The sequence below is a fragment of the Anabrus simplex genome, chromosome 7 (assembly GCF_040414725.1).
Source record: "Anabrus simplex isolate iqAnaSimp1 chromosome 7, ASM4041472v1, whole genome shotgun sequence".
Taxonomy (NCBI): domain Eukaryota; kingdom Metazoa; phylum Arthropoda; class Insecta; order Orthoptera; family Tettigoniidae; genus Anabrus; species Anabrus simplex.
The window spans coordinates 65,791,521-65,863,609 of record NC_090271.1 but is presented as its reverse complement, the minus strand read 5'-3'; positions in this window follow the sequence as shown (position 1 = coordinate 65,863,609).

Genomic DNA, 72,089 nt, shown 5'->3' with positions numbered 1-72,089 from the left:
AGATGTGTAAGCTGTGAGAATAATGGTAATGATTAATGAAGATTGTTAGAAGTGTTTCATTTTAAGTTCCCATGATTTAAGTATTCATCTGTTTCAATTTTATTTTCAGTCTTCAACCCATGAACAATTTTACCCTTTTTTATTATACGAGGGCCATCCGGAAAGTAGTACCCGTTAGCGCCGCATGAAGCGCTGACGACTCGGGTAGCCGCTGGGCAAGGTCAGACCGCGTCAGTGGCTTGTCTGCCTGCTCTGTGCGAGGTTGTGTGACGCTAGCATTGCCTGGGTTGTGTCTGTGATCGTTAAAAATGTTTAAACAAATTGAGAACCCCGCCAGTTGTGAAGTGAGGGCCGTGATTAAATTTTTTAATGCACGAAACGTTCGATCTTGTGATATTCATCACCAATTAACGGAGGTGTATGGAGACAATGTGATGGACGAGTCGTCTGTTCGGCGCTGGTGTCGCAACTTCAACCTGGGGAGGGGGAATACACACGACGAGGAGCGTTCAGGGAGACCATCTGTCATTAGAGACCAACTGCTGAGCGCAGTAGACGAATGCGTGAGGAACGATCGGCGTGTCACAATTGATGAACTCGGTGAACATTTTTCTAATGTGTCTTGAACAATTGTTCATGAAATTGTCAAAGACCATCTGCATTATTCAAAAATCTGTGCAAGGTAGGTCCCTCGCATGCTTACAGAGGAGCACAAAACCGAGTGTATGGCTGCAGCACTGACGTTTCTGGGACGTTATTCCGATGAAGGAGATTCTTTCCTGAGTCGCATCATTACTGGGGACGAAACATGGGTTTGTTATGTATCACCTGAGAGTAAACGACAGTCAATGGAGTGGCATCATGCTCATTCAACAACCAAACCAAAAAAAATTCCAAGACAGTTCTGTCCACCAGGAAACTCATGGCAACCGTTTTCTGGGATCGCCGAGGTGTAGTGCTCATTGATTTTATGGCCCGTGGAGACAATTAATGCTAATGTGTATTGTGAAACAAAGGAATTACGGTGAGCAATACAAAATCGACGGCGATGTCTATTGTCTACAGGCGTCATTCTTCTTCATGACAATGCCAGGCCTCATGCAGCTGCGATAACACACCAACTTTTTCAGCAATTCAAGTGAGAAACCTTCGACCATCCCCCGTATATCCCGGACTTGGCCCCTTCGGATTTTCATCTCTTTACGAAGCTTAAAGACTTTCTGGCGGGAAAAAGATTTGACAGCGATGAAGAACTTAAACGAGCCGTGACTACGTATCTCAATATGCTGGCGGCGGAGGGCTATGACTCTGGAATACAAAAACTCGTCCCACGTTGTGACAAATGCCTAAATTTGCTTGGAGATTATGTGGAGAAGTAGTGTAAAGTATGCTCTTTCCAATAAAAATGTGTATATTTGTTAATATTTACTCCTGTGTCTTTATTGCGCAAACGGGTACCACTTTCCGGATGGCCTTCGTATGTATGTACTGTAACTTGTAATTTGTGTTGTAATTATTATGTCTAATGATTATAAAGCACACAAGGAGTAACAATATCAGTCGTGTAAGAGTTAGTACTTGTTAACCAGTTGCTAAAACTAAGAAAAACGAATAGTGAACGAAATTCACCACGCGCCCGGCAATGTAACACCGACACAGACAGGGTTAACGAGCTACTGATCTGCTTACATTTATCCTTAAATTTAAGATGACTCTGCATCGGTAATAATAATAAGAAGAAAATATATGGTTTCAGCCACGAAGTGAATGTATTTTCATTTAACGAGAGTCTGCCATCGTCTCTGTTTCAACGTTCGCACTCATATGGCGAGAGCTGCATTGTGTTCATCATTATAATTTATGGGAAATGTTTGTGGGAAAGAAGGAAGTTAGCGCGTGTCAGCGGACTATCAATTTAAAGTGTAGTTGTGGAACAGGTGCTATGGTTCTCGTTAACCATTGTCGCCTGCATGACAAATGTTTTGTTGTAAAACTCTCCTTTACAGTTGGTGCTCATCACCTCAGGAAGACGTCAGGTGGAGCACAGGTGTCGCGTCTACAAAGCGCGCCTGAACAATTATGAAATGTGCTATCTTTAGGAGCCATTACGTTCCGGGTAATATCCACCGCTCGTGAGGTGTTTATTTGGAACCGTCACGGACAGCACTCCTCCAAATTTACACTTCGCCTGGGAGGAGGCCGAGCTATGAGAGTTTAAATGCCAAGGATCAAGTAGACTTTCAATGAAAATACACTAATTCCATTAAACATTTAAAGAGCGTGAAAAAGCAAACATTCGCAGAAACCCTAGCTAACGGCTTGGCTATATTGAAGCAACGGTTCCTATGAAATCTTCAGAGTAAAGAACATTGTGAGTTGTAAACACATGAACGGATAGACCGCGTTATGTGGCCACCCTACCGTAAGTAACGATCAGATCTACTGACAGTGAAACATACTGTTTACAATTTGTGAAATCTGAACCCATCCGTTTTCAGTTTCGACTAGGTTAATTTATAACTGTGAGGATCTTCAATCTGCCGAAACTAATTTTGAATAAATACATTTATAAACTAGCTGAATAAGAAAACATATTATGGCAGCAGAACTACATCTGGAAAAGAAACAACTTACTAAAACAGAATGGCATGTTCTAGTTCTTGAAAGAACATCATCAGATTGTATCAAATCACACTCAAAACATTTAGAAATGTATAAACAAAACAGAGGACTCCATTAGGATTAGTTCCAAATTTCACGTTTTAAAGGAATTTAATCAGAAGTAAACATAAATGACTCTACGTACATGCACGCTGCTTTAGTTATATATCAGTGATAGTTTTGAATAATAAAATAATTTCAAGGAGTCGACTGAATAAAAACTGTAAAACTCTCCCTGAGTTAATGTACCATCTTTCTTTCTTTTACATTTTGCTTTACGTCGCACCGACACAGACAGGCGACGATGGGGTAGGAAATGGCTAGGCGTGGCAAGAAGGTGACCGTGGCCTCAGTTAAGGTTCATCCCCAGCATTTTCCTGGTGTGAAAATGGGAAACCACGGTAATCACCATTTAGGGCTGCCGACAGTGGTATTCGAACTCACTCTCTCCCGAATGTAAGCTGATGACTACGTGATTCAAACCCCGCAGCTACTTGCTCAGTAGTTCTTCTTCTTCTTTCTTACTTACTTAAGGATGAAGGCTCTGTGGTGATAGCTAGTATTTTGTTAAACACATCACCTTGTCTCTTCACGACTGATGGCATAAAGATAAAAGAAGTTCCTCGTGGCCCTATTGAGATCCAACTTCATCACGGCCTGATAGGCTGGGAAGTTTTGATTGTTACCGGTTATTACATTTACTAGAGCCTCCGTAGCTCAGGAGGCAGCGCGCCGGCCTCTCAGCGCTGGGTTCCGTGGTTCAAATCCCGGTTACTCGATGTGAGATTTGTGCTGGACAAAGCGGAGGCGGGACAGGTTTTTCTCCGGGTACTCCGGTTTTCCGTGTCATCTTTCATTCCAGCAACACTCTCCAATATCATTTCATTTCATCTGTCAGTCATTAATCATTGCCCCAGAGGAGTGCGACAGGCTTCGGCAGCCGACACAATTCCTATCCTCGCCGCTAGATGGGGCTTCATTCATCCCATTCCTGACCCGGTAGAATGACTGGAAATAGGCTGTGGATTTTCATTTTCATTACAGTTACTATTTCCAATGTGTTCTGCTGTAATAGGTAAATATCTTATGAAACATATAATAGAGTAGTTGAGAAGGGATGCGCTAGTGTAAGTAGTGTAGCTAATAATGGACAAATTTACTTAAACATAAGAAGCTAATGTTTGTACTGGATATAGTTAGCATAGCTGTGAATAATACAATGTTTGTTTAAAGTAAAGTGAAGTCAAACAAGAACGTGGCCTCAGTTAAATGGTTGCAGCGAAGTTGCTGGATAGGTACAAGAAGTACGAGGGCACTAAGTTAAATAAGTTCAGAGCATTATGCAATGTGTTTTAGAACAATGAGACATTACGTATTTTAATGTAAGATTTTATATAGTATTCACAGTTCAGTCTATTAATGGATCTGATACCAGTAGAAGTTGAAAATATGAAATTAGTGATGATTTCGTTCATTATTTTAATCATACTTTTTGTCTTGAATGAGTGAGGGGAGTAGGAGTGTGCTTAGCTGATTAGTTTAGCTGCCGGCTCCCGACTCGGAAGGCTGAGGTTCAAATCCCGGTCAATCCTGGGTTGAGATTTTCGTCCTTAAAATCACGTGGCGTCAGGAAGGGCATCCGCCTTTAACCCCGAGCCAAAACCAAAATTAACCTGTGGATGGGGGCGGTAGAATAACACGCACGATATTCCCTGCCTGTCGTAAGATACGACTAGAAAGGGCCCCAGGGTCTCTCAACTTGGGAGCGTGGGTAGGTGATCACGAGGCCCTTAGCTGAGTCCTGGTATTGCTTCCACTTACTTGTCCCAGGCTCCTCATTTTTACCTATCCTACCCGACCTCCCTTGGTCAACTCTTGTTCTTTTCCGACCCCGACGGTATTAGAGCACTCGAGGCCTAGGGAGTCTTTCATTTTCACGCTCTTCGAGGCCCTTGTCTTCCTTTGGCTGATACCTTAACTTCAAGTGTCGGATCCCTTCCATTTTTCTCTCTCTGATTAGTATTATACAGGGGATAGTTGCCTAGTTGTACGTCTAGTTCCTCTTAAAATACCACCACTGAGTGTCTCCACCGATACCAGATAGCTGGGATTAGCTGAAGAAAGGAAAATGTTGCCCGGCTTCTTCGCAGAATGGTTAGCGTAGGCCTACTGGTCTGCAGCTCTGAAGGCCACGAGTAGTAAAACACGGCCGGGTCGAGGATTTTAGCTGGGTATGGTTAATACCTCTGATTCGAGGACTGGGTGTCTGTTTTCGTCTTTATACGCATCTCTTCACTTACACACAACACGCAATTAATACATAGGGTTGACGGCAGAAAGGGAATTCGGCCGTAAAACTGTGCAAAATACATTTTTTACAAACCTACCCCAATAAATTGGGAATATGGCAACGAAGAAAAGTTTGTTTCAGCAAATAACAATAATTTAATGAAAACAAGAAGGATGATTATAATGAATTAAAGTCAAATCAATAAAGTAACTTTTTATGACTATTTGGGTCATGAATCAGCTACTGTTCGACATAAGAATTAGGAAGTTCAATCAATCAACAGCTGTCTATCGCCATAATTTTATTATTTTTCGTATTAACACTTTTATTTGCCCCGCTGAGTGGCTCAGACGGTTGAGGCGCTGGCTTTCTGACCATAAATTGGCATGTTTGATCCTGGCTCAGTCCGGTGGTATATGAAGGTGCTCAAATACATCAGCCCCGTATCGGTATATTTACTGGAAGGTTAAAGAACTCCTTCGGGACTAAATTCTGGCACCTCGGCGTCTCCGAAAACCGTAAAAATAGTTAGTGGGACGTAAAGCTTATGGCATTATTATTTATGATTTAATTTTATTTTATCACACCTGCGTACACTTGTTTATATTTAAATTCACCTCAACAGCGCACTGTAAAGTTTTATCATGCTGAAACACAATCAACTGGACCTAACACTGTTATTCCAATGAAGCCGACAGCCGACATATTGGCAGACTGTGGGCCAAAGATTTAAAATGGAAAAGTAAATAAGTATGTTTCCGTGCTGTTTGTTTTGTTTTCCGAATACATAACTATGTATTTGATTTGTTTTGTATCGATTCATTTTACAGGGATGGGTACCGACTTCACACGTGCGAAAGGGTCATTTTTTGCCCAGCTGCGTGCGGGTGACTGAGTTGTAAACAGGGCAACGGAGGGAGAGCGGGTGTACCACAAACACAGACGCTTAAGAGTCTCTCTCATCACAATCTAATTTTACAAAAATGTGGCAGCAATGGTAGTAAATAAGGTTAGTGTCATTTGTTTCGAGAATAGTTATGGCTATAGGGACTGTAGCACTGTTGACGTCTCTCAATATTGCTCCAAGTGTATATAATTGCCTGCTATGTATATAAGTACTCCATAGATTCTGAATCCGCGTTTCCTCCAAAAATTTTAGTTTCTGATACTCTGACTCCAGAAAGAACAGCCGATGCTTGTGAGGCTATCGAGAAGTGTTTCGGATTTAACTTCAACATCCAGTGCAGTCCTAACTCTTCAAATATGAAGGAATAACTTCTGCGCGCAGTTGACCTACACAAGGTCTCTCATACAAAGTAAGACCGTCGAAAGGAAGATTTTACTCTCCGACTGGGGTTCTGTAGTATGGGAGACGCGCGCATAGTTCTCAGCCTTGCAAGCAGCCTGTACGTGTTCGACCTGGCAAGCATCAGTCGCCAGTCTGAACCTCAGCTGTTAACATGGCGAGACATTTATCATTGCAACACCTTATTTTCGTGTGTAAAAGTTCTGGTTTAATCTTAACGGTCGTGAGAGCAGTCATAACTCCCGCCATTGGTGTGCACAAAGTCCTAATGGTGTTTATGAATTCCCTCATTATAATAGGAAGATTGGTGTTCGGTGTGCTGTTTGTGGAAGACAAATAATTAGCCCTTTTTTGAGACGACAATACATGCAGAGAGGTACCAAGATGACATTATGACGCCGTTCTTGATCAGTTAATGGAAGAAGAAAAATCGCATCGGTGGTTTCAACAAGATTCAGCCCCTGCTCATACGGCAGAAGATTCCCTTCTTACAATCTCGGAAGTGTTTGAAGACAGAGTGATCTGTGCTGGTCCATTTCCCTCTCGTTCTCCAGATCTAACAGTGTGTGATTTTTACTTGTGGGGTAAGCTGAAAGAAAAAGTGTATCAAACAAATCCTCACAGTGGAGGAACTGAAAGAAAACATTACGAATGAAATCAGAAACATTACAGTACCTGACTCACTCCCTTCAGCCAGAATGTGGTTACCAGACACAGTGCTTGTATAACCCAGGAAGAAGGAAATTTCCAGCATCTTTTGTAAGGTAACGATTTTATATAAGACTATATACGCTTAAAGCAGGGCGACCGCGCGTGACATAAGTTCGGCTGGAACAGCTGCCGTAGCGTAGATTACAAATACCGTGGGTTCGGTCTTAAGTTAATAAAAGAGATCCTCTACACAAAACAGACCGCCGCGGCGAGTCAGGATTCTCCGATTTTGTTCATTATCATTACTTGTTCAATTCTATACATATTACCTTAAAAATCGAAATAAGTTTAACTCGATTTCCAGATTCTCTTAAGATAAATGCTGGAGCTGTCGTTACGTTAATACAGATAAAACCATTAAGCCCTACTGTACAGATTGAGTACATTAATATGGCAGTATTCTATACATTAATCTGTTTTCTTTACAAGTTACTTTACGTCGTGTCGACACAGATAGGTCTTATGACGACGATGGGATAGGAGAGGACTAGGACTGGGAAAGAAGCGACCATGGATTTAATTAAGCTATATCCGAGCAATTTCCTGGTGTGAAAATTGGAAATCGCGGAAAACCATTTTCAGAGTTGACGAAACCCACAATCTCCGGGATGCAAGCTCGCAGCTGCGCACCCCTAAGCGCACGGTCAACTCGTCCGGTGATATTTACCCTGCTCTGCAATATATACCTTTAGTTGATGGTATGTCCAACTCGATTATTTTGTTAATGGAGTTCAAGAAGCTTGGTAAAGCATTACAAAAATCGCTGAATAATGGCGTGCTGAGTGTGAGGAATTTGGTGGAACGGGAAGGGACACGCATAGGTAAAAGGAACCTCGAGACAAGATATTCAGAATGCAAAAACCCACTTAAATCCCTTCAGGAATGCCGTCCTTTCTACTAACTACAGAATTTTATGGAAATAATAATGATATTCTTTGGCCTCCAGCAAAGTATTTAGCTACTTAAAAGCATAATATTTGTTTTAATAAGTGGGCTAAAAATGAACTCGTCGTTCTGTATGCCTAACCGCTATACATCCCTCTTATATTTGAATGGTATAAACATTTGGAGCTAAGCTAGGCAGTGAAGATTTACATTTTATTCTTCATATAATTCTTACTCTTCCACTTGTTTCCACTGTGTCAATACTGGAGGAAGTGCTTGTGTCTTTCTTACTCTCTGCTGCGGATTCAGCTAAAACAATCCTCTCCAGAATCTCCATAAACATGACGTGCGCTTCGCCTGTGGAGACGGCAAACTGTACAGCTGGTGTATGTGTGTACGGTAACCAGACTTTTCTTTTTCGTCGCTGTTCCGTTGGGCTATATACACTTTGATTCAGGAAAAGTTCTATGTTCCCTCATAAGCGGATATATTTTCATCGAATGATATTAAGCGCATTGTGCGCTGAAAGTGAGTATTAGTAATTTGTATTGCCCGGGCGACGAGGGTAAATGTGTACCTGCACGATTAATATGAATGAATGAATAAACAAATAAAGGAGTGAATAAATTAATGAATAACCATGCATGTTTGGAATATTTAATTACTGACGTGGAGTTAACGCGGCCCAACTTATTATTTAAAATAATAATTATGAATATCTTTATTGATCATGTGCGATATTGATGTGCTAAATAGCTTCATGTGGTGTGTAGGGAGGCTCGGGTTTTGTTCCTGATCTATTGATGCCAAGTTAGGTTCTCTGCGTCGATTTGTAACAAGGCCTGAAAGATGTTTCCTATTTTTCTAGTGGTTTAACGTCACAGGACCTGAAAGGAGTAAAAACGGAAAATCACTGTGCTCTGTGCTCTGGAACGCTTGAATGAACACATAAAAGCCAAATCTCAAGGAGAGCCATTAGAGTTTAAAAGAAAATGTATATGGAATTCATTGTAGAAAATTAAAGATTTATGTACGCATGCTAGTCTTTATTTGGTGGTAGGATTAAGCATCTGTCCGCCTCTGTGGTGTAGTGATTAGTGTGATTAGCTGCCATGCTCCAAAGATTCGGGTTCGATTCCCGGTTCTGCAACGAAATTTGATAAGTGGTACGAGGGCTGAAACGGGGTCCACTCAACCTCGAGAGGTCAAATGAGTAGAGGGAGTTCGATTCCCATCACAGCCATCCGTGTTTTCCCACTTCTCCTACAGTGGAATGCCGGGATGGTACCTGAATTAGCCTAAGGCCCCGGTCGCTTTTACCCTCTTCCTTTTCTATCACCTCCGATCTTCCCAACGCCTCTGTTCAACATAGCAGATGAGGCTGTCTGCCTGGGTGATATACTGGTCCTCCTCCTTAGTTGTATCCCCAGACCCAAAGTCTCACGCTCCAGGACACTGCCCTTGGGGCGGTAGAGGTGGGATCCCTCGCTGAGTCTGGGGGAAAATCCAATCCTGGAGGGTAAACGGATTAAGAAAGAAAGATTAATTACAGATAGAAAATAAAGTGTATTGCAATTTTGCGTAATATTTTTGTTACATTTTTATCTTCACGTTATTGTACTGAGCGAGTTGGCCGTGCAGTTAGTAGCGGGCAGCTGTGAGTTTGCATTCGGGAAATAGTGCGTTCGAGCCCCATTATCGCAGCCCTGAAGATGTTTTTCCGTCCTTTCCCATTTTCACACCACGGAAATCCTGGGGCTGTACCTAAATTAAGGTCACGAACCCTTCCTTCCCACTCCTAGCCCTTTCCTATCCCATTGCCGCCATAGTCACCGGTGCGACGTAAAGGCAATTATAAAATTAACATTACAAAAAATATAGCTGAGACAAGATTCGAACTCACGTCGTCGACGTTCGCAAATAAGTACGGTGACCTCTTAGCCATCTCTCCGGTCGCCCTGTGAGTGGGGGCGGTTGATTAACACCCACGGTATCCCCTGCCTGTCGTAAGAGGCGACTAAAAGTGGCCCCAGTTGCCCTCAACTTTGGAGCGTTGGTTGGCGATCACGGGGCCCTGAGTGGAGTCCTGATATTGCTTCCACTTACTTGTGCTAGGCTCCTTACTTTCATCTATACTATCCGACCTCCCTTGGTCAACTCTTCTTCTTTCCCGACCCCGACGGTATTAGAGCACTCGAGGCCTGGGGAGTCTTTCATTTTCACGCCCTTCGTGGCCTTTGACTTCCTTTGGCCGATACCTTCATTTTTCGAAGTGACGGATCCCTTTCATTGTTTTCCCTGTGATTAGTGTTGTATAGAGGATGGTTGCCTGTTTTAGTTCCCCTTAAAACAATAATCACCACCACCGCTCCGGTTGGCGACGTTGTACAGTAACTCTCCAAGAATATACCCATTGCACTGGAATCGGCGATTCGTCAGTTTTTCGGAAATTATTTGGTTGCGGACCTGACCTTTTCAAATAAAAATTGTTCGCCTTTTATTGTTCTATCACCTCCATTTGTTCCAAAACGGATCCTGCGTCATGACATTTGGCCTCAATTTTTTTTCGAAAACTAAAACGTATTGACCTAAACCAATTCTACCCGAGTTACTATTGAGTGTCCCCCAACAGGTACATCGAAGCTCGTTCTGGCAGGGTCTGGCCTCTCCTTGTTAGTCCGGTTCCTTGGCTAAATGGTTAGACTGCTAGTCTTTGGTACGGGAGGTCCGGGGTTCGATTCCCGACTGAGACGCGAATTTTAATCCCCGTTGGTTAATTCCAATGGCTCGGGGGCTGGATGTCTGTTCCGTCTTCTACATTAGAATTCATTATAGATGGTGCCCCATCCTCACAGACGCGCCGTCAACTCGAAAGACCTGCAACGGCCCTCTTCGGAGGACACATGACGTTATTATTATAATAATTATTTGAAAACTTTAAAATGTATGTAATCCGCTATTGTCCATCAAAATTTGACATTTATTTCATTCTGTGCAGATTCGAGAGGTACCTCTGTATTGAGTAATTAAATAAATTCAAAATATAATACAAATGAATATCATTACTTATTTATTTTTATTGAATGTGCTAGATTTTAAAAGTATATATTCAATATAATGTTAAATTAAACGGCGGCAAGATTTTGACTTGAAAAATGTTACAAAAGAATTAAGTCATAATTCTTGTCATATTTTAATACTCTTTAGGTCAGAAATGCTTGCGTGTTTCTAACATTTGTAGGGCATAAACATCCGTGCCCTAGCCATACGTGTATCGGGTTTGGTTAAAATTACTCCTTGCATTCCAGAGCTATGTTGACACACACACACAAACACACACATACAGAGACAGAGATTTCACAAATGTTATATTTTCAGTCCAATATCTTAAATCAGACCAAAGCAGAATGTTCTTTTTTTTTTTTTTGCTATTTGTTTTACGTTGCACCGACACAGATAAGTCTTATGGTGACGATGGGGTAGGAAAGGCCTAGGAAGTGGAAGGAAGCAGCCGTGGCCTTAATTAAGGTACAGCTCCGGCATTTGCCTGGTGTGAAAATGGGAAACCACGGAAAGCCATCTTCAGGGCTGCCGACAGTGGGGCTCGAACCCACTATCTCCCGATTACTGGATACTGGCCGCACTTAAGCGACTGCAGCTATCGAGCTTGGTAAAGCAGAATGTACCTGGCGTTTACTTCCACACTTTTTAGAATTAGTGGTGGTGGTGGTAATTAGTGGTTTTAGAGGAAGTACAACTAGGCAACCATCCTCTACATAACACTAAATAGAGAGAAAAAATGGAAGGGATCCGACACTTCGAAAAATGAAGGTATCTACCAAAGTCAAGGGCCACGAAGGGCGTGAAAATGAAAGACTCCCTAGCTCTCGGGAACAACCTAATAGCGTCGGGGTCGGGGAAAAAAACAAGAGTTGACCAAGGAAGGTCGGATAGGATGGATGAATTTAAGGAGCCTGGCACAAGTAAGTGGAAGCAATGGCAGGACTCAGCTAAGGGCCCCATGGTCGGAACCTACGCTCTGAATATCAGAGTGCTTGGGGCCCCTTTTAGTCACCCCTTACGACAGGCAGGGGATACCGTGGGTGTTATTCTGCCATCCCTACATCGCTTTGGTCTCCCTATTCTTCTCTTTCTCTCCAACACCTACTACATTATTCTCCTAGGTTGCCTATCCTCCTCAATTCACGTCACAAGACTCCATTGCGCAGCTGGTTGATAAATACAACTTCATCCATCGAATGTCTTCCTCACTTTGCTCTTATCTCCTCATATTGAGTGTCATCCTGTCATTGTTCCCATCTGTGTGTATACACGTATGCACAGAAATGGTGTACCGACATAAACTATCAATACTGCCCCACTCCAGTACGGTGAAGGTGGGGAAGGAGGAAACGGGTAGTGTTGATGGACACTCCAGTACCTAAAAGGAGGGGAAGGTAGTGAACGGCGAGTGCTGAAGGCACAGTGTGTGTATTGCTATACATCTACCACTGTGCCCGTTTCAATCACAACAGTCCTGTAGTGGGCTGTCTACATGCAGCAATGTGTTAAGCGAGGTGGTGGGGGGACGACATGCTTTGTTTATATCAGGATACCATTTCTGTGCATGTGCGTACCAGCAGTCATTCTCGCTACTTGCACGCCTGTTACTTCTAAACGCACGAATAAGATATCTTCAGTGAAGAAACCAAACATAATATATCTTTTCCTATCCATTATGTTTCTTCGGACTGTCCACACCTCCCAGCCACATATGGATATGCAGTCCATCTGAACAATATTCGTTGTGTACATTTTCCTATATGTTGTATGTTGGGTATTCATCTCGAAGGCTGGTTTCATCCTCCACAGTTCGGCCAGTAGCTGTCATAGATAGCCTAGGCGTCACTGAAGAGGCCTACTAGGGAAACGAGGAGTGAGGTAGTTTCCCGTTGCTTTCCTCACCGAGCGAGAAGTTGCTATTACGTATCAGTTTGCCAAACCCACTGAAATGCATGCACCAGCCGACCCTATGAGTGATATTTTCACATCATTCACAACAGTGACTGGCTGGATAAGGAATGGTATTACTAGCATCGCTCATACCTCGGTCGCCTTCATATTGTCAAAGTCAAGGATGAGACTGAGACAGGTCAATGAAAGTAACAAATTTATTCTAGCCCATACCAGAAGACGTAGTGCACTGTAAATATTACATCTCGCCAGCAAAGGCATTCTTCGCGTTAAAACACATTCCTGCAGTACAGTGCGATAAGTTTCATGTTCCTTTACACCAGGGCCTCTCAGGGTGCATGCGCTTGGTGCAAAAGACGACTTCGCTTGGTTGACCAGAGTGCAGACCCCCCCACTCCTCGATTTGGAGCAATAGCGCTATTTCTCTCTTTTCCCACGCCTGTCTCGCTCCCTCCCCCTGTCTCCCTCTTCCTCACTTGCTGCGTAGCATTCCAAATCCGAGCCGAATTGAGTCGAGTTGAGCCGAGCTTAGCCGAGTAGCCCAGAGACGAAGCGTTGGTCCGAGCCGTGCCGAGCGGGAGCGATGCAGAGTGCACAGAGCTCTTGCGCCTCGATTTGCACGCGTGAGATTTTGGGCGTTTGAGAGGCCATGCTTTACACTTTCGCAAAGGAAAACATTGTTCTGATGGACTGCATGTCCATTACGTGGCTGGGAGGCGTGACCATTCTTGAGAATAGGAAGAGAACTGTGACATACGAGTTTGGTTCATTCAACGAAGATTTTAGGTCCATAATTTAAAATAAAACCGAGTTAGTGTGTGAAGATCTCTCTGAGAATGTTTATTTTTTATGATACTCTATCGAGCGGTTTAAAAGTTATTTTTCAGAAGGAAACAGGTTTCAAAATATTCCGTGCTGCGTGAGAATTGTTATTCTGCCAGACATACTGAGTGCTTTGATATGATGACATAACCTACGTATAGATACACTCAAGTCCCTAGAAAATTGTGTCATTGATTTTCACCATTGTTTCAGAGTTATTTTATTTGTATTTCTCCTTCAGCTAAATATTACAGAAAAGAGTCATCGTCAAACACAGGGTAATGAATAGTGGTTTGTATAAGAAGAAGAATTCCTGTTTAATGTCATTTGCTTTACGTCCCACTAACTACTTTTACGGTTTTCGGAGACGCTGAGGTGCCGCAATTTAGTCCCGCAGGAGTTCTTTTACGTGCCAGTAAATCTACCGACACGAGTCTGATGAATTTGAACACCTTGAAATACCACCGGACTGAGCCAGGATTGAACCTGCCAAGTTGGGGTCAGAAGACCAGCGCCTCAACCGTCTGAGGCACTCAGCTCGGCAGAATTCCTGTTGACGTGAGTGTAACGTGTACAAAATTTATATAGAATTAATTTTACTGAATCGCCCATCTGTCAACAGATTCCTGTGAGGTTGCAGATCTGAATCGCCTAATATTGGCTAGCAGAAAATACTCACAACCGGAAGAAAACGTATCCAAGCGCTCACAAAATTGCACGTACCTTACCAACTTCAGTTCACTGCCTTTTTAAGTTCTGATACCAAAATATACCGTTACGTAGTTCAGTTTTTAATCGAGGCTAACCTTAAATTGTAAACCGTTCAGCCTGTTAGTTTTGTTGAAACCATCCTCAATCATCACCATCTCCTGGTTATATAGGCGAAAGGTATCCACGAAATGTCACTATAATATTTGTCCCAAATGGAATGAAGTGTAAAATCTGCGGTAAATTAAGAAATAGTACGAAATATTTTACTTGCAGGGAATAATATGGATACATACTTTACTACCTTATAACTACTTTTTCTGCTACGTCGCAGAGCTTCCGTATGTGTTTTGTTTGTCTAACACTTTCGTGTGTGATATCTTTGCTCACTGAAGTTGTTTGAATTAATTAGGTGTCGTTTTCTTCATGTTTCTCATTAGTTTTGTGTCCTAACTCATTAATTAAATTATATATTTATTGGTCCGAGGATCATGCTATTTTGCTGTTTGAACTGCCCACGCTAGACATACGGACAAACATAATGACAATTCACAGACATAGCACTTCCATTCGTCGGCGCTAGCCATGGACCTCAAGAAAGAATCAAAAGACGGCACGAGCAGCGGAATACAACATAAAGGAGTCCTGTCTACGGCCCGTAAGTACGTATAAATGTTTTTCTAGATATTTCTCTAGTAACGACGGTAATCCTTAATTTACCGCGAATTTTTTACGTTAATGGTGTAAAAGCAATTATTATGATCCATTTGGGACAAATATTACAATGATATTTCGCCGATACCTTTGGACTACATAACCCCATCTCCCTTCACCATGGCCTACCGACCAGTAGACACACTCGCCATCCCACCTTCTCCTGCATGTTTCTACAGAGCTGGCTGTATGGTCCTTCGGACTGAGTGCCAACTGGAAGAGAAACGAATCTGTGCCAAACAAGATTGTTGTTTGGCTCATCAGTCCATAGACCGGTACATTTGTACGTTACTACTACATCCTACATCTACTCCAATCTGTCTGCCATATTCACACCTTGGTCCACCCCTGCCGTTTGTACCACCCACACTTCCGTTGAAAACAACTGAACAAGTCCTGCATGTCTGGTTAAATTTCGTCAAATCGTTCTCCTCTCCCCAATTAGATTCAATATCTCCTCTTCATTCGAAATTCGATCTATCCATCTCATCTTCAGTATTCTTCTCAACACATCGAAAGCTTCTATTCTCTTTCTTTCAGAGCTAGTTATCATCTGTTTTTCACTTCCGAACAATGCCACGCCTCACACGAAAGTCTTTCTACTGTATATCAATTTTCGAAGTGAGCATATTTCTTTTCATAAGAAAGGCCTTCCTAGCTCGTGTTACTCTGCATTTTATGTCCACCTTACTTCTGCTTTGTTAGTTGTTCTACAACCCCAGTAACAATACACATATATCACTTAATTTATTACTACGTAAAGTATGTTGACTTCGTCATTTCTACTGCAGGCATGTCAAGGCCAAGCGCACGCCAGACGAGCTGCGTGCGGGGTGTCTTTACTCCCGTGCGGTCTCGGCTGGCACACGCTGCCTCTAGCGTAGAAATTCGAAGGAGTTGTGTTAGTGGTCCACAGTATTCGTTCCTTCATTACAAACAAAGAACGCTACCTCTAAATGAGAGCTGCCCTTCACTAATATAATTAATAAGGCACCGTAAGTTATTAATTTACATGAAGTAATAAACACATTATTGATATATACAAATAAAATATTAACCAAATATTAAACGAAGAATCAAATTCTGACTTGTTCAAGATACATTAAAATTAATAAATTAAGAGTATTATCATTGACAAAACAAGGGTGTGATGCAATAACTTAAAAGCTTGGCGATGAGCACTTGTCTACACCCTGAGCATCGTGGTTCCCTTCCTCTAAAATACTGCTTAAAGGCGAGCCATTTATATTCACTGGTTTCCTGCGCTCTCATCACGTTTGCTAGCTATAAATTGGTCAATATTAGGCTTGATGGTGCTGGCAGATATTATTTTTAAATACTGCATTAAGATGTATGTCTGTTAGCCGAGACTGGAATCGAGATTTGTTAATCTAAATCCTGGAAAGAAAAATAACTGTTAATATCTGTAAGTCCTTCCAAAGAATGACAGGATTTCTGCCGCAAACTTTCGGAGTTGTTGGAAGCGTAATAGGATAGTTGTTCAGTAAAAGTCAATAATTTCCCTTTCTCTGTAGTGTTGCTTCAGCCACGCGCACATATTAACTCTATAAGTTCCAGTTGTGAATTCTGGGGTGCGTCCTCTGGTTGAACACTATACGGTACGGAAAAGAGCTGTGAATGAACGTACTGTGAAATTAAACTTATCTCCCTCCCGCCTAGAGGTGAAGTTATGTTTGCACACGTGCGATGTCACATTGCAGGCACTGTTTGACATGCCTGTTCTACAGTAAAATGTAATGTAATTGTTTTGTAAAGGCAGTACTTCCCGGGGCCTGAGGACCCCATGCGAATGATTAGAAGAGAGAAACTAAGGGTTAAAATATTGGATTAATAATAACAGTAATAAAGTAATTTATTTTACATCCTACTCAATAATTTTTACGGTGTTAGGATACATCGCGGTGCCGAAGATTACCTGTTGGTAAATTAACCGTCACGAGGCTGGATTATTTGAGCACCTTCAATACCACGTGACTGAGAGGAAATCGAACGAGCCAGATGACCAGTGTTTCTACCGTTTGAGTCACTCAGTTCGTCATTTAAATGATTATAATGGCCTACTGGCCTTGATTGTTAAGGCACCAAGTTCATAGGGTCTGACACCGTGATATATATTTATATACTTTTTTTGCAAGTTGCTTTACGTCGAACCGACACAGTTAGGTCTTATGGCGACGATGGGACAGGAAAGGGCTAGAAGTGGAAAGGAAGCGTGGTGTGAAAATGGGAAACCACGGAAAACCATCTTCAGGGCTGCCAACAGTGCGGCTCGAATCCACTATCTCCCGAATACTGGATACTGGCCGCACTTAAGTGACTGCAGCTATCGACCTCGGTACACCGTGGTTAGCCGGTTCGAGTCCCATTGCTCGAAAACATTTGCACCATCAGAACTTTTGGGCGCAGGGAAGGAGAAGTAGTGCTATAAAACTTGGAATCTCTAGATTGTGTCCCAAAATCCTGATTCAAATCCAAACATCTCCGCAGTGTTCATATGGAGTGAGGGCATGTGACGCATTATGTTTCTACGAGTGTTTTATGTTTTTACATCGCACCGACACAGACAGGTCTTATGACGACGAAGGGGTAGGATAGGACTAAGAGTGGAAAGGAAGCGTCCGTGCCCTTAATTAAGGAACAGTCCCCGCATTTACGTATATATTGGTAAAATTAGGAAACCACGGAAAATTATCTTCAGGGCTGCCGACAGTGGGGTTCGAACCCACTATCTCCCGAATGCAAGCTCACAGATGCGCACCACTAACCGCATGGCCAACTCGCTTGGTCATTTGACGCTGTTGATTGTGAATTGTCCGTCGGATGGCGACATAAAGCCTTGATCAGACACCTTTGTGCTTTTTGACAGGAGTAGGCTATTTTCCGGCACCGGGTTTACCCCTTCCTCTTTCTATTATAATGTATCACGTCGTTTATTTCATCTTGTTTACTCCTGTGATGAGATTGAGGTCAAGAAGTGCATCCGGTTGTAAAACTCGCTACGGAAATTATTCTCACTTCATAATCGACATCGTAGAGAAATGGGACAAGGGTTGGACAACAAGTGACTAAACTCCGTCCACGGAATCTGTGGAGTAATAGAGGATTCTTCTACGCAGGCAGCGTCATAGCTGGCTGGTCTAATGAGTAGTCATCGCGAAGGAAATTCAGCGGGGGGGGGGGGGGGGGGGAGCGTCATGTTGACGCTGACTGGAGGTATATGCGTTGTCAGGCTCCACCATCTCCTTAAATGACGTCATGCAGTTCCTTCACTGATTCTGTGAGTGTGGAGTACAGATATTATTTCAACAATATCACGTGGTATGTATGCTACGTCAAACTATGGGGGCCTTGGCCCAGATAGAGCTCCGTTCTAATATTCTTAATTTTTCAATTGATCGTTTCAATGCCCAGATCAATAGGCAAGGTATATTTTGGGATTCTGCTGCACGAACAGTCACTAGAACAGTCGCATTCGTGGTCGGTCACGTTTCCGTTCTGTGGAAGTACTACAATGTCTTCCTAACACATAGTGATATCTTCCATCTTGTGTCTTCCACACGGCAAAAACCAAAAAGCCATTATGTCCACCAATTCCGTTTTTGTAACTTCTACCATCATTCTTTTACATCTAATTCCTGTCCTTCTCCATATCAGAGCGTCTGGTATTAACATATCGATGGGATTAAACATGTAACAGCCCCTCGCAGTAATTGACAAGAAATGTTACGGTCATCAGCTACGATAATTTAGTGAGGACTCTGTGATAGCATGTGTTGCTTTTGTGACAGTATTGGTGTAATTTATTTCATGTAATTTATTTATTTATTCATTTATTCATTTATTTATTTATTCATTAATTCATTTATTCATTTATTTATTTATTTATTTATTTATTTATTTATGTATTTATTTATTTATTTATTTATTTATTTATTTATTTTATTATTTCAAAGATTCCATGAGCTAATGCTCGTATTGGAACAGTACGTCAAAGAGCAGTTGCAATATTAAAGACAAATTGAATTATTGTTAAAACAGAGCTGATAAAACAATTATAACAATTTAAATCTAAAATACAACATTTTTTAAGGATACAATTGTGTGCTTAAACGTTTATATAAACTGAACCATATAGCTCGAAATGAAACCTGATAATAAGTTCATCAAAACAAACTAAATCCAAGAGCATTTAATTTTGTTCACAAATGTTTCTTAATATTTCTTTTGAATTTATTGAAATTCTGACAAGCGTTTATCGAGTCTGGAATGGAATTAAATGCTATTATAGCCCTATACAATACACCATACATGTCAGTTTCCAGTCTGCCATGTTCATGATCATGAATAGATGAATTACTGATGAATTTCAGTTTTATTTTCCTCAAGCCAAACTATGTTTAATTTTGAAGGGAAGTGTTACCATAGAGTATGCAATAGATAACTTAACCGGAGGAATGCCTGTTGATGAGTATATTATTTGTATGGACATTGAGAATGGAAAACTATAAAGGGTTCTGAGTACCTTACTTTGAAGGATTTGAAGTTCTGCTATTTGTGAAGAAGGATGCAGTTGCCTATATGATAACTACCATCATGTCATTTCCTACTTATCGTATGAAAACCTAGATAAATACAATAGATGTAATACTCTAAGTGAAATAGTATGTCAAAATGAAATTTTACTTCTACATACACGTTGAGAGGTTACTACATAATTTCATAAAACATTTCATATTATTTCTGTGGATGGTTTTATAGTAGGTTATTTATATTTTTGTTCTCCTGAGAAATTCAGTCTCGTAATTTTGGGAGTTTTAGAATTCACAAATTCAATTCCCATTGTCTTTATTTGACTTTCTTTCGTATATTAGGAACATAGTTGCTCATTAGGCTTGATAATGACATGCATACCGAAATTCACAATAAATATGCCTTTATGACATCGGATATACTTATTTAGTTAATGGTTTCCTCAAACGAGGGCACAAGTTCTTCCGAACGTTATGAGACTGGCAGTGTAAGTGCCTGGAATTACTTTACAATATTATGGTGCAGTCGAAAGAAAAACAGTCATATTTACTGAACAAATATTGTGCTGCTGTCTCTGCATGCTATACGTGTGATGACGTTTCGGGAAAATAATATTTCACATTTAATATAGAATTCACTATTTAGATTTCAGAGTGAGGTTCACTTGGGAGGAAATGACTAACAAAACAGTGAACACCGACGCTCCATAGTTTGGCTCGTAAAATATTAGAAGTATTGATCTTTGATGGTGGGCGCAATGGACTCTCCCAAGTATACTAAGGTAGATGTTCGTTCGTTCGTAATAAAGTTTACCCTCCAGGGTCGGTTTTTCCCTCGGACTCAGCGAAGGATCCCACCTCTACCGCCTCAAGGGCAGTGTCCTGGAGCTTCAGACTCTGGGTCGGGGGATAAAACTGGGGAGGATGACCAGTACCTCGCCCAGGTGGCCTCACCTGCTATGCTGAACAGGAGCCTAGTGGGGGAGGGGAAGATTGGAAAGGATAGACAAGGAAGAGGGAAGAAAGCGGCCGTGGCCTTAAGTTAGGTACCATCCCGGCATTTTCCTGGAGGAGAAAAGGGAAACCACGGAAAACAACTTCCATGATGGCTTAGATGGGAATCGAACCTCCCTCTACTCAGTTGACCTCCCGAGGCTGAGTGGACCCCGTTCCAGCCATCGTACCACTTTTCAAATTTTGTGGCAGAACCGGGAATCGAACCCGGACCTCTGGTGGTGGCAGCTAATCACACTAACCATTACACCATAGAGGCGGACAGGTAGATGTACTGTAGTAGAAAAAAGGAAGTTATTGGAAGATGAAGCTTCATTTGTTGTCAATTAACTACAGAATTTTAAATATTTAGTTTTCACTGCTTTGTGAATAAATAAATCCCCAGGCTCTGTCGGCCCCAAAGGGCCTTGGTCTACGAATCGACCGATGCTCAGCCCGAAAGCCTACAGATTACGAGGTGTCGTGTGGTCAGCTCAACGAATCCTCTCGGCCGTTATTTTTGGCATTCGAGACCGGGGCCGCTATCTCACCGTCAGATAGCTCCCCCATTATGATCCAGAAGGCTGAGAGAACACAAAACCAGCTCTCATATGCAGGTAAAAAGCCCGGATCTGGCTCGGAATTGAACCCCAGGACTCCGGTTAAGAGGCAGGCAATCTATCCCTATGAAACGGGACCGGTTCACCGCATTGTACGTTCACTATTGTTAACAATCAACATAGTAATGGACCTGATCATGGAACGTAAGAGAAGCAGGACAGTAATACATTGCTTATACTCAGTATTTTAGGAGTTCAAGGTAATAACCCAGGAAGAGTCTACAGTGATAGTAGACTGATTACAATGAACATAAACCTATGTCTACAACAATGTATTTAAAGCTAGCATAACTATCATATTTCTAATTGCCAGGCTGAGTGGCTGAGGCGCTGGCCTTCAGACCGCAACTTACCAGGTTCGATCCTGGCTCAGACCAGTGATATTTGAAGGTGCTCAAATGCGTCAGTCTCCTATCGGTATATTTACTAGCACGTAAAAGAACTCCAGCGGGTCTAAATTCCGGAACCTCGGAGTCTCCTAAAACCGTAAAGGTAGTTAGTGGAGGTTTAAAGCCAATAGCATGATGATGATATTTCTAATTCGAAACTTTGTGAGTTCTACAGCTAGTTTAATAGATAACTGTAATACAGTAGATTCTCGATTATCCGCAGGTGGATCATCCCCTTTGTGGATCAACCGAGATGATTTAGAAAATGTAAAATGTGGTTCAAAATGAAGAAAATTCTGCTAGCGCTAAAACTTCTTGCACTTGATTGTACGTCAAAACAATGTCTCTCATCCTCTTACCACCCAGAGTGTTGACGTGCAGAACAATGGTCTCGACCATGTTGGAGTTTAGTTCAGCTTATGGAGGAGTGTCTATTGTACACTGATCCCTGATAGTGTCGGAATATGTCAGATAAAGTTGTAGTGTTAACAAAACAGTGGAAGCTGGGAATAGTGCCTACTAACCTTAAACAAGGCAGTGTATGCGGCGCGTGCTTTTGACTTACGACTTGGGTGAAACAATGATCTGAGAAACCTTCAAAACCATAGACAAAGTGAAAAGGTTTGCGAGCATCTACGATTCATCCAGAGTCTGTCATAGCGGCAAACAATGAATATGATGTGTACCTGCGTGGAAGAGAGTAAAGCCATGTTGGAATGGTGCCAGCAGAAATACGCAGAAGGTACGCAAGTGCCTGGTGTAATAAACGCCAAATAGGCAAAAAAGTTTTGAAATTTTGGGAAGGCGAATAATGTATCGTTTTTATGTCAAAGAGATCATACCGATCGTTATATACTGTACACAGTGTGTAGAAAAGCTTTGTTTCATAAATTAAGGGGAATTATGACTGAAATTTTGCTTTCTTTTTATTTTTTTATTTTTACCATAAACTCAAAATTTCAATTTTGCCTTAAATATCCCCTTCTTTCTCTTTCAAACTCCGTTTTATTTTTTGCCCTAACGCTATTCTTAAAACTGTAAATGCCAGATTTAATGGGTAGGGGCAAGTCGTATACAAGGTGTATGCATGAGTCGTTTTCGGTTTCACTAAGAGATGGCGCCAGCGAACAGTACACAGCGTATGAATTTGACACATACGTCAGTTTGTTCGTCTGACATTTACCTACCAACACACACAATTTGAGTTCGAAAAACACTGTATCTGTGTTGTACCGTTCAGTGATCATGTCGACGTTTTTGCCTGAAAAAGAATATTTGCGGCACGCGATGCTTTTCTTATTCAATCAAAAGGAAACTGCTGTGGAAAATCATCGTCTGCTGGTAGAAACATATGGCGAATACTCTCCATCGATTAGAACATGTGAGACATGGTTTGGACAATTTAAACGTGGTGATTTTAATGTGAAAGCCAGTGCGTGCTCTGGTAGACCACAAAAGTGCGAAGGCAAGCAATTACAGGCGTTACTGGATGATGACCCAACTCAAACTCAACAGCAATTGGCACACGCATTAAATGATCGAAAGACTATCAGAATGCCAAAGTGATTTTGTTATACGACAATGCGTGGTCTCACACATAAAAACCAGCGAAAGGCACCTTGAAATCGCTTTGGACGGGAGATCCATCCCCACCCGCCGTACTGCCCCGACATGGCGCCATCTAACTGTCACCTCTTCGTATCACTGGGGCACGCGCTCGCAGAGCAGCACACAGCAATTTCTAGGAAGTTAGAAAATGGCTCGACGAATGGTTTGCCGCAAAAGACAAGTAGTTTTTCTGGCATGGTATTTATAACTTACCGGAAAGATGAGCGAAGTGTGTAGAAGCTGATTGTCAATATTTTAATTTACGAAGCAAAGTTTAGGTGCAGCCTGTATTGTAGTAATTTAGCTTCATTTGACACCATAGCATTTTAACGTTTGAAGTGCTTCGTTTATATTATATTTCACCACATTTGGAGATTGCTTTCGCTACCTCTAATTACCGCGGAAAATGAAGTGTCTACGGTATTTCACAAATAAACTGTGCAGGCTTCCTTTTAACCCACTGCTCTGTTGTCTAACTTTTGCGAATTATTCGTCCCCTCAATTAGAGGAAGTCCATGTTTCTTTTCATTGACTGTTTTGTTCAGAGATATTACGTAACAGATTGGATTATCATGTATAAAACGTACTGTGAAACTGTGTGCTCATTATTTTTATAAAGTTGCTTTTTTGGATAACGAGCCACTTTGTCGTGTTACATCGAAAGAGGAATCAAATTACACAGACAAAGGATATGGTGGAACATATACTCGCTAAACAAACCTACTTTCTGACCACGTGGCTGACTAGCATGCTGGTCTTACGTTCAAGAGGACCAAGCTTCATTTGATCCTTGTGTCGCATTGATTTTATCCTCCGTCGGTTAATTACTCTAGTTCGGAGACTAGGCCTTTACGCAGTCTGCAACATTAGATTTCATCCTAGGCATGGACCCATTCTCGTAAGAACGCAGGTCGTACTTGGTGACAACTCGGAAGACATGCAAAAGGTCTTTCCGGACGCAGTAAGCTATGATTACATCAAAATTTAATTATCGCCCCCTTTCATTATAAAAGGTGATGTAAGATTGGAGAAGGATATTTCTTTAAATTTTCAGTACTTTTTTTACTGATATGTTCTTATTTTTAACATTCACTCCTTGTTTTCCTTATTTAATTTTCTATTTAAGGACTACAGAGCCAGTGGAAATAACCTATTAAGGTTAAAATCCCCGAGCCGGGCGGGAATCGAACCCGGGGCCCCTTCAATCAAAGGATAGCACGCTCACCATTTAGCATGAAGCCGGACGAATAGCCATTTTCTCAGAATATACCTTCGCACGAATTTGTAAGTTATTAATTTATGAGACAGCAGAAGTGATATTACGTGCTCAGAATACAAATGGTTTAAGTCCAAATACGACTGTCGTAATGCTGAAAATATTTCTTAGCAGACAAAGTGAGGGTCTCCAAACACGTAAAATTAAACAATTTCCTTCATTTGTGCCGAAATTTGAAGGGCTAAAGGGACCGGAAAGGTTTCAAATTGTGAGTTCTGGATAACTCTATAAAATGGAAAAAATCGATAAATCACTATCAGCCTAAACGCAGTTCCAGAAAAAACATCCTAAAATAGCTTGTTTCTTAATTTTCTTTTTTTATTCAAAACCTAGCCAAATTAACTTAATAGCATAATTCTTCCTGTAATATACTCCTTGGTTCAATACCCTCAGGCGGTTTTTGATTTTTGAAAAATGTCCACATCGAATGTAATTATAAGGGCTTCAGTGAAACAATGCATTGACTCACATTAGCGCTCGTAGTGGTACAAAACGGCAAACTGCTAATCTAAATCACGGCCGACTTGATGCGTCGCTCTAGCTAGCTCCAGAGCAGCGAGGGATCCAGTCGGCCGTGTCTAAATTGACCAGATGATTATGATTATGAAAAGGATTGTAATTTTTAGGAATAAATAAAGAATATAATCTCATACTAGTAAATGAAGTCCATAAATGATCTGTGTCTCCAGGTGGCAGCACTGTGTATGGACACTGAAGGAACTGCTGATTATTTTAGACACTGCCTGCTCGATTTCAGAATACGTACAAGTGAAGCAAGTCTATACTCCACGTTGTGTTTTGATGTATTGTTGCTATAACACCAGCTAATCATTACTATGGCCAGAGAAGTGCGTTCAGGAGGAAATGAAGGATAGCTTCTAAATGTAAAACGAAACAAAACCAAAGTTTTTACTGATTATATTATTTGTGTATATGATTTTAAGGTAAAATAACTGTTTAGAAACCTATGGCGAAACGTTATTTAATTTATTTTCATTAATTATATATTTTTTGTATTTGTAACAGTTATATTTTATTTGTTGTAGGGTCGAGAGAGGAAATCGTAGAGAAGAGTGATTCACCATTAAAGCAGACAGGAAGAAAAAGAGCAAGAATCTTAGAGAGCTGGAAGATCAATAGAAGGAAGAATCTTCCAAATACTGGACAAGCTTATAAAACTAGAAAATACTTCTAAAATAGTAGAAATGAGGCATATTGACTTATTATCGACCATGAAATTGGAAGAAGCCATTGTGAACCGAAGAAAAGCTGTTGATAGTGACAATGTTAATTGGTTACAAGTGTGATGGTTGAGCAACGAAAATCGAGGTGAATTTTCACTAAAATACAAGATCTACCTCAATCCTGATATACAGTTGAATGAACTTGATTTGGCAAAGAAAGGTAAAGGAAGACCACCACTACAGCTACCAGAAAAAGATCGCCTCTACACGCAGCGACGTGCAGTTACTGACGCGAAGAAGAAGGATATGTTGTATTTGCTGCCTTTTATTCCTTCCAACCACCATACTTTCTTGGAGAATATTCCTTGCATTACAGACACTCCTCAATTAAACCTTGCTCAAAATTACGTGGATGCTGAAGACAATGATGAATTGTTCTATGTGCGAATGTGTAAAGGAATTTGATCAATAAGAGAACTTCGAATGACAACATTGGAATGATGTGGTTTTAAGATGCATTTTGTCAGTTACAAACTTCAATTGAAAATGTTATATTGTGTGCTAAATGCTGTGTAATTTTCAGTAGACAACTGCAATAAGTCCATAATTTCTATTTCAAAAAATGTTATTTCAAATATTTGTTCTGCAGTAAGTTATTTACCAAAAGTCACATGGAACGAGTAAAGTATTGTTTTCTATTTGCAAATCAGATTTAGATTTGCAAAATGTATATTGAGGTTTTTACTCCAATATATCTTTAAGTCTCAATATCACAAAACAGATTATCTGGACTTAAACCACTTGTATTCTGAACGCCTCATACGAGAGTATGGCATAATCTTATTGGAACATTAGGTGCAGTACGTTCTCCTAAGTTAAGCAACATTCGACGTGATCAGCACTTAATGGGTAGTTCATATGATCGCCGGCTAGGCCAACAATGAAGTGGCTACCGAACTTGAAGTAAACTAACTCACTGCAGGGAATTATTACTGGCCCTCTGACTAAACAAAGATCACTGACTATATCATCAATGTCCAGGTTTGAAAAAAGCACTAGGCATTTTAGAAGTGATTTTTATAAAGCAATTAACTCACTGAGGGGCTGCCTGGCCGAGGTGCTCGGTTCACCCGGAAGGACGTGGATTCGATTCGCCGTCAGGAAATCGACCAATTTAAGAAAAGAAATTTCCACTTCCGGATGTGCGCATGACCCTGAGGTTCACTCAACCTACACCAATAATGAGTACCGTACCAGGTTAACTCCTGGGCTCAAAGGCGGCTGGACATAGGGCTAACCACTCCAGCCAACCAAATACCAATGTTACGGAGAGTGGAAACCTTTACCATGAATTCCTAATTAACTCACTACCATCATGTTACTTCGATGTACGGGTTCGAACCGCACCGATGGCAGCCCTGATGGTGGTTTTCTGTGGTTTCCCATTTAAACACCAGGCAAATGCTCGGACTGTACGGTTGCTACCTTCCCACTCCTAGCCCTTTCGTCTTTCATCTTCGCCATAAGACCTCTCGGCGTCGGTACGACGTAAAGCAAACAGTAAAATAAAAACTTCGAAGTATCAGAAAACGAGCGAATGGCTACGTGGTTTGAGTCATGATGCTGTCAACTAGCATTTGGAGGACAGAGGGTTCGAACCCCGCTGACGCCATCCCTGAAGACTGTATTTCGTAGTTTCCTATTTTCACACCAGGCAAAATTTTACTCCCGAGAAAGCTACATAAAGATGTCCATGCGAGAACACGGGATTGTGCAAGTAGAACCGTACTCTCTGTAACGTTTGGTCTTGTGTTTTATTAATGGTCATAGCATATGCAATTTTAATACATTAGCTGTTATGGGAATCCGATTAGACCGGCGGTATATGTATTTATTCATACCTACGCCGGGCCAACAACAGTTGGCTGTTAGGTACAGTAATGTGAAATGGAACTGTTGTACTACCAGCAGCAGACGCATTCTAGCGCGCAAGAAATGAACAACGGTATCTAAGGAGACTCTTTGGTAATCCAATGACGTAACATTGTCACCCAATTCGGTCCGCTATGCAGCATAGAACACTTGCAAAATGACGGAATATGTGACCTTTTTTTAAATGCTATTTGTTCGGGGCGTTCACCTATTTGGATATTTTGCCCCTACTGGCACCATATTGTATGAACCTGCGTGTAATTGGAATGGCGGTAGTGTGGAATGCTGTTTGTGAGGAAAGGAAGATTAAGGACATCACAAACACCCAGTCCCCAGGCCAGGGATATTAATCATTACAATTAAAAACCATGACCCGGCCGGGAATCGAACTCGGGGCCGCCGGGTGACAGGCGGACGCGTTGCCCCCTACACCGCAAGGCCGGATATATGTGACGTTACTTGTTGGCCCGATCGGGTCGGTATATAATTTTACATAGTAATGACCAAGGGGAAATTGAAAACTAAATGGCAGCCCGAAAGAACTTGAACGAATTATCTCTCAATGCATTTCAGAATGGAGATATGATGATGGATGGTAAATAATAATTTCGTGTCGCTATTTATTATTATTTATCTTATGGCTAGTACATATCTCTACATACAAATATTCAAAAATATAACAAACAATATAACACCTTAAACAATCAACCAATCTCTAAAACAGTTCATAAACTTAAATCCAAGCCGGCCAACCATTGTACAACCCCGTCAGAAGCACACACAGACTCCTTCAGCTGACCGGAGTATGACCTCCTAGGACATTCAGTGACAATATGACGGATGGTCTGTTTTTTCTCACCACAGTCTCACTCAGGGGAGGAGCGCATACCCCACATATGCAAAAATGACCCACAACGTCCATGAATGGTACGGACTCTGTTGAGAAGAACCCAAGTTCTTCTGGGGAGATTAAAACCAAGTGGTGGGTGTTGGCGATTAAAGAGGGTCTGCCATTCATCTGGAGCTGAGTTGGTCCACTCCAATTGCCATTCATCAGAACCGTTAAAGTTCCTATTGATGAGTTCCGTTGCAGTCTGAATGGGCGGAGATCTTGACTTCAGACGTCCATACCTAACAACCATGTCTGCATGAATGGGAAGACTTGGGTTCATTGTTATCTTCCTGAATTCGCGAATTACGTTGTTTCGTCTGCGAATCCTTGGAGGTGCTATGTGGCTCAAGACTGGCAACCAGAAAAGAGGAGTAGATCCGACTACGCCGCTGACAATGCGCATCGTCTGATTCAGAACAACATCAATATTCTTAACACAAGGGCTATTCAGCCAAACAGAAGAACAATACTCGGCTGTAGAGTATACCAGTCCCAGTGCTGACGACCTAAGAGTGGATGCTGATGTTCCCCATGTAGAACCTGCAAGTTTCTGAATGATATTGTTCCTGGTCTTCAGTTTAGCAGCGGTATTCATTAAATGTTTCCTGAAGGATAGTGTCCGATCAACAGTTACTCCTAGGTACTTGGGGTTAGGATTGTGTGGTTGGGGAGAGTTATCGAGGGAAACATTCAAAGTAATGTTTGCCTGCCTGTTATTAAGGTGAAGGAGCCAGGTTTCCGTTTTGCTGGTGCTAGGTATCGAACACCACTAATCAAAGTACTCGCTCAAAATAACAAGGTCTCTGTTCAGAACTGCTTCTATCTCATTCACATTGGATTGCTGAGTAACTATTGCTAGGTCATCCGCGTAAGCGAATTGGCGTGATGTAGTGCGGAGTATATCGGCAATGTACATATTAAACAGCAATGGAGAGAGCACAGATCCTTGAGGGAGACCATTGTTGTGCTTTTTAACTTGACTATGTTTGTTATCCATAACTACCTGGATCAATCTATCTGATAGCATGTTGTTCATGAGTTGTGACATTACTCTGCATCCAACAAGTTAAAAAAAATGATACACAACTCCTTCTCTCCAAACCGTATCATAAGCGGCTGTAAGATCTATGAACACTGCACCACTCTTCAGTCGTTTTTCAAAACCGGCTTCGATGTGGGTTGTTAACGCAAGAACTTGGTCTTCACAACTACGGTTAGGTCTAAAACTGGCTTGCTCTGCTGGGAGCGATCGTAAAATTAGAGGGCTTATTCTATTGTAGATGAGCTGTTCCAGAAGTTTGTAAACACTCATTAGAGCAATTGGACGATAACTTTCTGGACAATCGGAAGGTTTACCTGGTTTCAGAATAGCTATTTCTAGCCGAGTGCAGTCCTAGTAAGGCAGACCCTCCGATGACGGTGGGCGGCATCTGCCACGTGTTGGAAACTGAGTGTTATTGTGGTGGACGATAGTGTTATGTGTGGTGTGTGAGTTGCAGGGATGTAGGGGACAGCACAAACACCCACCCCCGGGCCATTGAAATTAACCAATGAAGGTTAAAATCCCGCACCCGGGCGGGAATCGAACCCGGGACCTCTGAACATTCTGACCATTCAGCCAACCAGTCGTTCGTGATGGATGGTGAAGGGACTCGTTCCCTGTAGAAGGCCTGTCGGCTACGTGAGGCCCCTTGTTCGGCGGCCTAAGTAATTTTAGTTGGCGGGCACACTCGGCCGGCTAACCACACTCGTTGGCGCGGCGGCGGGCTACAACGTACGGTTTCGGCTCTTGAGCCAGTTACCTCTCTGGTTGCTTCTAAGTAATAACTCATTTTCATAGACACTAACACACAATGCACTTTGACGTAGTGAAATAGAGGAAACAATGCGGCTTGAAGTTCTCCCGCCAGATCTCCCGCGAAGGGCTAAATCGGGTCTGCAGTTTTATTTTAAATATTTGTAATGCTAATGACCAAACATAAACGTGCCGACTCGAGTCCCCGAATATTAATATTTTTGTCTCGTTTATGGTTCATCACCGGTACACATGCACGAGAAAATAAGAAATAAGGCGAAACCATGTTTCATTCAAAATGTAGAGCCGCCAAATGTAGCGTGGCAGTTGACGTGTTAATGGGAAAAAGAACAGACCAATAACGAACGAAGATGGGCAAAAGTAGACATATAATATCTTCTTTACGACAAATCAATTTAAGTTAGAAATAGTTTCATGACAATCGGTAGATGGCAGACGAAGAAAGACATGCACAACTAGGGATTTCCCACCGCATATATATACGTTTCTGTTCTTATTTTCTTTGAAAATGTGTGTTGCATGTAATGTACTGAAGGACTCCATGGCTAAATGGTTAGCGTGCTGGCCTTTGGTCACAGGAGTCCCGGGTTCGATTCACGCCAGGGTCGGGAATGTTAGCCATCATTGGTTAATTTTGCTGGCACGGGGGCTGGGTGTATGTCTCGTCTTCATCATCATGTCTTCCTCATCATGACGCGCGGGTCGCCTACGGGTGTCAAATCAAAAGACCTGCATCTGGCGAGCCGAACATGTCTTCGGACACTCCGGCACAAAAAGCCATACGCCATTTCATTTCATTTTATGCTGAAGGACTGAAGATATTCTATTATTTTCCATTTAGCCTACTCACAGGTAAGTGAATCGGCCTGCTTCTTCTAAGCAGATGTAGTTTATGACCTCCGGAGAGATATACTATTGGTATCCAGAGTAGGCACCCATGGGAAACCTGCGTGTGTATGAGGACAGAGTCCTACGTAGGATGGTTATATTTCCTTTTCAAGATCAAGAAATAACAAGTATAACAGGTATTCAGTTGCATATCAAACAATTAAGAATGTACAATTACAGTTTGCTACAGGATTTGAGCTTCGAGCCCCAGACTCACAATTCTTGAGCAATTAGCCCAACTTTACCCAAATACAAGGTTTGACAAAGGGGCGGAAAACCCCAATCATGCCCAGGAGCACTTGCTCCCAATTACCCAGTAAAGCCTGCTCGAGGCACACAGAAACCAAATTTAAGAAAGAGCAACCCGCTCTCAAAGTTCCAAGCCCATCAAAGGCCACACCAAACTCCACCTTCAAGATGTCCTCCGCACACATAAAAACAGGGGTAAAAATACCCAACCTACTGAGGCCTATTCAGTAAAGAAACAGGACAATGACATGGCCCCAAAATACCAACTTGAGTGGAGACGTACTCAGCACACCTAATACACTTTATTAAAACCTAATTTGGCCCTAGGCCGCTTATGCAAGGGCTAATCCCATACTACGGAGGTGACACGAAATAAAACTTTATTACATTACGAAGAGATGGGAAACTGTTATAAAAATGTAGTCACCTCAAAACAATATGAGTGGGAGCTCGAGAGGGTTAGGCACTCTCTATCCCAATTTGTAGTTTAAAGAGATATAATTTATACCAAGAGTCTATTATATTTTAGAGGAAAGTTACATGATAAAAGGTATCGAACCTGCCCCGAGAGTTAAACTGCTGAGCTAGCAAGAAAATAAGTTATTAAAAGGCCATTACCTTATGGATGAACTGCTGCCCGAAGAAAGAGGCGCTTCCCGCCCCCCGCTACATAATCACACTAAGATAGATGTTACTGAAGTGGCCAGGAGACAAGAAAATCAGCAGTTTATATACCCTCGCGGAAAATTCGAGACGTTTCATGAATGATTACAACCCGCCCACAAAGTTTTATTGGTTACCGAACACAGTTACAGAGCAGGTTGGGGAAGAAAGCCCCGATTGGCCGAAAATTAATTTAAGAAATTCGGGATTGGCTAATTTCAAAACTGGCGGAACGAACGGATTAACATTGCCAACTCAAACCATGACAGAAAGAAATTTAACAAAGAACAAACTTATGACTACAAAATTTCTTCCAAAAAAAAGTTCCTTCACTTCGCACTAGGGTGCGCAATTGTAGTTCTTAAGTGGTGCCATCTAGAAGAGAATTTTCACACTTCTTGCTACAGAGAAAACAAAAACGAATCGAAACTGACATAGTTCAGAACACTTCAAAATTTACAGTAGGGACATCTTCTGAGAAATCTTAGAATTAATGTGGTTGTTAAAGTTCAGGCTTCCTCCAGTAGAGGGGTTTCAACTGGCGCAATGTTTGAATTAGCGGCGTGGAGGTGTACCGCCCGGTACAATTATTATTATTATTATTATTATTATTATTATTATCATCATCATCTACTCTAGCCATATCTCTCCTTTTTTCATTCAGTTTTATATCCAGCTTTTACCTACAGTACGTCCGGCTCCATGGATAAATAGTTAGCGTGGTGGCCTCTGGTCCCAGAGATCCCGGGTTCGATTCCTGGCAGGGTCGGGAATTTTAACCATAACTGCTCAATTTCTCTGGATCGGGGGCAGGGTGCATGTGTTGTCATCATTTCATTTCCATCACGACGCGCAGGTCGCCTACGGGTGTCAAATCGAAAGACCTACACCTGGGATACGCCATTTCATACCTCCGTTTCAAGGCAACCCTCTCACTCAGTATTCCACCAAGTTATTTATCTACCAAGGGCAGCTGCGTTTCTGTGGTGGCTCTAACACTGATTTAACCTGTTCTTTTGCTGCTAAGCATTACTTCTATCTTCTTTGTGTTAAACGTAAGGCCATTTCATTTGAATCCTTTTTGCCAAAGCCCGACTCTCGGTTGTACATTTCTTTGTCTGCTATAATTACTAAAGCATCTATAGAAAAGAGCTCCCATTTGCTGCGATCCCTAATTTGCCCTTGATTGTGCTTTTATTTTCAACGCCGAAGGATTGCACTGCGTTTGATACAGAAACCTCGAGCATAATATCAGATCAGTTAACGACTATGCTGCAAAGCTAATTAGCTTCCTTTCCCGTCTCAAATAATAATCGAACCATTCGGAGCAGGATCCCTCGTGAGTGTCTAGATGTTCCTTTCTCTCATTTGCTTATGAACAAAGCCCGGATTTTCATACCGTAACAGGTTAGACTGCAAACTAAATTTGGTTAATAGGAAGTGTCTCGCCACCCGCTCTTCCATAGTGTAGCAAGAGTAACATAAATGTAGGAGTTACGATAGGCCGTACCCCTAAGTTTATCCAAACCCAATAGAATAATCGTTGTGAAGGTAGAACGCTAGCGTTATGCCACGTCCTGGGGGCCATCCGGTGGTGAATGAACGTACCATTACCATTTCTACTTCTATTATAACGTTCTAAATTCAAAAGTGTCATTGTTTAAGAAGCCTTTTCTCGTGGACAGTCTAGAATTCTTCTGAGGACGCAGAGCACAGTTTTCTGCGAAACGTTAAGTATTTCACCTTATTTTCTAGACACGGCACAAGCCCAAAAGCCTATAGAATATCATGTCTAGAATATACCTGCTGCTCGCTTCAGAAACTTTGCATTCTAACCTATTAATGCTCAAAATTCCGGGCTCTACTTATTAAAGCAAGAACGTTCCTGCCGTATACTTTTTGATTCATTTGGTATGGATGTCAAACTTGCGAGGTTATTTAATATAAATGATCGTTCATAACTACGGTAGTATGTTCCAAATACTCTCCCACACTTTGACGCGAATTGGGAAACTTATCATCTGTGTGACTGTGGCAAGCTCATCAATCACCATGACATTAGGCGGCACGTCTTGCGGTTTCACAGTGTCACGAGCTCTTACATTCAAAGTTATAAATTACGACGATCCTAGATAGAAGAACAAGAATGTGCCACCAGAAATATCTTACTTAAACTTTAGGGAACTATCTTCTCACAACCCTTGCGTCACGTACGCATCGTTCTCGTATGGAGTTCGTGGCTTCTATAACGTGCACCAGCTGCAGAAAGACTTATCTACCGTTCTGAAAATGGCTGATAAACTTTATTATTAGGTAATTCATTACTTTCTGGTTTACAGTTACGATTACGAGTCTACCGACTAGGTCGTTGTGTTTATAATATTTTTGCTAGTGGCTTTAATCACACCGACACAGATAGGTCTTATGGCGACTTTGGGATAGGGAAGGCCTAGGAGTTGGAAGGAAGCGGCCGTGGCCTTAAGGTACAGCCCCAGGATTTGTCTGGTGTGAAAACGGAAAATCACGGAAAACCATCTCAGGGTTGCCGACAGTGGGATTCGAACCCACTACCTCCCGGATGTAAGCTCACAGCCACGCACCCCTGACCGCACGACAAACACGACCGGTATATTATTGTTTTAAGAGGAATTACAACTGGACAAACATCATAACACTAACCACAAATTACTTAAAGTAGGAGGAAACTGATCCTTCGAAGTAAGAAGGTATCGATGAAAGAAAGAGTAGGGTCTCGAAGGGCGTGGAATAAAAAAAAACACAGATCCAGCCCTTCAGGCAAGCAACTAAATGTTTAAAAAAATTTAGTAAAGTATGAGAATAATTATATTCCTCTTCTTCTTCTTTCGAATGGGCCACCAGAGGACCACGTGCCAATTTCAATTCCTTCTTCTTTGTTCTTTCCTTTTCTTCCAGTACGCTTTCATCTGTTCACTATGTTTCTTCTTTCTGTCTTCAGACCACTTTGAACCAGTCTTTTTTACTTTCCTACCTTGGAATCCTGTTTTCGATACTTTTTCCCGAAAGCCTTCTCTATTATTTATTTCTTCTGTTGTTATATTGCTTTTTCTAAATCCTTTCTTACTTCATTGATCCAGCTTGTCGTTGATTTCTAACCCCACAAATATCTGAAAATCTTACTGGTTTATCTACTATCTTGCATTCGATATAAATGTCCAAAAAACATAAGTCTCCTTTTCCTCATTACATCTGATATATTTTCTATTTTTTATATATTTCAGCATTACTTTGTAATTTCCAACCTTCTGCTGTGTTTTGTGGGCCTAATATTTTCCTCATGATTCGCCTTTCTAGTATTTCTAGTTTATCTAAATTATAGTTTAATGCCAGACATTCGCTTGCATATAGGCATTCTGGCTTCACTACTGTGTTGTAATGCCTTATTTTTGCATTTTTGGATAGGCATCTTTTATTGTAGATATCTTTGGTGGCACCATAAGCTCTCTCCATTTTATGTACCCTCACCTCTACTGCAGATTTTTCTAAACCATTTTCTTGGATTATTTCCCCTAGATATTTGAATTTTTTTACCCTCTCTATTTGGCCAATATCTGTTTTCAGAAATTTTGGTGCATCCCAAATATTTGTTAAAAATTTTGTTTTTTCTGCAGAAATTCTTAAGCCAGTTCTGCTGGCGATTCCTTCCAAGACATTTACTTGGGTTATAGCAGATGTCACATTTTCAGAAAGTATTGCAAAGTCATCTGCAAATGCAAGACAATTTATTTCGATCCTTTTGTTTCCTCTTCCTAACCTTATCGGTGAAATGTTGAGTTCAATAAGTTTTTCGTTCCAGATTCTCACTATTTTCTCTAGGACACAATTAAAAAGAATTGGGTATAGTCCGTCACCTTGTCGTACACCAGTTTTTATTTTGAAAGGCTGTGATATCTCTCCCAGAAATTTCACTTTAGAGACTGTGCCTGTAAGTGTTTCACGGATTAGATTTGCCAGTTTAGACTTTATGCCAAATTCTCGAATTATTTTATATATAGTTTCTCTGTCAACAGAACCAAAAGCCTTTTTGAAATCTACAAACATGACCACAATGTCCTTTGAATTAGGTAACCTGTGGCGAATTATTGACTTAAGATTAAATATTTGTTCTGAACATGATCTTCCTTTCCTGAAACCACCTTGATATTCACCTAAATGATTGTCTAGTGTTGTTTCTACTCTGTTTAATAAAATCTTGGAAAATATTTTATATGCCACTGCTAATAAAGATATTCCTCTGTAGTTATTAACGTCCCGTTTATTACCTTTTTTTGTGGAGTGGATGTATCAAGGCTACTTTCCATTTCTTCAGGAATTTTTTCAGTTTTCCAGATTTCTTCAAAGAGTAATTGTAGCTCATTTGCTATATTTGGCAAGGACCACTTCAAAAATTCCACTGTAATAGAATCTTCTCCGCTAGCTTTGTTGTTTTTGATGGTTTTAATTACTTCTTCAATTTCTTTTATAGTTGGTGGTATGTCTTCTTCCAAATTTTCATCAATATCTTGAAATTCTAATTTATGACTTGGTTCAGGACAGTTCAAAAGTTGATCAAAATATCTTGTTAATATCTCACAATTTTCAGTATTGCTTAGTCCAATTCTGCCGTTTTCATCCTTGGAACTAACATTTGTAGTTTGGTACCCCTTTAATTCATTCTTAAAAGTCTGATAAAAGTCACGGGTGTTATTTTTTATAAAGTTTTTGTCCATTGCTATAAGTTTCTCCTTTTGAAAGGCTCGTTTAGTACTTCTGATTATCCTTGCTGTTTCCTTCCTTTGTTGTTTAAACTGATCAAAATCTTCAATTTTCTTTGAGCATTTCCATTTTTTTTTTTTTCATGTTTTAGCCCTAAAAGTTAAATCCTTTTCTAAATGATCCTTATCCGGTTGATTAGATCGCGGCCGTGATTAGATTAGCAGTTTGTCTTTTTCTACCACTACGAGCGCTAATGTGAGTCAATGCTTTGTTTCACTTACGCTCCACTTCGAGCGCTAATACGAGCTCTAATATATCATTCGGTATGGACATTTCTCAAAAAGTCAAAAACGCCTGTGGGTATTGAAACAAGGAACACATTACAGAAACAATTATGTAAATTAATTAACTTGGCTTGGATTTCAATCAAGAAGAAAACGAGTAAAGAGACAAGCGGTTTTAGGCTGGTTTTTCCGAAACTGCATTTAGGCCGGAAGTGATTTTTGAAATGTGTTTGTTTAGTTTGATAGAGATTTCATGACTCACATTTAGAAACCTTTCCGGGACCTTGATCCCTTCAACTTTCGGTACAGTTAAGGAAATTACTTAATTTTACGTTTTTCGTCCGCTGAGAAAAGTATTTAACATCAAAACTCCATAGCAATCGCGAACTTAATACCGTCAGAGGTAGAAGGGAACACGAATTGACCAAGGAACGTCCGATAGAAGTGACTAATATGAGGAAGTGGAAACAATGTTAAGAGTCAGCAAGGGACCAGATGGCCGCCGACCCACGGTCATGAGTTGAGAACCAACGGGAGTTACCCTGTTAGTACGGATACACTTCTCAATGTCATAATATCCTCAATTAAAATTGAGACCTAATTTTCGCCGTCTACTTCTGCACTAGTGACTGCTTAGTGGAGGCGACAAAGGTGTGCTAGAGTCTTCCGAAAAAAAAAAAGTAAATAAATAAAAACGGATTCGATCCCCGTCAGGGAAACCGAAAACTTTAGAAAAAAGGAATTCCACTCCTGGAGAGTAAGATGGCCCTGATAAATAGACTGGCTGGTGTTCTCTCACGTGGCACTGATGCTAGTGAAGCCGGAAGCTTACGCCCGTCGCCATCTTACGTCATACAAATCTGTCGGTATGAAAACGAAATTACAGCACGTACGTTTATCTGGCTGCCTTCCAAAACGGTATTACGTCTAAACCACTGGTCATAATTTTATGAAATTTTTCACAAACATTCTCAGAGTGAACTGTCACGTATCTAATTACAGTATGTTTCATTTAAAAATATAAACCAAATAGGTACACTTTCCTCAGAAACAGATTCCAGCAAAATGTTTATACATTATTTCTAAGGCCCAGTTTGATATAGTGGGTGAATTATAAAGTTACAATCTTCCTCCTTGCATTTTAAAAATAAAATTGTTAACATGCGCGAAATTTTTTACAACATTTTGAGTAACTTCCAATTTTTTTGGACACTGTTCTACATATAATCACCATATCTTTCACCAGCTGTGTTGTACTCAATCCTGTTAATAACTACAAAAAATCGGACCTGTATGAGTAATAGGTCTCGAGAAAAGTGTACCTAAATAAAGCAAAATCAACTTTTTGAAAAACATAAAAAACTAAAACCATGTCAATTTAGCACGTACCAATGGTTTTAAAACTCTCCAGGACCATACTCATCACCTTTCCTGGCCTCCTCATCTTCTTTCCTCTTTTTTGTCTGCCCCCCTTTTCAACCTAGCTTCCTTGATCATCTCCTGAACAGTTTTTTCAGCTTCCATGACTCGCTACAAGTCTGTCTTCCGGAGGGCACTCTCCATGTTTTTCCCTGATTTCATGCCAAGCTTCTTTATAACTTGAAGTCTTTTAACACTTCCATAGTTAAAGCATATGACAGCATCAAATACTGCAAGTTTTAAAGTATTTATTCCTATGAAAACAGTTTTGGGTACCCTTTCCCATATGCAATGGCTGAAGCATTCCTTGTGGTTCTGGGTACGACCATGTAAACATTTAGCCAGCAGCTTTGAATTCTCTGTGCACAGGCTTTATTTCTGACAGAACTGTTTGAGGCAATGAGTGCGTATGTGGAGAGGTGTCTCCTGTTACCTGTGGCTTTTGGTACCCACACCAGGAGTCATCACTACGATGCTCCAAGGCTGTCAATTTTTTCTTGGAGGCACTAACAGGTACATTCGTAGAGTATTCCATTGTTTCACTAAAATTGGCCCTATTTCCTTTAGTGGAAACACGAGAATAATAATTTCCCTTCCCAAACTTCTTAATTCTGTCCATACTCGTAAACTATACTCATGCTCAGAAATTAAGGATAATGCTGATACATGGTGAAACAACGCTATGGTGGACGGTTTGCGGTTTTAAATCACCTCGGCGTATGACCATGTGGTACATTTGACCTGCGGTCGTCGCACGGTGGCGTTGGCAGCAGTCCAAATGCGCAGAGGTTTGTTGGTGCATGTCAGAGTACGGTGCAGCGAGGGTAGATTAATAGGGCGACTGGAGGCTGGTCAAACACAGCAGGTCGTAGCACGGGCCCTCCGTGTTCCACAAAGTGTGATCTCAAGATTATCGCAACGATTCCTGCAGACAGGAAACGTGTCCAGGCGCTACAGTACGGGACGTCCGCAGTGTACAACACCACAAGAAGACCGATATCTCACCAACAGTGCCCGCAGACAGCCACGGAGTACTGCAGGTAGCCTTGCTCAGGACCTTGCCACAGCAACAGGAACACTTGTCTCCAGACACACAGTCTACAGACGACTGAACAGACATAGTTTATTTGTCCGGAGATCTGCAAGGTGCATTCCACTGTTCGCTGTTCACAGGAGAGCCCGTAAAGCCTGGTGTCAAGAAAACAGTACATGGTCATTGGAACAGTGGTCCCAGGTTATGTTCACGGACGAGTCCAGGTATATTCTGAACAGTGATTCTCGCCGTGTTCTCATCTGGCGTGAACCAGGAACTAGGGTTGGGCACTATGTCCCTGTTTCGGCACAATGTGCCGGTGCACAGTTATGTTCCGCTGTTCCAGAACACCGAGTGTCAATTGTTCCGAAACATTCTGCCCTTCGCCTACTAGCTGAACTGTGCAGCGAGCGCACGGGACGCGGGACTGTAACTGCGCAGTGTAGAGAGAACTTCGAGAGGCAACATTACATGCTCCGCGCCAGTGGAAACTGGGAATGTGCCTGTACGGAACGTGCTGTGTGGTGTGTGCCTGTGTGTAGTTATGGCCATGGTCCAGCATAAAGCTGCAGGGAACGTGAACGAACAGTCGGAACACTGAAATTCGCGCCCACTAATCACGTTTAAAGGCTGCTTTTAGGTTAAGATTTGTCCGGTCAATATAAAATACACATAACACGGTTACAATGGCAGTGCAGGTGTTTAAAAGTAACCAATTCAAGAATATTTTCACCATTTGAATGTATTGGCCTGTATTGTGAGTAATTAGTGAGTAATTAATATCTCGAAAATTTCCCTCAACACTTTCTCGGGGATTGAGGTTAAAAATTAATTTGGACTTTAAGGAAACTTTTAAGCCCAAGTAAAATATGGGTCGTCGCTTTGGAATTAAAAATAGAACTCGATGAATACATTGTTGTACTTTCGTGCTGTTAGGCCGGGCGCACATTGAGAAGCAGTTGGCCGCAGAGCAGGGAAGAGCAGAGCAGAACAGCGCGAAGCTTACGAAACTGCGAAGTGGACGTGAGCGCACATTCCCACGCAGAGTCTCGTCGGTTTTCAGAAATAACATGTTTTCTTTAGACTCTGTGATACTGGGGCATCCAGTATAAAGAGGCTCTTTTTTTCTTTTTCTTCAAGCATTCGCGATTTTTCTCATTTTGTTAGTCATCTTCACAATTTCCCTTGTGCTAATGGCAACGCGGCTATTCAGCTTAAGACAATCGCAATAAAAACAACCACCTCCGCCAGTTTACAAGACTGAACAATATTTCTATGTTACCGATGTTCGGTGTTCATATGGACTAAGCAAAGAATTTAATTCATTATTATTTTTTATATTTTTTACGTTGCACCGACACAGATAGGTCTTATGGCAACGATGGAATAGGAAAGGGCTAGGAATGGGAAGGAAGCGACCGTGGCCTTAATTAAGGTACAGCCCCCCCAGCATTAGCCTGGTGTGAAAATGGGAAACCACGGAAAACTATCTTCACGGTTGCCGACAGTGGGGTTCGAACCCCCTATCTCCCGAATGCAAGCTCATAGCTAGGCGATCCTAACCGCACGACCAACTTGCATGGTAAATTCATTAATAGGATCACAGTGGGGGAGAGGGAAAAATATGTATTTACAAATGTACTGCTAGATTTTCATCTAGTTGTCACAAGACACAAGATACTAAAATCAATCAACATTGACAATCTGTTGTGAACGCGTTTGCATTTATATTTGACAAGACATGATAAATGATTTTCCGTATTTATCTCTTCACATAAATATGATGATGGATGACGGCGACGGAGTCGGCGATGATGCTCTCCATAATCAGCATTAGATCTTTGTCTTAAATTCTATATGTTGCGAGAACTTCGGGTCACGGATTGTTTCATAGATATATGAGGATTACATTCTTTTGTTTGCTGTTTGTTTAACGTCGCACTAACATATCGAAGGTTTTCGGCGACGGAAGGGTGGAAGATTGGGAAGGTAGCGGGCGTGGTCTTAATTAAGGTACATCCCCAGCATTTGCCTAGTGTGAAAATGGGAAACCACGGAAAGCCATCTTCAGGGCTGCCGACAGTGGGGTTCGAACCCACTATCTCCCGAATGAAGCTCACAGATGCGCGACCCTAACCACACGGCCACTTGCTCGGTGGATTACATTTTAGGCCTTTCTCTAAACTACCTCGTTACGCAGCGTGAATAAAATGATTTATAGCCTAGACTATAGTGCCTTATTCCCTGAATTTACATACCGATTTTCATTAAATTCTGTTCAGCCACTTTCTCACGAACATACATACATACATACATACATACATACATACATACGTACATACATACATACTGCATTGCAGTCCACATGATTCACATAGTACCTACAAAACATGGTGAGACTGAATGGCTGTGGTAATTTTCTCCTCCATTTCTTAACTAACTGAGTGACACGTGCGCAGGAAACTGTGTTTCGAAGACTGCGCGTGGTAAGCGGAAGTAGGTGCAGAACCGGCCTGCTTTGTTCTGTCCTGCCCTGTATGTCAACTTGCGAAGGTGCAATGATTTGTGTGGATTACAAAAATCTGCTCTGCGCTGCACTGCTTTAGCTGCTTCGCCTGCGTCCCAATGTGCGGCCTTATGCTCTCTGCACTTCGAATTCCTTCCCTCTCAACTTCCATTTACTTTCTTCAATATCTCGAAAATTTTCCTCCACACTTTCTCGGGGATTGACGTTAAAAATTAACTTGGACTTTAAGAAAACTTTTAAACCCAAGAAAAATATGGGTCGTCGCTTTGGAATTAAAAATATAACTGGATGAAAACATTGATGTACTTTCGTGCTGTTATGCTCTCTGCACTTCGAATTCCTTCCCTCTCAACTTCCATTTACTTTCTTCAATATCTCGAAAACTTCCCTCAACACTTTCTCGGGGATTGACGTTAAAAATTAATTTGGACTTTAAGGAAACTTTTAAGCCCAAGAAAAATATGGGTCATCGCTTTGGAATTAAAGATATAACTGGATGAAAAAATGTTGACACTCCAAAATAGGGCGGCACACAGCCGGTATCGACAGGCAGACACAGCCAAGGCCAACTAATCTATCTAGTGCGGCCTTGGCACAGCACGTTCGGTTCAGGCACATTCCAGCCGAAGCGGAGCATGTCCTGTTGCCTCTCGAAGTTCTCTCTAGGACGCAGTTACAGTCCTGTGTCCTGTGTCCCGTGTCTCGGCACTCTGTACCAAAACACTCCGCCTCAAGCTCCTAATGTTGCGGAACAAGTGAATGTTCCGGTCTGCCCAACCCTACCAGGAACCAGATACCAACCCCGTAAAGTCCTTGAAAGGGACCTGTATGGAGGTAGTGGTTTGATGGTGTGGGGTGGGATTATAATTGGTGCACGTACACCCCTGCATGTCTTTGACAAAGGAACTGTAAGAGGTCAGGTAGTAGTAGTAGTAGTAGTAGTAGTAGTAGTAGTAGTAGTAGTAGTAGTAGTAGTATTTATTCATTCATCATGTCGTTTACATATTTACAGGACTTTGTTTTATATATACATAACTCTTCTAATAACATTATTACTTGAGAAATATTAATCTTATAACTAAACCACATATATTACAGAAGTAGTAGTATTATTATCAACATATTAATACTTAAAATAAATTGAACTTCTAACTATCTCTTGCACACATTAAATAAATTATTATTATTATTATTATTATTATTATCGGGACGTCATTTTACACCAGTATGTCCGCCTTTTCAGGGGTGCAATGGGTCCCACCTTCCTCCTGATGGATGATAACGCACGGCCCCACTGAGCTGCCATCGTGGAGGAGTACCGTGAAACAGAAGATATCAGCCGAATGGAGTGGCTGCCTGTTCTCCAGACCTAAACCCCACCGAGCACGTCTGGGATGCTCTCAGCCAACATATCGCTGCACGTCTTCAAACCCCTAGGACACTCCAGGAGCTCCGACAGGCACTTGTGCAAGAATGAGAGGCTGTACCCCAGCAGCTGCTCGACCACCTGATCCAGAGTATGCCAACCTGTTGTGCGGCCTATGTACATGTGCATGGTGATCATATCCCATATTGATGTCGAAGTACATGCGCAGGAAACAGTGGCGTTTTGTAGCACATGTGTTTTGGGACGGTTTTGTCAACTTATCACCAATACCGTGGACTTACGGATATGTTTCGTTTGTGTTCACTATGTTCCTAGGCTATTAGCGCGAGTTTTGTGTAGTGCCACGTTGTGTGGCACCACAATATGCAGTTATCTTTGATTTATGAGCATGAGTGTAGATACACAATATAAGAGCAAAACTAATAAAACACTTTGCTTTCACTATTTTTCTAACCAAAACATACCTCATGTAAACATACAAGTGAAAAGCGGGAAATACGCTGTTCATTTGTTTTCATGGCTTTCATAACTACTCTTGAGTGTCCAGAGATACCAACCTATCAGTTGACTTTTACCACAGACTCGTAAATCAAGAGAATTGTTCCAACTGCAGTAGTTACATTTGCAGATCATTGCAAGCTTGAAAGCAGGGCATGGCTGTACAGACGCCATATTTAAAAGACCGATTTGGGGACTTTAAATTGTGATAAAGTAAAAAAATAATTATATCAGCATGCAGGGAATTATATCACAGAAAAAAAGAAAATTTGAATTTTTGACCGCAAAACACTTCCCAGGCTCCTTAATAGATTACTCCTAGACTGGGTACTATGGTTACGTGAGCATGGCAATGACAATTTTATTGATATGAAGATGATAGCCGACATATTGAAAATCTGTAGTCTGCCGAGCGTGGTGAAAGTACATCAGCCTATGTACAGATCTCCTAGACCAAGCGATTCCAACTGAGGTGCTCCCGCGGCCCCAGCCGGCCCCGGCACCTTGAGCTGGTTGGGGAACGAGGGGAAGTGGCAGAGGCGGAACCTCAGGCCATTAAGTCAGCGCGCAGCTTACGAAAACAATATTATTTATGACAATTCTGAGAACACAAACACACAATTTATTCTGTACATACTCTGCGTATGCCTTAATGTACATTTAGCGTTTAAGTCGATTGTTGACATCGTTTTGCGGCAACTAATTAACCAATAATGGGTACAATCGATTTGGTAGTAGAAATTGTAAGTACAGCCTCTAAGTCAGCATCAGACAGAGAAGTCCTAGTTCTCCAATTATTTAAATTCAGAATTGAAAACATCTGTTCGCATCCATACATTGTACCGAACATTGATATAAATTTTAAGGCAACTGCTTCAAGTTTTTGAAATTCTTGTGGTTGAACACTTTTCTAAAGGAAAATTAAACCGCCGGGCCGAGTGGCTCAGACGGTTGAGGCGCTGGCCTTCTAACCCCTCCTTGGCAGGTTCGATCCTGCCTCTGTCCGGTGGTATTTGAAGGTGCTCAAATACGTCAGCCTCGTGTCGGTAGATTTACTAGCACGTAAAAGAACTCCTGCGGGACTAAATTCCGGCACCTCGGCGTCTCCGAAAACCGTAAAAGTAGTTGGCGGGACGTAAAACCAATAACATTAATTAATTACTTAAAATTAAACCACCGCCGTAGTGGTAGTACCTGTCCTTTAGGATTATGTCGTACTGTAGTATTATCAGCTCTCTTTGGAAATATCATGGTGATATTTCAAGACCACTGAAAATGGGGCCATAAATATTTCAAGTTGAGTTGCCGTATTATTCATTTCTTTGAAACCGGCATTGAGTTCAGAGTGCAAAGTCTGTAACGACATCCGATAGTCTCCAAGATTTTCATAGGTAGACAAATGTAATGATTTTTATGAATGTAAATTGTCAAAATTTCCGGCTTCAAGCTGATTTTTCAATAACAAACTCTGTATTTTGAAATCCTTAACTCTATCACACATGGTGCGAGTCAATTCGTTTGTTCCTTGCAATGAAATATTTAAATCATTCAAATAAGACGTTACGTCAGCTACCCATTGTTTATTCCGCAAAGTTGGTAGTGGAGAACCTTCCATCTCCATTAACAGGGGAATTTCTTCAATTATTGCAAAGAAGGTTGCTAGAACTTTCGCGCAACTTAACCAGGGCACAATACTATAAAAGGGAATGTCGCTACATTCTGCCTCGAGATCTTTTAAAAATTCTTTGAACTGCCGATGGTTCAAACATTGGTTTCTGCAGAAATTTACACATTTTGACACAGTATCCTTAAGAGATTTTAAAGTTGTGAAAGTTCTTTGCGCGTAATTGTTCTTGATGTAAAACACAAACACAATGTACAGATAATATTGGAGGTAACCTAGGATGGCGTACCTTCGTTTTGTTGCGGCCTGCAAAACTTTGCCCATCCGACGACTTCGCTGGAGCTCCGTCAGTGGCGACACTACACAGATTTCTGAGTGATAAGCCCATATCGCTCATTCCGTCTTCAACAGCTACAAATATATCTGCGCCAGTGGTAGTACCTTTGAAGATATCCAGTAGTTCGTCAGTCATAGCGAAATCTTCCCCCCCCCCCCCCCGACGAAAATAGATAGCTGTGCCGTGTCACTTTTGTCATTAGTCTCAACGAGAGCAAACGAGTACTTCTCGAAAGTGCCGCATTTGTTCCTCAATTGCTCTTTCAGGTCGGCGCCAAATTCCTGCACATGACAAGAGATGTTTTGTTTTGACAAGCGTATCGCCTCAAAGTAAGCCACAGCGCGTGGACACAGTACTTCCGAGCACTCTATTGAACATTCTTTTACAAATTCACCATCAGTAAAGGGTCGCCCACTTTTTGCAATTTTCAGAGCAACAATAGCCCACAGCTCGCTTGATCTAAGCCTTCTAAAGTGGTGGATTCAAATATCTGTGGGATAGGGAGATAAAATGATTATCTTTGTGTGTGTGTTTTTTTGCAATTTGCTTTACGTCGCACTGACACAGATAGGTCTTATGGCGACGATGGGATAGGAAAAGGCTAGGAATGGGAAGGAAGTGGCCGTGGCCTTAATTGAGGAACAGCCCCAGCACATTCTTGGTCCGAAAATGGGAAACCACGAAAAACCATTTTCAGCGCTGTCGACAGTGGGGTTCGAGCCCGCTATCTCCCGGATGTAAGCTCAGAGCTGTGGGCCCTTAACCGCACCGCCAACTCGCCTGGCACAACATCTAAGTCTTATTCTAAACAGTTCTTAATAATACAAAACCAAAAACGAAAACAAATCCCCTAAACTGCATGTAAAACCATTCTTAATGAGTAAGTTATTACTTATCTCTGAAGAACTTTGGAATTCCGATTTTAACTTCGGAATTTGTTCGGTTCTTGCTGCGCCAACAATGTCATCATAGAATGAAACTTGTTTATTTTGGTATTATCGTCGAAGGGTTGAAGACTTTACGCTTAAAATGACATGAAAAATTAAACATTGAGCTTTCCCTTCGGATTTTAACGAAGGAGAAATCAACTGCTCCGCTGTCAGTTCTATCGAATAGATTCTGCTGAGAATGACACACACACACAGAGAGAGAGAATGAGAATGAATGCACTGTCTCTTACGCCCACATGCACCGACCACTGCGTGAGGAAGGAGGGGAACGGTGCTACTGAGTGCAGCGCTGGTGCGCTCCGGCACTAAGAGCTCGAGTTGGAAAGGCCAGTCGTAGATCAAACATTTTCGTTAGTAAATTGTCCTTCCTAAGTGACTTCGAATTTTATTTGTAGGAATTTGAAATTCAAACCATAATGTTAGTTGCACATTAACATTGGGTATATAGAACGTTATACCAAAATTTTCACGTAATTATGTAACGTTTTCCGTAACACTTCAAATCGGGATTAATTTAAATTCTACATGTAAATGCTTGGTATCATTTATTTCCATGCTCACCCAAGTGACTTCCACACTATCTGACCTTTACATCGGCACTGAAATATTGGAAGGCGACGCATAGAGACACCTGGTAAAATATCCGCCAGGTAGATTACGGTAGTATGCCCAAGCAGATCAATTTGACCCGAAGACAATTTTAAGTGGATGTTTTATACCTACAAAAAGGAATTATAATTGCCAACTTCTATGAGTTGTATTCATTACTGACCTACTTCTCGTGTATAAAAGGGCAATGTAATCAATCTTATTGTTTTAGAAATACCTAGGAATAAACAAAGTGTTTCTCTGTTTTCCTACTTTTACTTATTATTACTTTATACAGCAGTGATGTTGGGTATAAAATAATTATGCAAAAATGAATATACACTGACAATGATATGTATTCGAGTAAGAATTGCATTTGTTAGAATGATGCAAAACTGAAAGTAAACTGACAGTGAAATATTCTAGTAGCAATAGAAGTGTCTTCAACTTGAAGGTGATTTAATAGGGGAGACGATTTTGCCTTTCAGCAAACTACAATGGTCTGTAACAAAATGCCGGAAGGAATTGCGGAGGGGGAATAATAAACAAAAATTCGGTACTTATATCTTTTTTGTTGCTTATTCATGATTAGGCCTATTGTGTTCGACTCATTGGTTGAATGTCAGAGTCGGCTCCTTCGGTTTAGAAATTCTCGACTTTAATTTCCGGATGGGTCAGAAATTTAGCCATGCCTGGTTGATTCAATAGGTTCAGGGACTAGGTGTTTATGTTTGCCTCAATACTCTCCTCTTCATATACACACTGCACATCACACTAACAATCACCACAAGAAAAAGCTATAGTGGATACATCCCTTCATAAAAGGTTGGCTTCAGGAAGAGCACCTGACCGTAACAAGAGGCCAAGTCCATATTAGTGGCTTTGCGTCCCACTAACTAGTTTTACGGTTTTCACAGTCGCAGAGGCGTCAGAATTTAGTCTCACATGAATTATATTACGAACAAGTATATCTGCCCACACGGGGCTGATTTATTTGAGCACCTTCAAATACCACCAGACTCAGTCAGGATTGAACCTGCCACGTTGGGGTCAGAAGGCCAGCGCCTCAACCGTGTGAACCAGTCAGCTTGGCTTAGAAATGCAGTTCGCTCCCGTGACCCCATCAGGGAGTGGAAAAAGTAGGGGCTTAATAATAAAAAATAAAATCCACAGCCTGTTTTCAGTCATTCGATCCCGTCAGGAATGAAATGAATTAAGCCCACATCTAGCGGCGAGGATAGAAATTGTGCCGGCTGCCGAAGCTTGTCGCACTCGTCTGGGGCAATTATTATTTACTAACAGATGAAATAAATTAATATTGGTTGGTGTTTCTGGAATGAAAGACGACAGGAAAACCGGAGTACCCGGAGAAAATCCTGCTCCACCTCCACTTTGTTCTGCACAAATTTCACATGGAGTGACCGGGATTTGAACCACGGAACCCATCGGTGAGAGGGTGGTACGCAGCCGCCTGAGCCCCAGAGGCACAAGAATAATACTGAAGAAGTACAGGGAAAATGAGAAGAAGAAGGTGTTTATAAACTATGTGCAAAATAATCATATGCAAAATAAATTGTATTAATAAATGCATTTCCTTGATTCTGGCCAAGTTAGTAATACTCGTATTTCGTTGCAATAATTTTAACACACTTCTGCAGTATTAAATTGGGTATTAAAAAGCAATATACAGCATTTTCTACACTGGGGTCAAACTTGCCCGTTTGACTCTTTAGGATAAACAAGCTCCGGGCATTCGAGTGTTAAGCGAAAACGGCTGTGATTTGCTACTGATGGAAAACGAAATGGAAGAGATGATCGATGCCAATCAATAAACTTGAGAAAATTGCACTTATTTCGCAAATAAAATTCAATGAAAAAAGTGCTTTTTAAAAACGTCGAGAAAGGTTATTAATGTTTGTAGTGCCATGACTAAAATATACTTTATTTTTAGTTCTTAAAGTTTTATGTATATTTTTATGGTGTGTTATTCTTTCGCCATATTCTTCCGTCATTGCAGCTCGGGAAACCACTGAAGAAAGTAGGGATCGTTCTGAGTTCAAGATTCGGGGTAACTACGGTGTGTGATATTAACCAAGTTCAGCTGTATTATGCTCAGAAGGAGAGCCCACAGTGCGTTGCACTCTCGACACAAGCAGACCAAACAAACATATAAATCTTGTCTAAGTCTGAGTCGTATGAGGAAACCATTACCTAGATTTATAGCTAATCACTTATTCTTCGCAAAGAAAGATACTTTTATATCCCGCTGCAGGTAAAGTCACCAGTATGGAGCTGGAGTAAAATGTCATGCATATTATATGCGGACTCCAGCACGACTGGATTTTCATTCTGAAATCTCTCTTGGGAGATACGTGCAGTAATGGAAAAACGTGTGTGGGGGAGCGACAGAACAAAAAGGCTCTTCTTTGGTCTCTAGACATTCTTTCATTTCACGTATACTCAGACATTATTTTCTTTAAAAGAACTAAATAATTCATAAATAATCAACTGGCTAGTTCATTTTAAAATATTAATAATATTCTTTTTTCTTTCTTCCTTTCTTAATCTGCCTACCCTCCAGAGCCGGTTCTTTCCCTCGGATTCCACCTCTACCGCCTCAAGGGCAGTGTCCAGGGGCGTGAGACTTCCTGTCGTGGGGATACGACTGGGAAATAGGACCAATAAGTCTCCCAGGCGGTCTCACCTGCTATGCTGAACAGAGACCTTGTGGGCGATGGGAAGATTAGAAGGGATAGACAAGGAAGAGGGAAGGAAGTGGCCGTGGCCTTAAAATAGGTACCATCTCGGCATTTGCCTAGAGGAGAAGTGGGAAAACACGGAAAACCACTTCGAGGATGGCTGAGGTGGGAATTGAACCCCGTCTACGTAGTTGACGTCCCGAGGCTGAGTAGACCCCGTTCCAGCCCTCGTGCCATTTTTCAAATTTCGTGGCAGAACCGGGAACCGAACGCAGGCCTCCACGGTTGGTAGCTAATCACACTAACCATTGCACCACAGAGGCGGAATTATTATTATTATTATTATTATTATTATTATTATTATTATTATTATTATTATTATTATGTCCTAGTCCTTAGCTGAATGGACAGCTTTGAGGCGTTAGGTTCAAAGGGTCCCGAGATCGATTCCCGGCCCGGACGGGGATTTTAATCGCGTCTGATTAAATCTCCTGGCTCGAGGACCGTCTGTTTGTGTTTTTTCCAACACTCTCCTCCTTAAATTCAGACAACACACCACACTACCAACCACCACAGAACTATGAAATAGTAATTACATCCCTCGACATCGGGTTGGCGTCAGGTAAAGCATCCGGCCATAAAACCAGGCCAAATCCACATACGTGTGACACAGTTCGCACTGCAATATCACAGGTGGAAGAATAATAATAATACTGGTTTTACGGTATACTAAGTACTGTTTACTATTTTCATAGAAGTCGCGGTGCGATAATTTCGTCCCACGAAATCTACCGTCATGTAGCTTGTGTATTTGAGCACCTTCAAATACCACCAGACCGAGCCAGGATCGAACCTGCCAACTTGTATTCAGAAGGCCAGCGCTCTACTGTCTGAGCTACTTAGATCGGCTGCTAGTTCATTTCAGCGGAATCAGTGTCTGGAAGACGTAATATGGTCAGAAGTGGAATGTCAAGCACCTAAACTACATTCAAAATGTGGGGTTATACGCAGAATGCTGTATGTGACTGTAGTGTAATTCAAGATATTGATAATCTATTTCACTGTCCAAACCGCCATGTGGAAAGTTAACTTGAGGACATCACAATCAGTGATACAGCTATTGTGGCTGTTTCATACTGGAGATTCAAAAATGAATTACTTTTGTTTTACTATCTACGTAGAAAGTACGAATATTGTGTTTTATCTAAGAATTAGAGCCTCCGTGCCTAAGGCGGCAGCGCGCCGGCCTCTCACCGATGGGTTCCGTGGTTCAAATTCCGCCCACTCCACTTGAGATTTGTGCTAGACAAAGCGGAGGCGGGACAGCTTTTTCTCCGAGTATTCCAGTTTTCCCTGTCATCTTTCATTCCAGCAACTCTCTCCAATATAATTTCATTCTATCTGTCAGTCATTAATCATTGGCCCAGAGGAGTGCGACAGGCTTCGGCAGACGGCACAACTCCTATCCCGCCGCGAGATTGGGCTTCATTCGTTCTATTCCTGACCCAGTCGAATGACTGGAAACAGGCTCTGGATTTTCATTTTTCGTCTAAGAATTATGTCCAGTATGTAACATCATAATCATATTTTTATCTTCAGTTTTCATATCGTTGCCACACGAGTAATACCGCGTATCTGACAGTACTTTTCCTATCCATTATTTTTCTTGGGACTGGTCACGCCTGCTAGTCGCACATGTCTATGCAGTCCTTTAGAACAATTTTCGTTGAGTTAATTTTCCTATACTAATGTGTAAAGTAAATTGGACTTCACTACAGTATACTGTAGGAGTGCGAAAATACGTCGTGCAAACATACATTACTGTAATGCGGTGCGCTAGGGTTAAATTTCCTTTGTGACATACGAGATGGTGTTTCTTCACCGACGATAATATAATACGTAATACCAACACCAATAGTCAGACTCCTTAGCTGGATGGTCAGACTTCAGGCCTTCGTTTCAGAGGGTCTCGCGTTCGATGTTGGGTTGGGGATTTTAATGGCAACTGGTTAATTCTTCTAGCTCGGGGACTGCGAACTTGGGTTTGTCCCAACACTGTCTTATTCATTCATTCATTCATTCATTCATTCATTCATTCATTCATTCAGAAAATCCACCACCAATAGTGAATACATCCCTCCACACAGCGTCGGCGTCAGGAAGGGCGTCCGACAGTAAAACAGGACAACACTCACATGTGCTACACACTTCGGAGGCGCGATCCACACAGTGTGGAACAAATGATAGAGGAAGAGGAAAACGAAGCATAAGCAAAATGATTCATATTTTTGTAATGAATGAACAGCTTCATTAATAACAACTACCGAGTCACTTTAAATTTTTCTTTGATTAGCTTCCTGAAAATTATCAAGACTGCCACACGGAGAAAGCATAAAAAAGACAGAAAATATGTTTATATAATTGCTGATGAAAGATAGCTAATTCGTAGGAAAGATTAAGGAAAATAAAACATGACTATGTAGGATAAAGGGTGGTCGCATTAAACGTAACCGATATAAGAGCCTTAGAGGGTTGGTCATACTGATAAGTAATTTGAAAAAATTACGTCGATACCTCGCGCCGTTGTCATTTTATTAGCTGCTGAAGTTAGCCAATCAGATCGCTTCGCGGGTGAATCCAAACTGGCTTTACGAGGTGATGTTGCTAAATCTGTACGTATCTTGTTCGGGCTTGAGGGCCACGCCGAAAAGTGAACATCAAACAATAACACACAGTGGGTTTCAGCCATTGCCACCGCAGCGTGCTTGCTATGCGCCGAGCCTATCAGCAGGGAGGTCCTTGTTCAAGTCCCTCCCCTGGAGAAGTTAATTTCTTCTATTGGCGCTCTAAAGCCCGTCATAAGCCACGCACAGATTTAGCAACACCGCCTCGCAAAGCTCACCTGAAGTCGCACGGGAAGCGATCTGATTGGCTAACTTCAACAGCTGATAAAATAAGAACGGAGCGAGATATCGACGTATTTTTTCAATTACACATCAGTATGTCCAACGTTGTAAATATTATATACTCGGTTCACGTTATTTACGAACACCCTGTATGAGTGATCTCTTGAAAATCGCGACAGATCTCTTAAATGCTGAGACTCATATTACAGCCATCCTGTCTTAACACCTGGCACTTCAAGCACGGCCGACTGGATCCCTCCAGGAGCTAGCTAGAGCAACGCATCAAATCGGCCGTGTTTCAAGTAATGGAAAACAATACGCTTTTTATTGGAAAATGGCAATTATTACTTCTCAACAATTTTTAAATGAATTGTAAAGAGTGAATACTAATATAAAGTACTTCGAAAATATATATTTAATGCTAGGTGAGTTAGTCAAGTTCATCTCTGTACAGGATGTGGAAAGTACAAGGCTTATAGATCACATCCCTTTGTTTATGCACAACACGGCTAATTACAAAGGTATAGCGAGCAAAGCGAGAATGCTAAGTTCTACGAAGTTCAATTGGAAATTCCTGCTCTAACTCTCTGAGTTCCTGCGAGTGTGCTTGCAGATCAGCCGTGTCTCTCCACTCAACCGAAAACCGAGGAATGTTCGTCGCTAATCAAAACGTCCAACCAATGTTTCACTAGACTCTCCAGTGTCCCTGTCAAATAAAACGAAGAGGAACTAGCACAAAAAAGGCAGTCGCTGTTTTAGTTAGCTCTGCTTCCATTCCTTTCGTTATGAATATTATCTAGACCGGTACAACAATCAGAGATGTATAATTAACATGAACAAAATGAAAAGAAACCTGCGCCAAATAAATTCCAATAAATTAATCATTGCACGGATATTTTGGAAAGTAATCAATTTTGTGATATATTTTCACTCTAGGTAAAATCATATGTAAAATTTCTTAGCCAGACTCCTATTACAGCCATCCTGCCATAACATAACACCTGACACTTCAAGTAATGGAAAATAATACGTTGCTTATAGGAAAACGGCAATTATCACAGACCTGCTTGGTCACGCCTCCCAGATAAATATTTATATGCAGTCCATAAGAATAATTTTCGTTGTGTTCATTATACTATGCACATATGTAAAGGAAAACAGACCTTAAGTGGACCTTAGGCGTGCGTAAATTGGCCACGAAAACAACATCCATACGGTGCGGTATGGTAAAGTCCATTTTCCTTTACACATTAGCATAAGAAAATGAACACAACTAAGAATTATTCTGATGGACTGCATATAAATATGTGGCTAGGAGGCGTGACCAGTTTTAAGGAATATAATTGATAGGAAGAGCATTGGGACATACGAGGTTTTAAAATAAAGCCATCGATATATGAACAAATTGTCAAGGGATGATTCGAATCATATTACTTCCCGACTTTAAGTGGAGGATAGAGTACATCGACAGCTTCCGTCACTCTCGGAAGAAGCATTTTAATGAGGTGACACCACAGGTGTTCTTATGTTGTAAATACGGAATGGTGATCACATAGCCCCTTAGTTATGATTAATTATATAGTAAAATCTCGTTTGTTCTGCTATCTTTAGTTCAGATTCCTCGTTAGTCCGCTGCAAATTTAGCAAAACTTTTATTAAATTTTAATTTGTTCGAGTCATTGGTGCAATGGTTAGCCCCGAGGCCTTCCGTTCAGAGGGTCCCGGGTTCAATTCCTGGCTGTGTCGGGGAAGTTAATTGCGTCTGATTAATTCTTCTGAATCGGGGGCTGCGTGTTTGAATTTGTCCCAACACTTTCCTCTTCATACTCAGACTGTACACCTCACTACCAAACGCCAAAGAAACAAGCAATAGTGATTAATTTCTCCACATTGAGTTGGCGTCAGGAAGAGCATCCGGTCGTAAAACAGCATCAAATCCAATGGACGAAACAGGTGTGGAGAAACGGTAGAAGAAGAAAGAGTTATTAAATATTAATTTATGCAAACATATTATTCATTCTTAGGCAGATCATAGTACAGTACGATACTTTATTTCCGATGTCTGATTACATGATGTTTTTAGTGATGAATTGATTAATGAGTGATTAAAATACAGTAAACTATACATTACTGAACCCTACTAGCTGTTTACTAGCTAAAGTACCCGTTCTTCGTACGATTTTATGAGCACGGATTAAAGTGGTTACAACACGCTGTTGTAGAGAATATTGATGACCTTCTAATCGGATACATAAATATATTTGACACTCAACTCTCGCGAGCACGCCATGGAAAGTAGTGATGGGACATTCGATTCATTTTGCTGAATCGATTCATTTGATTCCGTTCACGTTACTGAATCCGATTCACGGCTCATTGGTCACCGCTCCTACTGCATCTGTGCAGTATGTGCTGGTAAGACAGCAGCAACAGCATTCAGTGCTCGCAGCTGCCGTCTGGTCTTCATGCTATGAACTCCTTTCTTAGAAAAAATGCTAGTTACCCTAACACATCGAAGGTTTCCGGCGACGCATGGTGGGAAAGGTTAGGATTAGGAAGGTAGCAGCCATGGCCTGAATTAAGGTACAGTCCCAGCATTTCCTGGTGTGAAAATGGGGAAACTACGGAAAACCATCTTAACGGCTGCCGACGGTGGGATTCGAACCCACCATCCCCGGAATGCAAGCTCATAGCCACGCGATATTAACCGCACGACAACTCGCTCAGTCATTTTTGAAAATATGTAATTTTTCTATCAGCTGAGGATTTTTTAAATCGTCATATTTTGTATAGGCTACCCGAGATGTACAGTAGCCCGCTGGTTTTCTGATTCAACATACTGTTATTGCGTCTGTCTACATATGATTGAAGTCTTGTGCAACGATGTGACATATGAACTGAGAGAATACTGAGCCGTTCTTCCCAATATAAAACAGGTACTTTTGAGTGTTCATGGCTCATGAGCATGACTCATAGTCATAGGGCAGGCTAGAGTCGAGTTTAACTGTCAAATGTCAACTAAGTTATAATACCAAGATTCATTAAACTAATAAATAGTATAACCTAATAACCTACCTACTTACTAGCTACTTCAGAATTATGTTGTGACTAGCCTTTTAACACTGCAAATAAATCCATCTATTATTTAAACCTCCCTGTAAGAAGAGGATAGTGAATACAAATGGGTATTATTTTCAAATGAGCTGAGCTCGAGAGTCCATTATAGCATACGATTCTTTCAGTGTAGCATGGCTCACTGAATGTCTCGCTGCAGTGAGGCGATAAGGAGCCGTGCGTATCATGTGTCTCACTGAGCCACGCTCGTTCACGATTCTTTCGATGTGCCATGATTCACTGTCTCGCTGCAGCGGAAACTCGGCTTCCCGTCAACGTCCAGTGAGCCGATAAGGAGCCATGTGTATCATGTGTCTCACTGAGCCGCGCTCGTTCACGATTCTTTCGATGTGCCATGATTCACTGTCTCGCTGCAGCGGAAGCTCGGCTCCCCGTCAACGTCCAGTGAGTGCGCCACTCAGCACTTCCGCTGGGAGTAAGCTGAATCGTGTGCCGTGAGCTCGCCGTTCCTGGGATTCGATTCACTCGGACACTTGAATGAATCGATACACTGCTTCGAATCATGCATTCAGTAGCCAACACTAATAGAAAGCTGGCCGTGATCGAAGCACTGCTCTAGATAATGACACAAAATAAAATGTGAATTACAAACCCACTAAACATATATATAAGGTAAGGTGGTATATTTTCGATCAAAATTTAATTAATCGTACACTCGCACTTCATTTGCAGTACTACCAATATTATTTTGCATTGACACTGAAGTAACCACCTTAAAAATAGAATAAACCCTCGTTGTAAAAATTGTACGAAACAGAAGAGCCTGTCTTTGATCGCAATTGTACCGCTGGTAGTACAATTCTGATCACATAAGGTACGATTTGTATCACTCAGATGAAAAAATCCACACTGGTTGTCTTCCGAATGCTCTCGTTGACATGTGTCATCTTGAAGACTTTTTGTGCTTGACATGCCAGTTATCTTTCGATTTGTATTTACAATATTGTCATTCTTAAAAAGAGACTTTTTGAACTTAACAATCTGAAAATGCTGACCTGATATTATATGGAATGAAGGTGTTTTACTTGTCACATATTTTTGGCGTGGATTTTGTTTTCAGATGAAGGTAAGATATTTTTCATAGATGCGTCGGGTAATACAGTGCTTGTAACATTAAAGTTGGCGTTGAAGCAGTTTCCATAATGGTTGAATTATCTGGTGATGAAATAGCACTGAATTGCATTTATTCACTACATTCGGCGAAAGGATGTTAATCTATTTTGGGTTGACTGTTTGAAGGAGTCTCAGGAATTTTAGGCAAGCGTGTTATTTCTTCGATAACCAACCGACTGAAGGGCAGTGAAGGTGCATAATTGACCATTTCTTCTCTGACCTCCTGCGTGGTATCTGCAATGAAGAAATTGCAAAAATCTACGATCGAAATTGTATAACATCTGATCGAAACTGTACCACATGTACTTCAACAATGGATCTACAGTATCAAACTAGTTACATATAAATAAAAGAGATAGTGCTTGCAGTATCATGATGCTGTCCTGAGATTCGTAGAGATATGGCGTTATAATAAATAGCACTTTACACTTCAAGAAATGATCCCAGAGCTTAGGTAAGGCAGCTTCAAATTTATAACAATGTGATATGCAATGAAGCATCGCTCACCTTGTAATGTAAAATAGGCGGTTTCTTGCACACTAATAGAAATAGATGTGTCATTTTTCACATTCAAAAAGAAGCTGCTTCACTCTTCCCATAGCCGATCACACTTAAGTGGTAATAACAGCGAGTTTTCTAAGTTTTCTAAGTTTGATCGGAATTGTACTTATATCTAAATTGTACCACTCTACCCTAAATAAAGTTGTAGGAAGTGAGCTGTCTGTAATTTCGTTTTATTTTGTCAATTTTTCTAATAATTGTCCGTTTTACATCAACTCAAGACAGTGTCAGTGGTTTTTAGTTTTCGTGTCTGCATGTCTGTCTGTCCTGCTGTTCCACCATCACAGCGAAACGGCTACATCGATCTCGACCAAACTTCATATTTAGAGTATATTCATTCAGGGTCAGGTTTAGATACTGAATAGACTGGGGGTTTATACGAAAGCTAGAACATATTTCTTTCAATTTTCTCTTATATTATTCATTTTCTGTCAAATTCGATGACCGTATGTGAAACTTCACTTTATTTTAAACAACTTCTGTTACGCATATTGCACCCTTAAGCGAATGTGCATAATAGATGCATAAATTAAATGCTTAATAATTCGCATATGGGAATACTGCAGAAGGCTGGGAAAAGCTTGCAGTCTCACAAAGCAACATTCAGGCGCCGTTCAGACTGAAAATATATCCACAGAATACGTCTTAAGGCACGAACAGGAAATAGCTGGCCTGAGGGGTACGTCCAATTATGTTTATGATGCCGACGAGAGGTGGAAACTTTCTATCCAGTTCCCACGTGAATCCGCACATCGGAATCTGCCCTACCTAGATGTGCGACAGAGAAACGAATAATGCCCGTCATCACTTAGCATAAAATGGTAGAATCCAAGCTACTAAGAGCGCGAACGTCTCAGCCAATCAAAAAATAGCAAATTTTAATGTCTTGTCATAGAGGGAATCTACAGCTAGTATTTCGCGATTTGGTGGCCGAAGTAGCTGTGAAAGATTGTGTCCTGACTTCCAAACAATATTTAAGGATTTATCAGTGGAAATGTGTGGTTAATGAGTGGTTAAATAAGAAATTTTCAATTTTACATGGAAGAGTGGTATCGCCCAGGAAATGAACAGTCATGGCGGTAAGGTGCCATACTCTTGCAGAAAATAGAGCCAGTGACGCGCGCCATCGTATAAATTAACCTGTGATCATTTATCATACCGCAATGTAACACGTAAATCGGACCAAAATTAGGAATGTTTAGAACACATTTCCTAAAATTCTAACCTACGGACGTATGGTAAATCGGTCCCAAGTGCAGGATTATTACGCCACATCCCTTCCACAGAACTATTTTCGAAGTGGGGGGAGGACAGTTTACAAAACCAACGACACCAGTGTGGTGAATCTTCAGTCTTGTACGAATCTCCGGTCTTGTTTGAGAATTTACTCTTGTCCGAACCAACAGTCTTGCGGGAGAACTTAAATGTACGGAGGCGACTCTACGGAACGCGATAAGAGACAGTTGTTAGCATCCGAGTGAGTAATGTATTTACTTGTGTGAGTAATATCTTAGCCGAAATGAACACTTTGACAAACTTTTATTCAACATTAATTTATGCAGAGATAATCAGGCAATTAAATTAACAGATGACAATGGTAGTTAAATTCTCAGCACTTGCCTTGAATGAACTTATAACATGCTAGGACCGAGATGAACAATTAATCTCTTCGTAACACGTAGCTGCATAACATTTTCCCTAGTTCATGTGTAGTTTGTATATTTCGTGGAAAAGTCATATTTTGGAGGACGATTATTATAAAATTCTCCACATATCATCGGGAACATAACATTTAATTTTTTCCACACTCTCATAGAACTACTATTGCAAGTGAGATATTTGGGAGCAGAATTAGTCAAGCCAGTTACAGGGAGAAGGACTTTGTTTTCGCTAGTGGAATGCTGTGGTACTAAGACATTGAGTCCAGTGTTATGGTCAGAGAAGGTGAATAACCAATAATCGTTTACACAAACAAACTGAGAGGGGTGAGAGAGACGACAGTAGGAGGCTAGGCAGGTAGCGGTGTCCAGACTTTCAACATCACGTCAGGTGCTCAATGCAGTGTCATTGAATAATCTTCATAGGAGTGTTAAAATGCGAGTGCTAACATAAATGTGGACGTGTGCAACGCTATCGTAAAAATGCATCAAGTTTGTGCGTGTGACATCTCGGATAACCACATCAGCTTGAAGATGGAGTACTAAATTCATCATGACGGAGGCCGGAGGGTGATCCGACCTGCCTCTAGCACAAATAAGGTAAATGAGCAGAATATAAATATGTAAATATGTAGGACTATGAACAATCGATGATCAAAAAATGCAGTTTAGAATTTTAGATGGGATTGTAAATAATTCACGTGTCGGATGGTATTAATTGTAGTTTTATATCATTTTCATTTCGAGTTAAACGTGAGACTACGACAACAGTGCCATAGTATCACAATAATAATAATTATAAAATCATGATCGTAATAATAATAATAATAATAATAATAATAATAATAATAATCATCATCATCATAATAATAATAAATAAGTGTTAGCAAGTGTTATGTGCGTAGTTTCCTTAAGTAAATGTTTTTCATATTATTTCTGGATCATTTTGAAGTAAGTCATTTTGACATATGAGAATCCTATTTTACTAAGATTTACATACAGTGTATTGCAGATTTTAAAGTGGTGATAATAATAATAACTATGGTAATGAGTGGTATTTTTGTTGACGTTTTGATTTTGTAGATGCCACCATGTTAGTTTAAATGTTTACTTTTGCTACTAGCGCATTTATTATTTCATGTTATGTTATCATTATTCAGATGACCGTTTCCGGTAGCTCTCATACTTTGTATTTCGCGACGATATGGTTGATACGCAAAATTTAATTTCTTTATGTAAACGTTGTTACCCTTACATCAGCTAGCCACAAAGGAGCCGGGAATTGGTCAGAGGAGCGCAGGAAAGAATTCAGCGAGAAAATGAAGGAATACTGGGCCAACAGGAAGGCTCAAGAGGCCACTAAGAACACAATCCAGTATGCTAAAAGGGACAGACGAAGACAAAAACACAGCTAGAACACAAGCACCGTGGTCCACAGATGGCCTAAACGCAAAGAAAGAAAACGTGGTTACACATTTCGATAGCCGTGTTTTTGAGAGGCAATCTCGTTATTTCAGTTAAATAATTAGTGACGGGAAGCCATTGATAAGTTAGCTCTGATATTTCATAGTATGTGAAACGGTAGATGATCAAAATAACGAGCAAAGTAATAGTAATGTCCCTGATGTTCTGCGTTGAAAAATGGAAAATGTGATATTTGGACCATGTCATGAATAATGTCGTAAAAATGGATGTGTGAACGACACAGTTGTTTCGCCCGCCTGATACGAGCGAGGCCGTACTATGAGTTACTACGTCGAGAATATTGATGAATAAATAGAATTGAGAGATGAATAATTTAACCGAGAGTCTTAAATATGCGATGACATGTGTGATGGTTGTAGGCGAAAAGCCTGTATTGTTTCAAATAGTTTCCAGGGAAAATAGATGCTCGGAAAATATGCTAGTTAGAGTCCAAGGTGAACTGTGAACAGAGCGACCGATCAATGTGTGTTTCGACAGTCATGTATAATCATTGATGACGTGTAATACCAATAATTATTGTCCGTAAAGATTGAATAGGGTCATGTCCAGACATTTTTCGTCTGAGGTTAGAAGATTATGTTTGTGGGTTACTGTAGTCACGTCCTCGTTCGTGAACCATGGGCAACGGCTGAGTGGCCTAGTAAGTGGTCCTGAGAGTCGGGATACCAGTTGCTATGGAATGGGAGTGGGCATCTCGGACATATTCTGAGTCGTGGCCCCCCTTGTGCTCAGGCGGCTAGGACTATACAATTCACCGGTGGTCCATAACCCGTTAGAGGAGAGATCCTCACTTGGACTATGTGCAAGTAGGGCAGCATCCTGCTTCATGAATTTACCGAGCTCAAAACACTTTAAGCAAGCCTCGGACCTACGGGAGTAATGGAGTCCCACTCCCATTTGACAGGCGAGGGACTCCTTGGAAACAACTTGGCGAACGAAATGGAATTCGATGGGGAGCTATCAATATTAATGGGGCGTATGGAAGAAAGAAGGTAGAACTGGCTGAGTCAGCAAAGAGGATGCATCTGGATGTGCTAGGAGTAAGTGATATTCGGGTAAGGGGAGATAAGGAGGAAGAGATAGGAGATTATAAAGTGTACTTGACGGGTGTTAGAAAGGGAAGGGCAGAGTCTGGGGTAGGGCTCTTTATCAGGAATACCATTGCACGCAACATAGTTTCGGTTAGGCACGTAAATGAGCGAATGATGTGGGTAGATTTGTCAGTGGGAGGAATTAATACAAGAATTGTGTCCGTGTATTCGCCATGTGGCCGGCCCCGTGGTGTAGGGGTAACGTGCCTGCCTCTCACCCGGAGGCCCCCGGTTCGATTCCCGGCCAGGTCAGGGATTTTTACCTGGACCTGAGGGCTGGTTCGAGGTCCACTCAGCCTACGTGATTACAATTGAGGAGCTATCTGACGGTGAGATAGTGGCCCCGGTCTAGAAAGCCAAGAATAACGACCGAGAGGATTCGTCGTGCTGACCACACGACACCTCGTAATCTGCAGGCCTTTGGGCTGAGCAGCGGTCGCTTGGTAGGCCAACGCCCTTCAAGGGCTGTGGTGCCATGGGGTTTGGTTTGGTTTGGTTTGGTTTGGTATTCACCATGTGAGGGTGCAGATGAGGATGAAGTTGACGAGTTTTATGAAGCATTGAGTGACATCGTGGTCAGGGTGACCAGCAAGGATAGAATAGTGCTAATGGGCGATTTCAATGCGAGAGTTGGGAATAGAACTGAAGGATACGAAAGGGTGATTGGTAAATGTGGGGAAGATATGGAAGCTAATGGGAATGGGAAGCGTTTGCTCGACTTCTGTGCTAGTATGGGTTTAGCTGTTACGAATACATTCTTCAAGCATAAGGCTATTCACCGCTACACATGGGAGGCTAGGGGTACCAGATCCATAATAGACTATATCTTAACAGACTTTGAATTCAGGAAATCTTTTAGAAATGTACGAGTTTTTCGGGGATTTTTCGATGATACAGACCACTATCTGATCTGTAGTGAACTAAGTATCTCTAGGCCTAGGATAGAGAAAGTGAAATCTGTCTGCAAACGAATAAGGGTAGAAAATCTCCAGGACGAGGAAATTAGACAGAAGTACATGGATATGATTAGTGAGAAGTTTCGAACAGTAGACAGTAAGCAGGTTCAGGATATAGAAAGTGAATGGGTGGCATACAGGGATGCTGTAGTAGAAACAGCAAGGGAATGCCTAGGAACAACTGTGTGTAAAGATGGGAAAAGGCGAACATCTTGGTGGAATGATGAAGTGAGAGCAGCCTGTAAACGTAAAAAGAAGGCTTATCAGAAATGGCTCCAAACAAGGGCCGAGGCAGACAGGGATTGGTACGTAGATGAAAGAAACAGAGCGAAACAAATAGTTGTTGAATCCAAAAAGAAGTCATGGGAAGGTTTTGGTAATAACCTGGAAAAGCTAGGTCAAGCAGCAGGGAAACCTTTCTGGACAGTAATAAAGAATCTTAGGAAGGGAGGGAAAAAAGGAAATGAACAGTGTTTTGAGTAATTCAGGTGAACTCATAATAGATCCCAGGGAATCACTGGAGAGGTGGAGGGAATATTTTAAACATCATCTCAATGTAAAAGGAAATCATCATGGTGGTGTTGCAAACAGCCAAGCTCATGGGGTGGAGGAAAATGATGTTGGTGAAATTATGCTTGAGGAAGTGGAAAGGATAGTAAATAAACTCCATTGTCATAAGGCAGCAGGAATAGATGAAATTAGACCTGAAATGGTGAAGTATAGTGGGAAGGCAGGGATGAAATGGCTTCATAGGGTAGTAAAATTAGCGTGGAGTGTTGGTAAGGTACCTTCAGATTGGACAAAAGCAGTAATTGCACCTATCTATAAGCAAGGGAACAGGAAGGATTGCGATAACTATCGAGGTATCTCATTGATTAGTATACCAGGCAAAGTATTCACTGGCATCTTGGAAAGGAGGGTGCGATCAGTCGTTGAGAGGAAGTTGGATGAAAACCAGTGTGGTTTCAGACCACAGAGAGGCTGTCAGGATCAGATTTTCAGTATGCGCCAGGTAATTGAAAAATGCTACGAGAGGAATAGGCAGTTGTGTTTATGTTTCGTAGATCTAGAGAAAGCATATGACAGGGTACCGAGGGAAAAGATGTTCGCTATACTGGGGACTATGGAATTAAAGGTAGATTATTAAAATCAATCAAAGGCATTTATGTTGACAATTGGGCTTCAGTGAGAATTGATGGTAGAATGAGTTCTTGGTTCAGGGTACTTACAGGAGTTAGACAAGGCTGTAATCTTTCACCTTTGCTGTTTGTAGTTTATATGGATCATATGCTGAAAGGTATAAAATGGCAGGGAGAGGTTCAGTTAGGTGGAAATGTAGTAAGCAGTTTGGCCTATGCTGACGACTTGGTCTTAATGGCAGACTGTGCCGAAAGCCTGCAGTCTAACATCTTGGAACTTGAAAATAAGTGCAATGAGTATGGTATGAAAATTAGCCCCTCGAAGACTAAATTGATGTCAGTAGGTAAGAAATTCAACAGAATTGAATGTTAGATTGGTGATACAAAGCTAGAACAGGTCGATAATTTCAAGTATTTAGGTTGTGTGTTTTCCCAGGATGGTAATATAGTAAGAGAGGTTGAATCAAGGTGTAGTAAAGGTAATGCAGTGAGCTCGCAGTTGCGATCAGCAGTATTCTGTAAGAAGGAATTCAGCTCTCAGACGAAACTATCTTTACATCGGTCTGTTTTCAGACCAACTTTGCTTTACGGGAGCGAAAGCTTGGTGGATTCAGGATATCTTATTCATAAGTTAGAAGTAACAGACATGAAAGTAACAAGAATGATTGCTGGTACAAACATGTGGGAACAATGGCAGGAGGGAACTCGGAATGAGGAGATAAAGGCTAATTTAGGAATGAACTCGATGGATGAAGCTGTACGCATAAACCGGCTTCGGTGGTGGGGTCATGTGAGGCGAATGGAGGAGGATAGGTTACCTAGGAGAATAATGGACTCTGTTAGGGAGGGTAAGAGAAGTAGAGGGAGACCAAGACGACGATGGTTAGACTCGGTTTCTAACGATTTAAAGATAAGAGGTATAGAACTAAATGAGACTACAACACTAGTTGCAAATCGAGGATTGTGGCGACGTTTAGTAAATTCTCAGAGGCTTGCAGACTGAACGCTGAAAGGCATAACAGTCTATAATGATAATGTATGTATGTATGTATGTATGTATGTATGTATGTATGTATGTATGTTAGAAGATTGCCATCAAATTCACATAATTTTGCTACTTGAATCAGGGTAATATTTTAGACTTCGATATTGCGCATTTTTATTTTAAAATTTTATTAGGCTGCGATTTTTGGGATCTGGATTTTTGTTATAATATCCTTTCTTTGCATATATTTTGTCACCGTATTATTTTAGAATCTGATGATACGTAAATAGTGTTTGTATTTAATTTATGTAAATAAAATAGGTGTAGTCAGGTTATTTTAATTCCATTATTTCTTTGGAGCAGTGTTTCTCCATTGACATGTTCATTTATGTAAATAAGATTTCATGTGTTAGGGTAATAGATCATCGATTAGTTCATAGTCAAAACCATAGTAGTGGTGTGCTCACACTAGAAGACAGTTAGTAATCACCAAGCCTTAGAAATCCACTACATTTCAGTTAGGCAAATGAAGCGATCTTTAATAGGCAGTTGTATCATAAGTGCCGCAAATGAGTTACATAAATAAGATGGAATCTGCCTCCATCTAGAGTTGGTACCACACAAATATGCATTCGAAATGAAAATGCAGGCAGCGGCAAACTAGGTAAAGTTAACGATGTAAAGGGATCGCTTTCATTTAAGAAGTAAACTTGAGGCACTTGGCCTAATTAATTTAAGTATTTTAAGCGTCCAGACAATCACAGTTAAATAAGTAAGGTTTAACTAATTAAATGAGTGATGGTAGCTCTCAGGTTTCTGGTTCAATAAATTTTCTTGTTTTCAGCCACGAGTAGTTTAAGTATGTGGCAAAGGTTATATAACGGATAAAGTACCATGTTCATGGTTTTTCTCTCTTTTCTTTCATTGTTACATATGGTTAGTGCATTCTATTATTATTTTAGAGTTGGGTGTTTCCCAACTGAATTTGAATATGGGTTAAATATTTGATAGACACCTCAAAGTCAATGTCAATTTGATGAATTAACAAATTAAGTAATTAATTACTCAAATTTATTTTGAGAGGACAGTTTCCAAGGTATTGCAAATCATTTATTCAAATGAGGCTGTATTTCTGACCAGTGTTTTAAATGTGGTCACGTCATCGTCATGGAGACAGTGGTTCGATGTAATCCAGAATATTTAAATTTAATCGACCTTCAGTCGAAATTTATTAAGGCAGATAATTAACTTATTGTAATGCAGATCTTTTAATTGTTTTAAATTTTAATTTTATTTCATAATATTTTAATTTACACCATTTTACTTTCATTTTTACACTTTGCAAATTTTGTTAAATAAATCATTTTATTTATTTAAAATTTTAATTCAGTCTTTGGGTACCGTCATTTAATAGTTTAGTTTACCCCATCTTTCATTTCCTCACCCCTGATCGACGTGTGGCCCATCAACCCGAGGGATCCAAGAACGCACCACGCCTGAGGAGAAGAGTCTACATGAGGCGGTAGGTATTTTTTGAAATGTCATTATTTGCAGGAGCAGCCGGCGCACATATCAAGAAAGAAGACCACCGCATTGGGTGCCTTATAAAGGGCACAATATCATTTCGCTTACTCTTCAAATGACGGAGAAAATTACTATTTTCTGCGGGTTTCATGCTCTGCTGTGAGTGACCAACAGCGAACCTACCGGTTGCCATAGTGTCTCTGCTGCTTGCGGGAAGGAAACTACTGTAATGCCATTTTCGTCATTATTCCTGTAAACGTCCGCCTCTGTGGTGTAGTGGTTAGCGTGATTAGCTGCCACACCCGGAGGCCCGGGTTCGATTCCCGGCTCTGCCACGAAAATTTGAACGGTGGTACGAGGGCTGGAACGGGGTCCACTCAGCCTCGGGAGGTCAACTGAGTAGAGGTGGGTTCGATTCCCACCTCAGCCATCCTCGAAGTGGTTTTCCGTGGTTTCCCACTTCTCCTCCAGGTGAATGCCGGGATGGTACCTAACTTAAGGCCACGGCCGCTTCCTTCCCTCTTCCTTGCCTATCCCTTCCAATCTTCCCATCCCTCCACAAGGCCCCTGTTCAGCATAGCAGGTGAGGCCGCCTGGGCGAGGTACTGGTCATACTCCCCAGTTGTATCCCCCGACCAAGAGTCTGAAGCTCCAGGACACTGCCCTTGAGGCGGTAGAGGTGGGATCCCTCGCTAAGTCCGAGGGAAAAACCTAACCTGGAGGGTAAACAGATGATGATGATTCCTGTAAACTCGTGGTTGCTCGTAGGGTAGAAGGCAAGAGCGACGTAAAGCTTCCATTCTGCGGGATATTTGCGAAATACCGTTGGGGATGCAATCGTCTTCAAATAGCACAAAGGCATGCTGTTCATATTTCAACAGTACTGCAGGCTATAGGCCGTTATTTCACACCTTAAGGTGTTTTATGGCATTTGCTATACATTTCACTGTACATATCTTCTACTTCCGTTCTCTCCTTTAATTTCTTGCCGCTGCTTTGTCTCTTTCAGCTTAAGTAGTAACACCATAAGTCATCTTCTTATCTAAGTATCCCTACCCCTAAATTTTCCCTTTGTTACTGCTCTCTCAAATCCGTAACTCATATCATTATAATTTAGTGAAGAACATTTCAATACATCGACTTGGTATTTACATATTTGTCCTATCCAGCGTTCCTCAGTTATTATCCTATCTTCAATTAATGTCAACTTTCTTAACTGTATTATTTTCTCCCTTAATTTCTCCGTATGTATGCGAGAGATAATCCCGAAAACTGGACTCTCTTTCCTTTGAGGAAAAATTCCATGATGTTCTATTACGTGACATTTTGGCCCCGAAAAATATCGAAATATGGAGGCAATTTTAATGACGGTCCAGACCTTCGTTTCGGGGTAATTGGTGGCTAAACGGTAAGTCGTATCACAAAATAGACAGCACAATCGCAATACATCCACTTCGTTTTTAGCTTTAGATCAAGACCAATTCCAGTCCTCAGACCGTAATATAAAAATACATGGCGGCCGAAGTAGCCGGACTGCTGGTATTGGCTAACACGGAAATATCACGAACATATTATATAAACGGCGGTATTTTAAAATTATAAATGTAACATCATAGGGAAAATAACTTTTTGACGTACGAAAATGCTTCGCCAACAAGTACGCACCACATATAATCAACTAGAATCACATATTCTACTAGAAAAGAGTTGATTATTTAGAAATTTCAATTAGTCAAATGACGTTTTCTCTTAGATTTCACTTAGCTGGATAGATAAAAATACATGACAAAACTCTTAAAATGATATTTATAACATAATTTTGAATGTTTCAAAATAAATTAAAGTGCGAAATTCCTCAATTTATTTGATCTCGTGAGAAATATGAAACATAATTTGTTGCCTTAGTTTTGAAGTGGTGAACAATTTCTTATATTAAGCACTAAATGAAAGGGGAGTACACCCTAAATAATACCGCTAACTACATTTTATACTGTTTTCAGAGACGTCGAAGTGCCGGAATATAGCCCTACAGTAGTTCTTTTACGGGCCAGTAAATCTACCGACTCGAGGCTGACGCATTTGAGCACCTTCAAATACCACCGGCCTGAGTCAGGGTCGAACCTGCGAACTTGAGGTCAGAAGGCCATCGCCTTAACCGTCTGAGCCACTCAGCCCAAATACACTCGAAATCATTATATTGACCCAAGAATGAAAATGAAATGGCGTATGGCTTTTAGTGCCGGGAGTGTCCGAGGACAAGTTCGGCTCGCCAGATGCAGGTCTTTTGAGTTGACTCCCGTTGGCGACCTGCGCATTGACCCAAGAACGGCCCTGGTAATGCTAACACAATGTTGACATTTGGCATAGCAGCACTTCATATAATGATGGCAGTCTTAGTAATGAAACGTTCAGACACTAAAGGTATATTAGGTTTTTAAGAATTAAAGAACATGAGTGCAAAAACACTATTGACTCTAAACACTGATATTTAACAACATGGACGAGCTTCAGTTTGGTCAAGTTTGCTTGATAACAGATAAATCGAAACGTGTTGGTAGTGTAAAACCTTGCGTTACAAACCCAGCTAATCCCTCCAAGTAACTATTTCTTCTGTGTAACTGTCACACGTATACGTTTTGTTATACTCCAAGATCCAGCCAATATATTTCCGCAGACAAGCACATATTGTAAAATACAGTACACTCGCATTTAAATCACTCGACACTTTAAAATCACAGACACTGACGAAATATTACAGTATCAATTATATTCTCTCTGAATTAATATTTTTCGAGGAACACGAATAGGTTCACCATTTGGAATGAGGGAAAAGTCTTCCCTAACCTCAGATTTATTGCCAAAATGATGTATGCACACTACAGTTTTGTCATGGACTTCAAAATAATCACGATGTACATTCCTAATCCAATTCTTAATATTTTATTCCGTATGAAATTTAAGGCCGCCTCTGTGGTGTAGTGGTTAGTGTGATTAGCTGCCACCCCCGGAGGCCCGGGTTCGATTCCCGGCTCTGCCACGAAATTTGAAAAGTGGTATGAGGGCTGGAACGGGGTCCACTCAGCCTCGGGAGGTCAACTGAGTAGAGGTGGGTTCGATTCCCACCTCAGCCATCCTGGAAGTGGTTTTCCGTGGTTTCCCACTTCTCCTCCAGGCGAATGCCGGGATGGTACCTAACTTAAGGCCACGGCCGCTTCCTTCCCTCTTCCTTGCCTATCCCATCCAATCTTCCCATCCCTCCCCAAGGCCCCTGTTCAGCATAGCAGGTGAGGCCGCCTGGGCGAGGTACTGGTCATACTCCCCAGTTGTATCCCCCGACCAAGAGTCTGAAGCTCCAGGACACTGCCCTTGAGGCGGTAGAGGTGGGATCCCTCGCTAAGTCCGAGGGAAAAACCGAACCTGGAGGGTAAACAGATGATGATGATGATGATGATGAAATTTAAGAATAGTTGTATGAGAGGCATTGTCATAGACTAAAACCTGATTCACAACACGATCGAAACAAACTCATTCTCATATTACTGCGTTCAATTGCAGATCTTAAGTGTCCACTGGCTCATATAAATGCACTCGCACACATATTCTACAAAGAAACTAACATTTATCAGCAAATTTCATGAAATACGCCAACTACATACGATAACGACAAACCAAAACAAACCCACATTTACAACATTTCCGGCTACTCGATTCACCGTATTTGAACGATAGAGAGTGGCATTAAAGTCTGAGTATTGGAGTCGGTCTTGTTTAGATAGAGCTGCATTTCTCGATTATAATCAAAAAAACCCAACTCGATTCTGACAAGCATTAGGAAAAGGTGCCTGTATTTATAATGAAAACTCCACATCTCCATTGTGAATGGCAGTAGGCAAGTGAGCCTGCCATTACAATAGAAACTTCCGAACTCAATTGTGAATCGCGATAGGAAACGTTGCCTGCCACTTTCATCAAAACTCCCCAACACGCACCTTGCATCGCAAACAACGTACGGGGTTCTCCCAGTGGTGTTTCTCGGATAACGCTAAGAGACATGTAATCTATATATATAAAATAACTTGTCCTGACTGACTGACTGACTGACTGACTGACTGACTGACTGATTCATCATCGCCGAGCCGAAACTACTGGACATAGAGAAATGAAATTTTGGGAATACATTCATATTACCATGTAGGTGCTCGCTAAGAGAGGATTTTTGGATATTCCGTCGCTAAGGGGATGAAAAGGGGGGTTAATTTTTAAAATGAGGATATCTATATCTCAAAAACTTAAAGGTTTAGAGTAATAAAAGTTGGTATTTGGAATCTCCTCTAAAAATAAAGAAACACGTATTTTTTGGTTTTCGGAAAATCCCATAAAGGGGGGTTAAAATGGGGGGGAAGTGTATGAACACCTTTTATGAGGAGACTTATATCTCAAAAACTGAAGATGTTACCGTCATGAAAATTTAAATTTGGAACCTCCTTTGAAAATAAAGAAACACGTATTTTTTTGTTTTTGGTAAATCCAAATAAAGGGGGGTGAAAAGGGGGGTGAATTTTTAAAATAATTGTATCATATCACGAATAAAAGTTTACAGACGTAGAAATTGGTATTTAGAATCTCCTTTAAAAATAAAGAAACACGTATTATTTGTCTTCGGAAAATCCCAAAAGGAATGAAAAATCGGTTGAATGTCTTTAATGAGGATACTTATATCTCTGAAACGGAATATATTACAGACCTGAAAAAAGGTATTTGGGATCTCCTTTAAACATAAAGAAACATGTACTTTCTGTTTTTGGAAAATCCAAATAGTGGAGGGTTGAAAGGGGGGGTGAATTTTTAAAATGATTGTATTTATCTCAAAACTTTAAAAGTTTACAGATGTAAAAATTGGTACTTATATCGCCTTTAAAAATAAAGAAACACGTATTTTCCCCCAGAAAATCCCAATAGGAGGGTTGAAAAGGGTGAAAAAAGGGTTGAATGCCTTTAATAAGGATCCTTATATCTCAGAAACTGAAGATGTTACAGACCTGAAAATCGGTATTTGGGATGTCCTATTAAAATAAAGAAACATGTATTTTTGTTTTTGGAAAATCCAAATAGTGGGGGGTCAAATGGGGGGTATTTAAAAAATAGTGTATCTATATCTCAAAACTTTTAAAGTTAGCAGATATAAAATTGATATTTAGAATCTCCTTTAAAAATAAAAGAACACGTATTTTTTTGTTTTCTGTAAATCCCTGGGGCGGGGGGGGGGGGGTAAAAAGTGTGAATAAGGGGTTGAATATCTTTAATGAGGATACTTATATCACAGAA